The sequence below is a fragment of the Rhea pennata genome, chromosome 2 (assembly GCF_028389875.1).
Source record: "Rhea pennata isolate bPtePen1 chromosome 2, bPtePen1.pri, whole genome shotgun sequence".
Taxonomy (NCBI): domain Eukaryota; kingdom Metazoa; phylum Chordata; class Aves; order Rheiformes; family Rheidae; genus Rhea; species Rhea pennata.
In genome coordinates, this window is record NC_084664.1 from 93,530,141 (window position 1) to 93,602,229 (window position 72,089).

The 72,089-nt window shown below is 40.0% G+C and overlaps 2 protein-coding genes and 1 long non-coding RNA gene across 3 annotated transcripts; 1 reads left to right on the forward strand and 2 right to left on the reverse strand.

Annotated features, from left to right (window-relative positions):
* Positions 1 to 736: 736 nt before the first annotated feature.
* RNF182 (ring finger protein 182) lies at positions 737 to 8,694 on the reverse strand. Its single transcript, XM_062568042.1, has 2 exons — positions 8,428 to 8,694; positions 737 to 4,179 (listed from the first exon to the last, which is right to left on the reverse strand). The coding sequence occupies exon 2, from the start codon at positions 3,936 to 3,938 to the stop codon at positions 3,201 to 3,203; it is 738 nt and encodes a 245-aa protein (XP_062424026.1). The 5' UTR covers positions 3,939 to 4,179; positions 8,428 to 8,694; the 3' UTR covers positions 737 to 3,200.
* A 3,929-nt stretch (positions 8,695 to 12,623) lies between these two features.
* Positions 12,624 to 30,548, reverse strand: LOC134136265 (uncharacterized). Its single transcript, XR_009957471.1, has 3 exons — positions 30,470 to 30,548; positions 24,833 to 24,973; positions 12,624 to 12,705 (listed from the first exon to the last, which is right to left on the reverse strand). It is a non-coding gene; the product is annotated as an uncharacterized LOC134136265 (long non-coding RNA).
* Positions 30,549 to 57,300: 26,752 nt separating this feature from the next.
* Positions 57,301 to 71,844, forward strand: CD83 (CD83 molecule). The gene is made up of 5 exons (XM_062568044.1): positions 57,301 to 57,421; positions 57,536 to 57,666; positions 67,400 to 67,616; positions 67,725 to 67,831; positions 69,855 to 71,844. Exons 1-5 carry the CDS (start codon positions 57,379 to 57,381, stop codon positions 70,011 to 70,013), a joined length of 657 nt encoding a protein of 218 aa, XP_062424028.1. The 5' UTR covers positions 57,301 to 57,378; the 3' UTR covers positions 70,014 to 71,844.
* The last annotated feature ends 245 nt before the right edge of the window (positions 71,845 to 72,089 follow it).

Here is a 72,089-nt window from a genome sequence, read left to right on the forward strand (position 1 = left end):
ACTGTATCATTCAGCCTCAGCCCTCAGGTGATACTGGAAATTAGCAGCCAGTCTACAGTCCATATCCACATTGTAGGCAGGAATTAAAAAAAAAATCTTATTTAGGCTAAAATAATTATGTGGTAATGAATCAATAACATTTTGCACTTTGTTGAGTCGTATGTCTGGGTGAAGCAGGAATAAAATACTACTCAGAGGGGATTCTCTTCATGAAAGTGGTATTTTTACAACCTTATCAGACAAGACTTTCAAAGGAGAGAAAAAAGTCACAAAGGGAAAGAAACACTGGTAGGGAGGTATGTATTATTTCATTCTAGTCCCATTTACACTGACTTCATACCAATGACTTTGACAGAATTATTTCACTGCAAATGAGACAAGAATCATGTGAGGGAAGGGAAGGGAAGGGAAGGGAAGGGAAGGGAAGGGAAGGGAAGGGTAGTATCTGAAGTTCTTCTAGCTTCAGTCACAGAGCAAGTATCTTCTCCTGTCTTCACAAAATAATTGAGATTTAGACCTGCTGGCAATTCTCAATGGCATACCATAAATCATACAGGAATTTTACAAGATCCCTCTCAGCTGTTATAATGTGGCTGAGCAGCAGAATAGCTATTCAATGAATACATTTTTGCACACTCACATTTGTTTCTGGATTAGTATTCTGGCACAGTCTAAAATAACAATGTAAGTTTAACTGAGTGGCAGTCCTAGAAACAGTGAAGTGTAATAACCAGTGCCAACTGGTACCACTGTAATTCTTCTGAGATTAGGCTCCATTTTAAAATGGAGTACAAAATTATCTGGTACTGGAGCTGACATAATCATAATTAACCTGAAGGAAAAAAAACCCAGTAAAATACACCCAGGAAAAGACAACAGGTAGCACTGCAGACATGTACAGAGGTAATATATATATGTCACAGAGTTTCAGAACCTACTTCCTCTTTCAGCCAGCCCTTTATTAGAGATAATATATTCAGACATATTGAACAAACCCTAAAATATATAAATCCCTTAACACTACAAATACATATTTTCCCAGAGTTATGAAGTATTATAAAACCAGATAGTTTTCTATTTCTTTCTTTTTTGACATGATTGTGTTTGGATGCTTAAAATTTATGAGTTCATACATCAGTCACAGCTTGCAGTGTACCAGGACTAGAGATGACAACTCTTCTAACTACATGTACTTTACCACAAGCATTAAAAACAATTACTTAGGAATAGCCATTTCTAGGAATTTTGAAAATATTTTAGTTCTAATATTAGCAAGTGATTACAGAAAAGAATAAAAGATTTCCTTTATCTATTCAGTACATAGCTCTGTAACTTCATACACTTGAAAACTATAATCTTACTAGATGTTTTCTTCTTGCATATGTGCATCTACATATATATATATATATATATGCATATGTGCACTATTATAAACAAGTGTCAAGAAAAGCAGCAGCTTTAGGTTTCCACATTTTTTCCTGTGTTTACAATAGCAATGAAAACTGTTGATACTACTCGTATTGTCTACCAAAATTAGACCAGCTTGACTTTAAGTCCTCTGGATAGACACAACAGCCACTTATGCTTTTCATTTCCCATTGGTATTTTTCATTTTTACCAGAGTCAGTTTGCTCTGAGAATATTGCTAGGCCATACATTCAGTCTTCACACAACAAGTCCCCTCTCCCTCTGACACTATGCTGAGAATACTAAATCTTGTGCCTGATCCAAAAGCCTTGTTTGCACTGATCAACTGCTCCTTTTCATTTTTTATTCTGTTGTGCACAGGGAAATGAATTTTTAATTATGGCACTGACTAGAGCTAGTTGCACATACACATTAAATATTTCTTTTTATTGTTGTGTTCCTTCCACTAGTTTAAGAAATAGCCTAAACATCCAAAGAAACCTTACAGGGCCTCATTGTGCCTGCAGAATGGCAAACCATGCCATGCATCCTCTGGACGCAACCAGTCAAGTTACATGAGTTGCTGCATCTAGAGCGCCATAACCTCACTCTGGTGAGGGAAGGAGTTCTGGGTATTCAGCACTTCGAAGCATTATGCATTAAACAGAATTCTTCTCAAAAGTCATGGTACCTCCTTATAGTGCGCATTCTGTGAACTCAGAGAGCAAAAAAAACCCCAAAAAACAAAAAACAAACAAGCAAACAAAAAACAGTTAATGATTTCAGAATTTTTCTGAAATTTGTATTAGTCATCGAAGGTCCATTTCCTAGTGATGGGGAATAAAGATCTATCTTGATCGCTGAAGTCACTTAAGGGAAATTCTCCACTGTAGCTACCCGAGAGTAGGCATGCACAAGATCAGTCAGGCAATTTGTTAGGAGGGCTTATGGCGTGGGGGCAGATGTGCTCAGAGGGAGGGTACACATAAAGGAAGATAGCTGGGGAAGTTTGGAGAGCTCTGACCCTGCGAGGGGAAGCCCGAGGTGATGCACACTTAAAAAAAGTGCATCTAGAGTAAATGTACAGCTAGGTCCCTAAAAGTACTTACTATTAGGAGTAACTCAGAGGGAGCTGCAACCATAGGGGGAAATAATGGAGGCCTCTGTTTAGGGAAAGTGTTTTGGAGGATGTGTCTAGCATGGGGAAAAAAAAAATAGATTCCCCATGCCCAGGATGCAGGAAATCCATAACCATTGGTCTCCCACAAATATTCCTGGTGCAACAAGAATTGGGAAAAGCAATGGTAACTTGTTCTTCTTACATTATTAATTAAGAAAGTGATTTCATTCACTAGCAGAAATAACAGGTATTTCAAAGCATGAGATGCTTTTGATGAAGAGATGCTGTACTTTGACCTAGAGGGTGACTGTTGTACTAATTTCTTCCAGGACTGATCCTGCAGTCTTGACTCATGTGAGCAAGCCAATGGAAGGCAAATGGCTTCAAATAAGGGCTGCACAGCAGGCACCAATTTTGGCAATTTTGATTTACCCCTCTCTACAGTCTGGCCTATTAAAATCAGCGCATAAATTTTATTTCCATTGTTTAGCTTAAAGAAAAAAGAGCTGACAATAAATAACAAATCTAACAGAAATAAAAAGACTGTAAAACTAGGACTACTGTTTCCATCTAGTGACATGGACAATAATGAGAATAAATAAGAATACAAACAAAGGCTAAATCAACTATGCTACATACATGGCAATACCTCTTATTTCACTGTTATTTGTTATCAAGAAGACATGCAGTCTAGAAATTCATGACAAACACACTGGCAAAAGCCGTAAACCATAAGAATAACAAGGCTCGAAGGAACAAGGCTTACAAAGACAACCCCCAGGGTGACTTTCTTAGACACCAGTAAATAAATCCCTAAAGGCAAGGAACTAAAGTACAGCAACCCTAGCAACCAAACTAGCACCCGAATTGAAGTCTGGAAGAGCAAAGATGTGCAGTTCCACACTGTCCAGTTGTGGGATACAGTCGCAACAGAGTCAAAACTCGTAGGCCTGTAAAATTCCACCACAGGGGTTGAGTTCAGGGTCTGGGGACTTTCTCTTTGTACTTCCATGATTGTTATAACCAGGCAATTGGAAGAGGTGTGAGAAGGACTAACCAGGGACGCCAACCTTTTGGGCGTCAGCAGCAGTTCTGTTGGGTTGTCTGGCAGGCACTTCTTCCCCTTTCCCCCACAAGCTAAATTCAGAAGGATGTTATTGTCATCAGGAAGACTACTAACCTCATCATCTGGCAGGCAGGTTTCGAACCTGCAAAACGGGCATACTATGACTCCTTGGGGAGAGTCTCCAAAGTCTATGATCTTGCAAAGACATTTGGCACATACTCTGTGACAGCACTCCAGCACTTTTGGTTTTCTCTGTCTCAAGTTATAGCGGTTGTAACAGATCTTGCACTCAAGCTCATCTGAGCTCTGCGACTCCACAGACTCCTCTGGTAGTTGACTGTTCATTTCTTCTGATGGTTTTCAGACTTCTGGCAAGAGAAGTCAATGGACAATTACGTCACCCGGGCTTATTTTAAATTTTTTCCCTAGTAATCATTTCACCCATCTCAATCAGGAAAAGAGGAAATGAAGTTGTCAAAAAGCATCAGTAGCAGACGTCCATTTTCAGCTTCTGCTAGGGAAGCTGTACTGCAGATCCTTTACACCAAGCCAGGCATCTATGTAAAAAAAAGACAATCTGGAATTTCTGCGGAAGAAAAAAAAAAAAAAAAGTTGTGTTGCAGGAAAAACAAAGCTTTTTTACAAGCTTAGCTTTCCTTGCCAAGAATACTTCTATGGTGTTCTCCTCTAAGGCTATTCACCTCTAGGTTTTTCTGTGGCACATGAGGTACATGTGGTAGTCATGTTGATAAAATTTTGCCTCACACGGCACACATTTGGTTTAGACTTATGAGTAGATTTGACTCCCTCAGCCCATGACATTCTCAGCAGAAGATGCAATCTAATCACTGATCAATGACTTTTTTTTTTTTTTTTTTTTTTTTAGGAGATGAGAACTAACCAATTGCACTTTTTGTCTTTCTCAGTAACCTTTGAACCAACCAACTTTCAAAGAAGTTGGCAGAGGAACAGCAGTACTGAAGAGAGTTAAGGTTCTAAAAAAAGTAGTGAAAACTGGCAGGTGAGTAGAGGAGAGAGATAGGGAGTTACAGCCACCACCATTTCTACTGACGGGCAGTGGTCAGCTGGGCGGTCAGCGCACACACAGCCAGGCCACTAGCACCAGCTCTGAACCAGCCCTGATGTAGGAGGAAGCTGGTGGTATCCGAGGGTGGGGGGGAATATGGATACGGGCAGATATGGAAGAGGGTTAAGAGTTATCACAGAGAGGTATGTGGGGACATATGCCATAAATTTGGAAAAACATCAGGCCTCATTAATTTTACTGCTTCTGGCCCAACTTATTTTTCCCCGTCTCCTCTCTTAGGTGCTGAATACAGAGCTAATGGCATCCAATAAAGAGAAAGCGGGTTCTTCAGCATGCAACAAATGCCCCCTTTAACGTGCAGATGCCGGGCGAGGGCCAATGTGCCTCCCAAAGGTACTTTCCTCGGGTACTGGCTTTCAAGCATTTTACGGTTGTGACAGCTATTTCACACCTCAGTTAAGGAGAGGACTGTGGCATGCTCGCACTGCTGCTCTCCTGCTCCGTGCAGTGCTTTTGCCCTCAGACCCAGCAGCCTCCCTTAAACAGATGTGTTGCCCTATTACATAACTGCATTTCCGTGAGTTCAGGAAACATCCATGCATTAAACACAAAACGTTTAACCATGACTATGTACTCGGGCAAGCAATGATTACTTCTCCAAACTTCTCCTAAATTCAAGGTGCTCGCCACTGTGAATGATGTGGGTCAGCACCTGGGTCCAGCTGCCTCAGCCGGCTGTCTCTGCCTGCAACAAATGTAGGCAGATGAAATATGAAAAAGTAACTATAGTTCAATAAACTGTTGTTTCTTGATTATTAATTTTAGTATTTAGAATGTTTCAATTTTAGTATGTTTGATTCCTTTCTGTATAATTTTTGTCTTCCTTTGGAAACTTTTATTCACTCCTAGCATTCATGTATTCGTCCCTTTTTTGAGAATGAGATAGGAAAGCCTCTCTTTTTAGTGATGTGCTGCTTCTGTCAAGAAATTTTACCTGCCATCCATCAGGTACTGCATTGGCTCTTTCATGGGCCTCTTGTTCCTCCTGTTTTTGAAAATATTTTCTATTATCTGTCTTACTTCCTGCACTATATAGGTTCCATTAGTGACTTTATTTTTAAAAATCACTTCTAGGATTTTAAAACAAAGATATAACACTTTGAACAATGTAGCAATAATAGAAGATGATAACAGAGTAAAGAAAATAACAAACAGGGCTTCCTCTCCATTCTACTTTCTTAATGTTTCTTTTTACCTTTCCCAACTTATATCTTTAGTGCTTCAAGTTTCCATCTCTGCCTTACCATTATTTTCATTGTTTGTATTGTGACTATACTTGCGGTGTGTTCCATTATGTCAAGTAACATAAGCACAAAAAGATTGATCCACGATCCTGAGAATGTACAAGCTAAACATTTTATAAGATACAAAAGTTAGATCTTTTATAGCTTTTATAATCTAGCCTTTATCCTTGGTCACACTTTGTGCTTCCTTATTCATTTCTAGAACTCTTTTTATTTCATTCCAAATATTACCTTCTAGATGACTTTTAGGCATATACAAATGTCAGAAGATGCTAACTTACCAAAGGATGGGGAAGCCACAAAATGGACCTAGGAAAGTGAAATGCCAACCTACAGAAGGGCAAAGCACCACTGAAAAAATGAGAAGCAAAAGGAAAAGCGCTACTGAAAAAGTAAAAGCAAAGACAACAAATGAAGCTATGCCTTTGAACCTTTAAATCCTGAGTATCATTAATTTTCCAAACCCGAGGTGAACTAGATAACGAACATGCAAATGCTTCACAGTTAAGGCTGGCAAGCATTGTCCTATGGAGCACTGTCCACACTTCTCATGGAAAATTGTGACCTTTCTCTGAAATCCCCCAAACTGAAAATCTTTGTTTAACTTTTTAATAAGTAGTTCCAAGTTTTCACAAAAAGTAGACCACTTCCCAAACAGTTTCATTTACACTTTTAACACTTCTGCCAGAATGCACTTTTGGGGAAAGACAGGAGGAAAACTGACACTATTTTTCCTGATTCTATTCCCTTTAGGTGGATAAACTTTGCATTACTAGTAGGAAGTCACAGCTCCTGCAGTCTTGTGTAGTAAATTGGGATCATTACTTTAATTTCCACAAAGAAACAACCCTGTTATTCTGGTTTCTGTCACAAACTATTATACAAATTATTTTCAAACTTATTTTACTACATGTACAAGAAAGAGCTACTTTCATCATGCTTCTCTTTTCACATAGTCTCTTCAAAATGTATCTATCAGTATTAAACATCACTGATTGTATGCCATCTTCTTTGGCTAAGTCAGATGTTGAGTTTCTCCTTATGTGTTGTAGTATAATTAATGCTTACTATGCTGCATTTATACATTGTTTCCTTTGAAAATTAAAATGTAACCATTAATTCTTATTAATGCTATTCCCATTTTATACTTCCTTTATCTTCTCAGCTCTGTTTCATTTTTAGATACTTCTATCTTTTTGCTTTACTCATTTCTTAAGGAATTTTCTACCTTTTTTACTTCTTGATATCCATTTTCTCTCTCAGGCATGGAGCTGAAAACTAACACCTTTTTCAGCTTTAATTTATTCTGCCCTTCTGTATACATCACACGAAGTTCTCCGGTCACAGACCTACTAAAAATACAGGAAAAAACAAGGATTTCTAATGAAACCCACAACTTTGATGCTACTGAAAACTTGACTCGATACAGCCCTCGGCAAACTGCTCTAAGCTGGATTTGGGCCTCACTTTGAGCAAGGGGATAGAATCTCCAGAGATCCCTTCCAATCCTAATTATTCCACCATTCTACCTTTCTGTATTCTTAGCTCACTTCATGCGATCCGTCTGAGAGGCTTTGTCTCCTATTGAATGAGGAATCAGGTTGGCTGTTACTTACGTAGCGAAACATCTTTCCATGATAATTATTCTTTCATTTAATATACAAGTACATTTCAGAAGAAAGCCCAGCCACTTTCTGCTATTGTCTTCCACAGAATGTATTTGCCATGATCAGCATGATCCGACTGCAGAATTTTTAATTCCTGTGACTATTACGTAGTGCACAGCGGCTTTCAGAACAAAATACAAACAAACTAGACAAGTTCAATGATAACGGTATCCATCACAGTTTATCCAGGAACATGCACATCTGCTGTTGTCTGACAACCACTTGTCTTTTATAAATAAGAGTTCTGTGCAAGCAAGGACTGCAGCAGCGAACCCACCATTCCTGTTCACTTAGCATTCCTAATGCTACTTGAGTTTGGACTTCCTCTCTTCCCCTTCCCCGTGCTGTCCTGCACCTTACTGTCTCTCTGCCAGACTCAGGCCCTTTTGATAGAAAGGGAGTAAAGCTGACGATGGAGAAGTAACTGGCCAGATGACACAAAAAGACAGCACAGTCTCCAGCTGACTGCTGCAGGGCAGTCGCGGAAGTGGGACTTATGCAGATTCAACAGCTTAGGGAGTATCTTCGCTCGAAGAGCAAGAGGAGGCCATTCACAAAATCAGATGGAAAAAAACAAGCTTGCTACCAACCACGGCTGGCTTGCAGACCACAGACTGTGGACTTTCACCCCAGACACAGAATGAAACGTGAACGGCTTGTGGCACGTTACCGCCACTCTTTACTCTCATCTATCAGCTACTGCATACACAAATTGTGCATATGAGAAGCTAGAAACTGCTAGTGGCAGATGAAACTTTCCAATAGAGAATAGGTGGAGAAAATGAACAGAGATAAATAAATACAGAAAAACTTACTTGCCAAGAAAAAGAACCTCTTGCAAAGGTTCACTCACAGGGAAGACAGGAAATACCAATTCTCCACACAGGCAAAAACTGATGGAAAGGAAGGAACAAAATTAGTAGAGCAAATATACCAGCTGGGAGACCCTTCAGTCTGTTTTCTCAGAAAGAGGGGAAGTTGCCCAATTTCTCTGGTTTGGATGGAAATACCCATATGTTACAATTTCTGTTTAGAGAAATATATTGGGGAAATCCCATTTACTAAAGTTATTTCTGTAAAATAATCCAGAGTTATCTTTACAGATCTGTTGTTAATTTTAAAGCTCTTTCAATATTATCTGCTAAATATACCTAAACATTCTGAGGTGCTATCTCTTCCAGCAACCACATATTTACAAGTGTTAGAAATTCACACAGAAAAACCCAGCACAGCAGTTAAGGAGATAAACCACGCTTTGAAAAAACGGGTTTTAAAGACGTATCAAAATACTTCCCTTCAGAAAGCTCAGAGAAGCTCTTTAATCACTTCTAGTTCTCCAAACAAACTGTAGTCTCTTCTCCAGCATAGACCAGAAAACAAACAGCCTCCTGCGGACCACTGCATTCAAACAGCTTTGCTGCATTCTGACTCAGCAGGAAATGACCATCTCACTAGATTTTTCCAGCTTGTGCTAAGCACAATGTAAGGAAAAAAAAAAAAAAAAAAAAAGAAAGAAAGAAAGAAAGAAAGAAAGAACCCAAACAGCTTTACTAATCTGACATTTGTATAGACTACATTCAAAGTGCCGGCAGCTATCATATGTTCAACTTGTTCCGCGCCACATTTTTGCTACCATTGGATGGCTTTTAACAACGGGCATTTCCCTGTCAATTCTAATCAACGCGTGACTTTGCACAAGAGTTACAGAATGTGGCACACTGATCCGTGCTTGGTTTATGGTCAGCCGTATAAGCTGCTCTGAAAAACGCCTCAATGCATTCTTTTCATGCAAACATAGTGTTTAGTGGGACAGGCAATGAGGGTACTTCTCAAAGAAATCCCAGGAAATGCTATGCACAGGATAGAAAATCAACAACATATGCACCAAATATTTATGTATTGTAGACTATTTCACAAGTAACTAATATCAAGTACACTGATTTTTATCAGAAGTTATTATTTTAATATTTAGCAGTCTTGACTGATCTCTCCCAATCTTCTACAATAATATAAAAACAAAATAAACAAAATGCAGAAAATTGTAGTTTTTTACATTCAAAGCAGAATACATGGGCCTCTGATCATTCAGTATGAGAACTCATATAATAGTACTGTGCAGTTTTAAATATTTTTTAAAAATCAATAGTTGTTGCTTTTTTATCTCTAGTAAATAAGTGGAGAAGACTTTTTCCATATATTTGTCTAACACGGTTGACTTCATTCAGTATTGTCACACTGGCTGTAAGGGTACTTTCTACATCTTCTACAAGTGCATATTCAATATTACCAGACTCAAATTTCTCTTAACAATATTATTTCAATACTTTTTTGTTGTCCCAATAGCACACGTTATGTGTCAGCTAGTAGTGGAAAATGGTATGAATATTGGTGAAAGCCTTATTGAAACCACACTATCCTGAATGACTTTCTTTCTAGCTAGAGGCTACTACAGTACTGATATGAATCTTAAAACTGACTATGATGTAGAAAAAGTGCTTCATCAGTTAGGCTTGTAGACACAAGCAAAATCTCTTTCAATATTTCCGGAGAAGGATTTTTTTCTCATATATAATTCATGAGCAATTGATACAGCAATACACTGACTGACTGACTACTTAATGTGACATAGAGTTGTGGGTTGTTTTGTGGTTGTATTAAGAATAAAACTAACAAAGGACAAAGGAGCTGATCTCTTAACAGCTGTCTTGATTTAAGCAGACTATTAATTACACTAAATCACTAAGTAAAAAGAGATGGTTGAAATTAAATTTCTTACCATTTAAATACAAATTTTGGAAACACACTATTTAAACATAATTAGTTCCTTTTAAAATAATTTTTATTTGATTCACAACTTGCTTGCTTGGGCTTTTTTAGTATTTTCTCCCATGCTACTTCCTTTCAGCCAATGGCTTTTCCTTTATGACTCTGAAATCAAGAAAAATGATCAACTCCAATACGAATATATTTCACAATAGAAATCATGGCCTTAATATCATTACTTCAGAGAAAAGTTAAACATTCTCTTCGTTGGTAGTAGGGATTTTTTTTTTTTTTGGTGGCTTCCTCAATTAAGATGGAGTTCTGTTTCTCTTTTGTAGATTTTGTGTCCTTTAGATGCTCTTCTGAGAATAATTGAACAGACTGTAGGACATTGATTCTAGAATATGACTTGAAAAGATATATAATGATAAATAAATAAAAAGCTTCCCACTATTTCTTATTATAAGCATAAATGTTTAACTATATGACCTACAGATATGACTACCATTTATCTTTAAACTTGGCATTATTAACAGCCAGTAAGATTTTATATTAGGTTTCAGAATGTCTGAAGATAACACTGTGGAAATTCGCCTCCTTGCTTTGCTTGCTACAGTGTGTTGGAATATAAGAAATTAAAATGAATCCAAAAAATACAAGCACGTGACTTAGAAAAAAGAACTGTTGCACTGAAAGTGACATATACAAAATGAGAGATCAACAAAATATGGCAGAATTATTTTTCTTAGGATACATTTTCTGGTTTATATAATTTGAGAGTGGTCAGGTGAGACAAAGTTACAGAAAATTAACCTTGGTTACATCATCTGGTGAGAAATACCTCTTCACATAGCGGGGGACTATCTTATGCATTACAATAAGTTCCAATTAACCTTCAGAATATGATTTAAACAGAGAGCAAGTGTGGCATTAGCTTTGAACTAATGGAGCTGAAACTAATCCAAGCACGGAATAGAAAGGAAACTGTACTTTCTTTTTCTGTCGCGCTTGAGCGCAACCTGTCGAACACTTAAGTCTGTTTCACTTGGTTCATTCTGTTTCAGGCTTTTCTGAGAATATGACTATATACAAATATTTTCCTGAGTTGTCTAAATAGGTTAGTACAAACACAAAATAAAAAGAGTGGAGGATTACACAGGGCAGTACTGATACTGAAGTTTACATATAGTTTGCTTATAGTTGGTAGTAGGGTTTTCTCTTTAATTGCTGCTCAGTGTGGTGCACTGTGGCTAATTGTCGGGTTATCCTGTGCTGAAAGCAAAATAGTAAGAAATAACTGCAGTTGCTTCAGTCACAGAACATTTGCAAACCACATGTGACAAAATAATCCAACATCAATACAGATTTCAATTTATAAAACAACTTTTCCAGGCCTGGTCTTCTACAAGCACACCCTTTTGAAAAGCTGCCAGGCAAAAGCTAATGTGGCTGATAGGCCCAAATAGTTTCAGCGGAGAAGGGAGGGGACTTCAGGAAACAATACAGTTATCTGGATTTACTAAAAAGTGAGAAGAACATTTTTTATTCACTAAAAATACATATTTTAAAATATCTGTTGCTAGGATAAAAAAAATATTTTTGCAATATAAAAAATATTTGGTACCTGAAATAAAGGCCTATACTCACATCTCCCTTGACCTTATTATAAGTAACTAGAATCACATAAGGTAACAAAGGAAAATGTCACTATCAATATGTTTAAAAGACAGTGAATACATTAAAAAAAATGATGCCTTGAAAATACAACATTAGTAGATCTTGTGGATGTGTGGTGAAGCTAAGTGGTGTGCCTTCAGTTGCATCTTGGGATTGGAATAATCCCAACAGGTTAGTGTCAATTAGGAGACGTTAGTTTGACAATAACTTGTGTAGCCCTTTGACCAAATATTTGCACTTAACAGCAAAAGGTCCACTTGGCCTGATTTATACACAGGGAAACTAATACTAGAAACCTAGGAAATTTGTTTTTAACTAAACGTTTTTTCAGGCACCTGCTGGTATTATCCTGCATTAAACAATTGTATTATCAATTGATTTTCAGAAGTATTTTTCATTGGTAATTAAAGTTCCCTAAAATAATGAAAAGGAAAAAGTCTTGTAATGAAATCAGATTTTTTATAAAAGCATAATAAACCATGACCTTTATAGCATAGGTGAATATAGAAGAAAATATATTTTAATAATTACTTACATATTTTTATCTGAGCGTTTCTGCTGAAAATGAGATTTTAAGAAGCATCACAGCAACTCCGTTTCATCCAGCAGGGCCTCACAGTTGCATGGTAATTGATTGCAAACAAACTACAAAACTACAAAGAAAAGTTACTGCAGGCACACAGATAATTCTAGACAAAGGTATGTGAGATAAATTTGCAGATACTTAAAAAAAGGATGAAATGGATTGAATTAATTTGTGTTAAGCAATATGCACAGCTGCACTCTGCCAAAAAATGTAAGAAAATTTATTGCTATTATTTTATGCCACCAAGGAATACAGAATCCTCTTAAACAGCAGCAGCTTAAAGTGTTAGTCTGGAGATACCTTCCTAACTGCTGGAAATGACTCCAGGATTGTCAGAGATTCACGAAGTGCTACACCACTAGTCTCAGAATTGCTGGTATATTCTGCTCATGAGATTTGCTTAACTCAGATGAAGCTTTATAAGAGACTTAAACTTCAAGAAGATTATTACGAATTGCTCTGGTTTTAACACATTGTTTAGCTGTGAAATGTGGTCTTTTTTTACTCACTGTGAACCCCTACCGAAAGAGGTTCAGAGCTACTTGATATAAGATTTCCAGAGAGGAACAGAATCCTCATGGTTTGAATCTGTATATACAGTAATAATATAGAGACTACAGTCTGTAAGGAACTAGTTTGGCATAACATCTCAAGAATTAGCTCTGAAGAGCTAAGCTTTTACCAGACCTCAGACTTTCAGTCAAATTGTAAGTCCATTTCCTCAATGGACAAAGAAAAATCTGCTTTATGATATATAAACTCATCCCATCCTAGATCTTAAAGTACAAAGGAATCTACTGAGAATAAGATGAAGCACGATACACTCTGGGTATTTCTGAAGGCATAATGGTCACTAGTGGTTGCCTTGAGACTAGTGCTACCTCTTTTGAGAGGTATCCTTTTTCCTGCCCTGCAGACTGAATAAGGGCTGAAGAAATAAGCAGGGAATTCAGCACACCTGAGGATATATCCATAGCACATGTAACATATCAAAACTCAGCTAAAAATACGGTGCATCTCCCTCATAGGTGTCTGGAAAGTGTGTTTCATCAAAAGTTGCCTGCTTGGGCAAGAGGACAACCTTGACTCTCCGAATTTTTCATCATCTGAAAAAGTTACACCAATGAAGTCTCATAAACTCAACAGCAAGTATGAAAGTGTCTTTGTTTTGAGCAGAGCTACAGTATTTTGACATCATTTGTAACTATAACAGTTGAATTGCTCAGCTAATTCAAAATGTTTGAAGTGTTTATGTTTGAGCATATTTAAAAAATAAAATCGAGTAAGGGAAAGCATTGCTTCTGAAATTTCAAAAATATTCTGACATATTCAGAAACACAGCCTGCCCATTAAACTAACTAGAAAGGAAACAGACAGAATATAAAAGGGAATTCTAAAGGTTTAAAAAGCAATACAGTCTTTTGAGGGTCCTTACACTTGCCTGTTTACCTGAGTTAATGTAAATTAATAACTGAGAACAGATACTGGTATTTTCTTAACTGGTTATAATGAACTGGGATTTTAGTTTAAATGCTTTGTTACATATTGCACAAGGCTAGAAAAATTATATATTAGAACACCAGCAAATTCTGAATTTCACTTAAAGTAGTACAAATCCCAAAAGCAATGTAGCAGCTTTCACTGAGTGTTCCAAAAGATATCGTTTTTTCTGGTTCAGTATCAAAAATGAGAAGCTTGTCTGAGCCTTATGGAACAAAGCAGGAAATCAAAAACATTTCTTGCTTTCTCCTAATTAAGAAACTTTGATAGAACTGAAACATAACCAAGGGCATTTTAAAAAGTCTGATATTTTACATGACAAATGTTCTTTTAAATAATTTTCAAAACGAATCTCTTCCACTCTCATTTTACTTAGGAATGGGAAGCTTCTGAATGCTCCACATGCCTCTTTTTCCAAGAAGGGATATGAAAAAGATGAGTTAGTAAGCGACCTTATTTAATAGACATTACAGGATGCCATATTTCACAAAGGCTCATTTCCAATGGGCTGAACGCATGCAATTTGCAAAGAAGGGACAATTTAGAAGAAAGAATAGAGAAATGTAAGCTCTATTTAAAAGCTGAGAAGCATTGTTTTTTATTTATACGATTACTTTTCCATGAAAAGCTCCATATTTGAAGCATCAATACGGCATCCTGCTGTTTGTTAGCCTACCAGACCATAGTTTATAAGGTTACAAAAACTGCATTGGTAATCAGCGTAGAAGGCAGCATAGCATCTGCTGTGAATCTATGACTTCCTCAAATCTCTGCAAACACAGGCCGTATTTGCAGCAAGTTAAAATATACTGTTTTCCTTGGGCTTGGCTTCTTGACAGAAGGAGCTCTCAGTGAAATTGCATAAAATTAGCTCTAGCACCTTCTGCAGACTCAAATGATTACAATATTCCCTGAGGACTTCAGAGCTCAGATTTTTCTGTTGTCTTTCTGGAGGGCACCCTCAGACATGCACCCTGAGCAAGTGCACCCTGGAGGACACTTCCTATTAGTTGTGGTGGATGTATTTTGCAATAGAAGGTATGTCTACACTTTAAACTGCACTGCAATTTAGAGATAACTAAGCAGGTCAGGTACAGGAAGCAGTCTATCTGTGACTACACATAGTTTTGCATGAGCTAATTTAACTTGGTTCTCAGGAGATTCAGACAAACTTACCTACAGTATCCTACAGTATACATCATCCTGTGCTTGCCAATATATCCTGCCTAACTGTAACCAGTCACTACAGTATTAAGCTGTAGAACACTGCATTTTGAAATGTGGTAGGAGATATCCTAGAAGACAGTAAAAGTCTTACCTTTCATTCTCCAAGTTTCCAAACTCGGACATGTCTCAATTTGAACTAGGTAATTCAGAGCATCAGTAACCACAGAAAATGGAGACTTTCATCTCCACTTACTTACTTTATGCAAATATTGCTATTGACATCACATCTGGTTGTATTCCTCTATATGGATGCCTTTTCAAGTTTTGTCAAGCCAATTAACATGTTGGGTGTCTGAAGTAACACGGCTTGTAGTAAAACTACAGCTTTGAGAAACTTTAACTTTCATAATTATCATGATTTCCTGACAGTCTTCTACAGAGTTCTATTTTTGAAGGGCCTTTACTGCTATCTGCATTGATCATAAGACAAAGGTGAACTGAGGGAGAAGCAGGTGCACAGCTAGTGAAGTTTATGTTATGCGGATTCACCAGACCAAGTGACCACTGCAAAAAAAGCAACCATGCATCACACAGCAATGATCACAGCTTTGTATACAGGATCAAGACACACATGACCAAACACAGACCCCTTTATAAGAATGCCTTTACAGGAACAATTCTTTTATTTGACAAGGTTATCTTTAAAAGAATTATCCACTGGAAGAGTGGAACCCCGATGAAAATTTCCAGATCACAGATTAGTTGAAAATGCTAAATTTTGTCTTTAAATGCACAAAAACCTTCTAGATACACACCTAACACTGATCTCTGAGGACAAAGCTGCTTTCTTGGATCACATACACTACATATATTCCAATACATGAGAGCTATTTGCACTGGATAGAATGAGAGAGTATCTGGGAAAGGACTGTCAGAATACGCCTATCCCTAAGTGAAATTCTTTTGGCCCACTGATTCAGAGTGAATTTTCTGATTTATTTCATCCAGTCCAAGTGGAATTTTTTCCTTATTAATTAAGCATTCCTTCTCTACAGCAAAAAGTAAGAGACTATCATGCCAGCTATGTCCAGCTTTCAGTGATCCCACTCAACTGCATATACAGCTCTGTACAGCGTTTTAAATGATGCAATATATGGCATAGTACAGCAATAAAAGTATTCTTATGACTTTGTGTAAAAGGCCAGAGTGGTTAAAAGTCTTTTGATTAGCAAAATGGCAATAGGACATATTGCTAGTTCATTAGAAACAGATACTGTAAACTAGGTACTCTTGCGTAAATCAAGAGTAATTCAACTGAAAGAAGTGCAGTGCTAGCGAATATAATAGGAACAAATCATATTAGCTTTTGTCTTGCTTTTGGTTTCATAGGATAAAAATCTTCTTGGTGTTCCTATAACTTGTTAGTGCCTCATGTATTCAATTCCTAAATATCCCTGCTCAGATAAAAAGCAGATTGGATTGATTGGGGGACCGTGACACAAAAATCCGTTAATTTCTGCTTGGCTTTCATCTGTAGTATGCACTGATGCTCTGTTACTCAAAAAAAAGTTAATTGTCAAGTTGTTATATCTTGTAAAGAATTGTGCTTTGTAGTGTCTAAATCCAGCTGGGGAACAGTATCAGTAAAGTACTGTGATGGCATCTAGTAATTCATAAACACTGTGGGTTACTGTTTCCTACCCAAAAAGATAAACTTGTTTTAATACACTGGTATGTGCAGAAAGAGGCAGACAAGACTCAGTGACAATGTTTATGAATGTACACATTGTGGCAGCCTCACTGGCAGGCTACCAAGTCTGAAGGACATACTGATCCAGTGTCATGTGAATGAAGTATTTTATACACTCACACTGACGGTATCATTTCCAAAAGAGACATTAAAATCTCAGATGTGTTTCATATTCTGTGAACGTATCAGGTAGAACCACTGGTTTACTACAACACTGGTTTTGAAAAGAGCTTCATATCCCATGCACTATCAAAAGCAAACAGTAACCATTTAACTTGGTTTAATTTAGCTATTCAGATAATTAAACTCAGTACCATGTATTAGAATTATCTTTAAAGACTATCAGACATCTTGCAATGGCATCTTAATATCAACATCATTAAGCACTAGATCTAAATGGAACAAAAAGGACCTTCAAGGTAACTGCTCTTCATCTCTTAAAAGCACTATCTAGTAAATCTTATCCTTCCTTATACTTGTGCAAAGCCACTAAACTCAATCCCATTGAGTTATTGCTGATGCACGAGTGTAACTGAATACAGATTATAGCTTAACAAGATTTCTATTTCTGATTCCTGGGATCCTTACAAAAGAGAGTTTTGAATAAATGCAAAAGGAGGGCAGGAGTATGATGGATCTCAGTAATGGACAGCATGGAAGAAAACAGGTAAATGCGAGTGAGGAAAATTTAGAAAAAATGGCATAATTACAGCAAGTGGAGAATGAACACAGCAGAAAGCACAGACAGTGAAAGAGGGCCTTAAACATGATAAAAACAAGCCTGAGTTGAAACACTAGACGAATTTGTGAGGAGTTTCAAAGATGCAGAATTTTATGGTTTAGGAAGATGGCTACGGAAGATATGAGACGTTCAGATACAGCTTCTGAAGGGAAGCAATGCAAGTGTCAAGTCAGCAAGCGAAGAATAGGTTACAGGCTATATCTTACAAGTTACAGGAATCAAAGTACAAAAATATTAAGGTGTAATGGGCAGAGATGGGTCTGTGAGAAAAATTGTATGTGTTCTACAAGAAGGATGACAGAAAAACACAGGACTAATCTGGGCCTAATAAGAAATGGGGAAACAACATTTGGTTTCTGTTGCCCATCGTGCTAATGAGAATGAATGTGATAAATAGTAATGGAGAATGGTAAAGCAGGGGAAGACCTAGGAACAAAACTTAAAATTCATTTTTAACATTGGAGACACCAGTAAACTGGCCAGAGTAAAATGTCAGAGAAAAGCAGCCACAGCAAAAATTCAGGAGGAAGTTGTTTGTACTTTGTTGAATATTCAAATTCTCTCACAGTTAAGTTCAATCACACATGATAGTAGCTATAAAAATCCAGGAAAGACTGGGGGTAAGAAGCAGTGAAGAAAAGCATTCACAACATTTACTCACTTAGTTGTTAAACCACCAAGATGATAATGGCTTGGTTCCTTTAACAGAAAATTCTATTAAGGATAAGGGCTTGTCTAGGTGTGATGACACAACTCGTAAGTAGATCAAGTAAAACAAAGCAAACAAGCAAACCAACAAGAGCAACTCCTCAATAGCAGTAAAACTGATGGGCATGCATGTTTTTGAATAACATGCCTTGATTCTATGTATGACTTTACAGTAGAGATGAAAGAGAGAGACTATTTGCAGATCGAGCCTCATACAGTCAATTCAGCACAGTGAAGAAAGAAAGTGACAAGATGGGGTCCATGAATTGGGAAATTCATTCCCAGTACTTATTTTTTTAAAGTAGATACGTAATCCTCATTGTTTGCAATACAATGGTAGTGTTGCTTTAATGACTGAGGAGATGTTTCAGTCTCAGCACTCTGGAGCTCAGTTTACAGCCTCTGATCAAAAAGACCTACTAAACAGATTTTTTTCCCTATGTTTTCAAGGGTAGGATTATTTAGCAGATTTAAAAAAAATCCCTTTGGAGAGTATTAAACCGTAATTTTTATGATCTGAAAATGCTGCCTTTTTTTTTTCTTATAGCTGGGTGACTCAAATCCATCTTAAAAAGAAAAAAACCAAAATCTTTAAGTCTCACCGGTGAGGACATGCGTAGTCAGAAGAGATGAAGATTTAAGGTTAGAAAGGACCATTAAAGGCTAAAAAGGGCTATCAAAATATACTAATCTTACCTCCTGCTTAAGAGAGACCACAGAACATATTCCTGCAGTTAAGTCCTAAAATCACAGAACAATTGAGATGCAAGGAACCTCTGGCCGTCATCGCCGTCATCTGGTCCAAACCCTACTTCCTGCAAAGTCTAGAAAACAGTATTGCAACACTGTCTTTCAACAGTGTAGCCATGCTGTATGGAAGCCCTTACAGAAGCGGAGTGTGCTGATCTCCCTCACTCACTCCAACCCACATACTCATAAGCACCAAGGTGCGGGTAACCAGGCAGTCTGGAGAGCACTCAGGCACGGAGATACATTCCTTGCAGTGACATGGAGGACAAAGGATGCTAGCTATCCAGTCCTCATCCTGGCTCCTTTTTGCTGGTAGGCAAACATGTGCTGCTGGATGTGCCTTTTTGTTGTCTTTGGCCAACAGTGAACAGTCTCTTCACCCTGTCCCACCTCTGCGAGTCACCAGGATTTACCCACTGTCCTTTGTCTCTCCTGATGCAGGTATCCTGAGAAGCTGCACTAGATGTGCACTGTGATCTTGATGACCTGCTAATCTGGGTGTGATCAAGTCATTCTAGTAGCCCTTTGCCTGCTCTTCCTTCTGGCACTTCCTCGCCCACATAATCCCATTCACACCAATCAATACTTCTATTACAAGTCTTCACAAAAACCAGGAGAGCTCTGAAGCTGCACTTCATTCAGGTTGCTCAGCACCTTGAATACCTCCAAAGATGGAGGGTCCACAATCCCTTGGGCACTTGTTTAATGCCTGGCTCACAGCGAAGAATTCAAATCTTCCATGCCTCTTTCAGTGATTTAGAGGAGGATACAAGGCAGCCTTTCATACCACTGAGATTGCTAACACCCACACAAAGCAAACACACAATGATGAGGTAGGTCTTAACAGTAGCAAAAAGGGGCAGTAAATTGAACAGAGTATATGAGAAGTTTAACAGGCATTTATGGCTACCTCCTGTTGCCAGTATGGATCATTTTGTGCTGCTCTGGAGAAACAAAACTGTCTTAATAAACCCTCAGCTTCCCCAGTTTCTAACTAAGGGCATACTTTCTTGAAAGAGCTGGCTACTCCTAATAGATTTGTTGAATTCCTGAGTTCCAGTTTCATCCCCTACATATATGGAGACCCAACTGGGTCATATCTTGGGGTCTAGTTATACCAAAGGATGGCGAATCTCCTCTCTACTTCAAACATGAGGTTGGCCATTAAGTTTAAGCAAGGCACTTCATGGAATCTTTGTACACAGGCTTTTATTTCATTATAGATTCTTGGGTTTGGACAAAAACACTAAAAGAAACATACAAACAAGACTGACCTTTGATGACATTTATTTGAATCATGCATGAACTGCATCATCAAATAAAGATAAATTTAGTTTTATCTCTTCTACAGAAACAGTCACATTTTTCAATAATTTTCTTTGTAATGTATTACTTCTCTGACTGATGATTCTGATTTTCAAAAGCAGATCAAACACACAGTGTGTTTTCCAGGAAGGTTTACTGAGGAGGGAAGTTGTTGCCTCGCATACCATACTTCCATTCTTCTGAATGTGTTACTATGTATTAGGGAAAATACAATGATACATGATACTTCAAGGTAAGAGCTGAAATGAGCATTACTGTATCCTCATAATGAAAATCACATCAAGTAAGGTACTGCTGCTAATGACAGTTGTTCGACCAAAATAAAACACTTCATGCATTCCTGAAAGTGTAGAAGAAAAGTAGCATGATATACTTCTTCATCTATTACATTGATAAATTAACATTTTGGTCAACAAGTAGCATATGCATACAATAATACTGAGTAGAGAATTTTATCTGAGATTTCAAGAAAAATAGTAAGACATAGTTGTACTCTACAATCAATCCCCTAAAGGGATATTCACAGAGGGAGAAAGAGGAGCACACACATGCAAACACAGACATCTCCCTTCTAAACCCACTTCACTCAGAGGACACATCTCTTTTTAAATGCTGATTCAAGACGGAAGAAAGAACTAACAGAATTATCCAAGAGTTGCTTAAATAAAACAGCAGCTCAGGATAACCAACTTAAAACTGGAACACAACACCATCACCACAACGCCTTGTATTAATTATTATGTTTGCTCCATCCAGCTTGTCACAATGATGAACAATAATGATCACTTGAGGTGAGATATTCACAGTTTAGCTAATTCACTCAGTCTAGGCAGGCGATCAAATACGCCTCTATACTCCTCTGTTCCTTAACAATGGTCCTTTTAGGTTCAAAATGTAAATAAGAGAAACTTTAAAACTGGTCTGAAGTATGTGATTCTGCCTACCATATCCCAGTGCCCAACAGCCAGCTGCAGAAATGCAATGTTCACAGCTTTTTCCCCAAAATAATCTTTCAAGAGCACCTGGCACCCAGGAGAGGGAAGGCAGAGCAGTGCTATAGTGCTTGAGCCCCCCTTCTTCTCAGACCTCCAGCAGTCCAAAGACTGTGTTTGGTGTGTTAGTGGAAGTTTTTTGTTTATGTGAAAGAAAGATTGGTGTGCAAAAAAAAAAGTTCTTTATGGACATCTGGAGCTGCACAGAGGAAGTGAGCTTCGTCAATGACATTGTTGGAACCAAAGGGTTTAACTGAACAGAAGCCCAATCTTTGCACATTTCCTATCAGCACAATTCCCTGTGGCTTCCCCATCATAGCACTGCCCATTAGTAAATGTGTGATGCTTGCTGTTTGCTGCATAGCACACCAAATTTCTTTTTGCAGATGGGTGAATAACCATTCATATCTCTGACTAGACTCTTTATACTGCTGGAAATACGCAACAGGAGTTGTGTAGGGCAGCTGCTCAATATTTGTGTGCCAGTCTGAGTGGCCTAGTATGTCACTGTGGATGAATGATGTCATTTCTGGAGCAGGCTTCACAGGAACTGCGCCTCTGCCTAGTGCTATGAATGCTGATGAAACTGCTTTCCTAAGATTTTTTTTCTCTCAGAACAATATCATCTTGCAATATATGGATTCACTTTGTTTTCTTCCACAAGTCTTCCAGGCTTTGCCTATTATATGAGAGCTCCACACTCATTTTTCTATGCTTCAGAGCATCTGTTTACAGTATATGGTCTAAAATACTCTTTCAGTGTGTTCTCTAGAAAATGTGACCTAAACATTACAGTGTGCACTGGTAGTACAAAGCTAGGTATTTTAAAAGGCATACTACCAGGACAGAAATTCATTCTTATCCACATTCAAGTCCAGAAAACACTCTCCTCACTCACATTTTTTTTCTCAAGACCCATTTCTCCCATCTTTTCTATGTTTAAAAACAAACAAACAAACAAAAATCCCAGTAAACCATTCTAAACCATTTCAATTGAAAAGTGATGCCAAACAGTATTAATGTCCTTCTCTGTTCAAATAGTATTAATGTAAATTCTCGGGAATTTTCTTAAGTATCCTCCCTAGTGTACTTCTGCCTTTTTAGACCCTAAATTCTGTACAGTAGAGGCTATATTTTGTGTCTTGCCTGTCATCAAATATATTGCTGATATTTTAACAATAAATAGCAACAAATCAAATCTATCAGCTATGCACATTACTGTGAGACATACACTCCAAATTAAATATGATTTTAATTTTATGGGTATACAACCTCAATGCAAACATTGATGGAAGCCAAAAAAAAAAGAAAAAGAAAAAAAGAAAATCTCCGAATATACTGACAAATACAACTGTTCAAACATTATCAGAAGAACCCCAAATCAGAAATACTGGAGTAATGTTAGCCTTAGTCCTCAATATGGACAGTCATATGCTGAACACTGCATCTTTTCTATTTTGCAGGAGCTAATATTTCTCATAGCATTAGTTCATGTTTCGTTTCATTCTTTATCACTGTTCTGGTTAAAACTGCTAGTGTGTGAGCAGCAAAACAAAACATCTAGAGTAACTCTTTGAAACACCTTTTTAAAAAAAAACTGTATTCTAATAAAGTTAGCTTTCCTGCATTCACACATAGGAGATCATAAATGAAAAAACGTGTGACAAAAATAAGTACAAAGAACAAAAAAGATACAATACATTGGTATTGAAAGAGTTGCAGAGCAAAGCAGTAAAAAGGAGGAGGTGGCAAATATGCAGCAAGGCAGAATTACTGTTTGGTAAAATTTCCTATTTTATGGCCAGCGGTAAATACTACTCTTTTGGACACCTGCATAGAATTATGTCCTCAGCTGCTCATTACTGATCATATTGTGTGAAATTATTTCTCTTCCTTGAGCAATAGGCAAACAAAAAATCACAGGGATGAACTGCTTGTACAACAATTTACAGCACGGCACATATGTGATATCCACATATGTGTCTGTGATGTCAACCTACACTCTTGACCTATCTTGCAAATAGAAACACACACATATGTTTGTACGTTAGTGCAATTTAAGATACCATAGCTTTCTGGAGAGGGTAGATGTATAAATATATATGTGCGTGCATATGGACTATAACTACAGAAAAGCTATGCTACTCTCAAGAGACCTACAGAATTTCAAAATATATATCCTATGTAGTCTATATATATGACAACACGGTGATTCAAACATCATCGTATTAATAGTATTCATAGTGAAAACAGATTATAAGACCTGCAAAATTATTTTTATAGATGATTTTACTCTACTAGAACAGAAACAGAAAGAGTGAGGAGACTTAATTTTTAACATGCAATGAAGTTCAGAAGGCTGTTCATTCATACCCACACTGAATAACAAAACTGCACTAATACCCACACATTCATTCTTATTCATACCTATATCTGAATAACAAAACTGCACTAAAAGAGAGTATCATAAAGTTTTTCTACATGTTATTGCGCCATGCTTCTATCCTCCCTGTCCCAAAGTTGAAGAGAATTTGTATTATAAAAGATTACATCAATAAGTGTTACTGAAGCCTTATATTTACACTGATGAGCACATTGAAAATTATCCTCAGTTCCTAAAATATACACTTTAGCCTGAAGCAAATGCTTTGACTGTGTTACATTATGCTCATATAAAGACACTTTATAATGCAAGTGTTGCCAGATCCATAACCACAGCATACCACTGTTGGGCAAGTGATCTTGGGAGTTACACCAGTAGAAGGAAGATACATACCACCACACTCAATTTTTCTCCATTCCAGAGCTTATAAAATGCTTTCACCATCCTGACAGATGGCACAGGTAGGCAAAGGACTCATATAAGAGAATTTCACTTATTCAGACATCAGACAGATGTCATGAGATTGTCTGGAAACTAACTTGCCTGGGAATTTTATGGGATCCAAGGAAATGCAGTATTATTGCTTCTTTTTTTTTGTATCACCAGCATGTCATTAATTTTCAGCTCTGCCTCACTCTTGTAAATGCTGTTTGTCTATTCCCCATCCAGGAAAGCATCCTTTTTCAGATCCTTACTTGAGCACATTTACAGGTACATACGTGCCTAAGTTCCACTGACATTAGATATATGTAAGTATGATCCCATTGGCTGAAACAGATACTTTTGTAGAATAAGATACAATTTTAAAAAATATAATCTGTAAAACAAGAGATGTGATTCTTGAGAAAGCATTTTGGTGAGCTTCCACGGACTTACCTGCCAACTCCCAACTCCTGGCGAGCTCAGGCTCATAGCTCCGAGCGCTATATATTCCTCCATCCATCACCAAAGCATCTGAATGACTGATAATAAAAACAGATGATTCATTGTTGGTATGTCCTCTGTTCTCTTTCCGTCCTATGGGAGACAGTAGTTTATGATTAAGATGTTAATGTTTTAGGCTAAGAGAAAGTTAAGGTATTAAGAAGGGCAGTTTTTCATCCTACTAGATAGATATTTGCTCCTGAGTTTTAAAGAATAGAGATGGCGAGAAAGGAAATTCCTCATCTTTAACTGATATTTAAATGAATGGACACTCATCACCTATTGTCTCAAATATTACATATTGCCAACAGAAGACAACATAGGCCATACAGTCAGGGGACACTGTCTCTTTTGGTCCTTTTAGATATATCTGACCAGTAAGATCATACTTCACTTCCATTTATTTAACAAGTGTTATTCATGGTGTTGACAGTTAACAGCATAATCATCGAGAACTTTTATCTCAGAATCCTATAGTAAGGATGAGACAACTTCAGGTCTATGATGGAGGAGAATAGACAGAATATGTTAGAATATTAAAAAAATACAGAGAGGGCCTCCATCTAACAATAGCTTTGCTGAGGTGAGACAAACAAAATGAGAAAGTAACAAAAGAAATGATAATTTCTTCTTAATTTTAAAGTGTTTTCTTTTTAGTTGCATAGTTACTGTACAGGATTGCTACAGAGAAAAGTATCATTGTTCACGTAAGTGGGGTACCTAACTGCACAGTGTGAATAAAGCATGTAGATTAAAAACTGACTGACATTTCTCAACAAACGTCTGCTAGAGGAAACCATCAAATAGGGATGTTTCAAATGGGGGCCTGAGGACAAAGGTTAGTAGATGTTAACACTGGTGATCTTGAAGGAAATATAAAGTAGCTGCTGACAAATTTTATGGTTTGCACCAGATTTAGCAGAGCAGTAAATTATGAGGACAGGATTATTTGGCAAACCTGGCTCACTGAAACAAAATGCACCTGAATATAGCCAGGTGCAAAGTCTGGAAGCATCAAACCAAACCTTCAGAATGAAGGCTGGAATCTATTGGGAAAAAAATAACCTGAAAAGGAACAGAAGTCACAGAGGACAAGTCACTGAATATTAAATCCTAGCAATAGGGATTTAAAAACATGGGAATGCCAAGGAAAGAGAAACAGGCATTTTTTACCTCAATATACACTACTATTCTTGCTTCAGTGAGAGTGATACTAAGATATTTCACACAATTCTGATGCTCACATTCTTAAAGGGATGTTGAATGATTGGAGATAAACAGCAAAACCTGCTAGTTTACCAAACCGAGAATGGGAGGCAACTTAATGACAGAAATAAAGCATCAAGTACAAAAGGGCTCTTTGATTTACTGGACACAGACATAAAAAGAAGTAATGTCAGGAGGCTGGAGCTAGACACTTTTAATATATTTTTTATATTTTTAATACAGATGTGACCTTTGGAATAACCATAACCAATGTTTTCTTCTTTTTTTGTGTGTGTGTGTGTTTTCAAATTTGGGGTAGATGGCTTTAGCAAAACACAAAATACCAGTGGTACCGGTTATGGGGAACTTGAGTAAAATGGCTGCAATATACAGAAGACAAAGCCAACTATTTGAGAGTTACAAAACATCAGCTTTCTATTGTATTTATGTACTATAATACAGTTTTGGTTATACAACCACACAGGAATTTCTTTCACAGGAAGCTTTGCTGAGCATGCAGGGTATCTGGCCTGACCCTTTAGGAGTTACCTTGCGGGTACTGACAAGAATTCTTGGGCTCACAGGGAGTCTGCAGAAGCCATTTGTTTCCTAATGCATAATGGCACATCTGAAGTATCTGTATGGTAGCATTCTGTGGTGGAAGCAAACCCACTCAGTCATTAGGTTGACATTGGCCTTTCATCTGTTAAGTAATTCCTACAAGTAACTCTCAAAGCTCGAAAAGGCTTGCCAGAGTGTCTTCTAACCTGGAAAATACTTAGCTTATCCAACTAGAAGTTTGTAAACAACTTTAGCAGGAATCTGGGGTAGTGCTTGAATCATACTTTGTACAGATGATGTGTTGTATAATGTTCATGTACTATAAGGGCTTTTATCTTCCTGTATCTTTTTCAGTTCACTGAATTGCATTTGTATGCTTGTTAATGTGACAGCCAGATGAAAGTCCATAAAAGAAGAACAATGCTCTGTTTGGTACGAGGTTTAAATGATGTGCAATGAGTGGGCTGTGGGGGGCTACAAATTAAACAAGAATAAAACAAAATGTTCACTAAATGACCGCCAAATGTCCTGCACACTCAACGAAGCTTCCTGTGGAAGAAAATGATACGTGATTGTATGACTAAAACTGTACTATAGTTCTGTAACCTTTTACGTAAAACTATTCCACAGTAAAAACTTCAAGGTCAGACACTTTTTCAAGTAGATTCAGATCAGGTCAATGCTCATGAGTCACCAAGGGTGGAATATTTCATTTCAGTTCATAGGAGCACATCTCCTGCATGAGATTTACAGAGTGGCTATCCATCCATCATCTGAAATGGGAGGCCTCTTTCTTTTCCATGAACTGCCTGCCATGGTGAGTTCCCCCCATCAGAACATGACCTTCCCCGAAACTACCGCGGAAAGGTTTGCATTCCCTGACAACTGCCTTTGCCACAGATGTTCCTTGAAGCCTTACAAAAAGTAGCCTAAAAGAAATAGATTGAAAACATAAGCCTTTCAACTATGGGCCAGGCACCAAAAGGAAATGGAGCACACATTTTAATACCTATGGGTTTTCCTGGCCAGGGCTCCTCCAGCCTGTCCTAATTCCAGTCCCATCTCTTCCCAATTCCTCATATCTGCCCCAACTAGCTTGCTCCCACCATGCTCCCTGACTCCAGGTTTAACTCTCCATCACAGACTGTGCGCATGTTAAACCTTGCCTTGTTCCTGACTTCAGTCCCATGCATCTTCCAGCTTTTTTTTTTCAGGTTCCCCTAAATTATTATTCTCAAACCTAGATTATCACACCCTTGCTCTCTACCAGGCCACCACCTTCTCCATTATCGCTTAGATAACTTCTAATTGAAGCAGCAAAACTGAGAGATGGGGCAAGACAGTTTCCCCCGACTCCAGCTCCTGAACACAGCAGCACCAGTAGCAGTGACCATTACTGATTACCTCCAAAACTCAATATATACCTACGAAACATTTGTGAGCCAAGGTTTTCAGAGAATCATAACTTTGTTTCACTTTGGCTAAATTCCCTGGAAACAGCAAGAGATATCATGGAAACCCTTAATGAATTTCAAGTCGCTGCTCAACACTTCAGAGATTTTGGAGCATCTCAGGTCCTCATGCTACATGGACTAAATTTAATTGCTGCTATATAATTTAAATTTTTACTAAAGTTTGCACAGAGCTTGTCTGGAGAGTTATGCATTTAGAATTTTACTACAGGTACTAATCCTGGAATAATTAATTTGAGTTAAACCTTCACATGAATATCCACTCATTTCAGAATAATTTAGATGTAAGCCCTACCAGACATGAAAATTTGGATTAGTCTGTCTATAGTGAAAAACACAAACCAAGAAAAGGATAGCTATGCTAATTCTGGTGTTTGCTGTGTCTAACTGCTGTATTGCATCAGATCTGCAGGAAAACCAAGCTGAGTAAAATGACAGAGGGCTGAGGTTTAAAAAATTAAGTGTTTTAGTGGTGTAAAAGCTTCACATCTTAGATGGTTAAGAGATGGATACACTTCTTCATGTGTTTTTTGTAAATTAATCTGAAACCTAAGATGTAGTTTTCAAGAGGCCTGAGTTCTTTGCAGCTTACTATAGTATTCTTATACTTGCATATTTTTATCTTTTATACAGGGAAGTCATAATTATCATATCTTCCACTACTCTAAGGTACACATGTCTGCCCACAGTATATTACTGTCAGAACATTAGTTTATACTGGTTAGGAAGCATTTCAGCAAATAACATGGGCAAAGGCCACAGGAGAATTTCCTGAGCTTTGCTCTTAAGGTTCCCTAATACTCCTTAGCAACCTTGCTGGAAGCAACCTCTAGACAGTAGGTGGTAAGTGTCTCTTTATACCTGAAATAACTGCTGGTTACGGCATCCTAGCTTCGGAAAAGCATTTATCTTAGAGTCCTCAAATCTAGGATAAAACACGTATTAAACTGGGACTGGAGAAGCTGGTAAGCATTGACCCCTGAGGTGGCCCTATAGCACTGTACAGAGTGCAGTATAAAAGCTTTACAGAACTCTCATGACAATTTGAGAACAAGATTTTTATGAACCTAGCTTGGACTGAAGGGCCCCCAAAAGTTGTGAAATGACACTGTCTGGACAACTATGATCTAGATGCTAGAACTGCCTAAGCCATCAGAAGCTCTTTAATGTGTCAGACTATATTATGGGTCATATTTTCTATAGTGCATTATCCTGTTTCTTTCCTGCTACTGCCTCAACTTTCATTTCATTTCACTTCATTTTTTCCTCTCTGATAAACCTCATCAAATAGAGTTTGCAATTGTTCCACACAGAACAATTTCAGTATTGGAATGTGACATATCAGCAGGGCCATAAGCATTTTGCTTATCCCTTTGGCTTTTAAGACAGGATCATATTGAGTTCTGATGTTTTGCTCATACTCTGCCATGCAGACCAAGGGAACAGAAGTCCCCAGGTCTTTATTATACACAGTTGACCTTTTATTTCCTACTAGGTGCATTCAATTTCAGATAGCCCAGAATATGATCTTGAAATGCTATTTTCCATCATGCTATACTAACCTGAGGTCTCCATTTTTATACATTTAATAAACTCAAGAGTTTGTTCTTCAGTGTTGCATAAAAACAGAAGTCATTCAAGTTATGACTTAAATTTTAACAGAACAACTGTTGTGACACTTCACAAAGAAGCATAAGACAAACACTTTTAAATGCTGGGCAAACCATTGCAATCAACATAACCAAGAAATTCCACTCTAAATTTGGGGTTTTTTTTTGCTTCTAACTGATTAGATCTGAATTCTCAAAATAAATTTTAAATGAGAAATATCATAGCAATAGATAAAGTTTAAGTGTTTAACCCTGATTAACCTTAATTTAAAACTTAATTCCAGTTATACGTTTCTTGCCAATAGAAGCCTGTCTCAAGTTTATATGCTAGCTGTGTTCACAACTGCTGAAGAGAGCTGTTTCTTCTCTCTCTTAAAGAAATGTTTTCATCTCTTCCATTGAGATGACTTTGGTAGATGCACCTTTCATTTGACAGCCACAATTTTTATTCTTTATTATTTTTACAAATAAACTTCATCCAGCCAATATTAGACTCTGGGTTCTTGTACCTGATATTACCTTACATATAGTGTTTTAAGTCTTGAATAATGTGATGACATTTTGATTATGTGCTACTTAAAATATCAATTTTGTCTACCCACTCAATAACTGTGATAGCCACACTCTCCTTATCTCACATGTTATTTCCCATTTATTCCTGTTCACATCTAGGAAGATTCATGTTTAGAGCATCCCACTGGCTGCATGCATGCCATGGTGCAATTTTACCTTGGACTTACAGTTAGGTTATTTCCTAAATCATTCAGCAAGGAACAATAACAGCCATTCCTTAGGACCTGATCATGCAAGGTCAGCCGGTCTGTTATCATCAGGAAGTTGCTCTGAATTTTCAACTTCTGCTGAAATAAATGTGCTTGAGATGTTATTTATGCAACCACTGCCAACATTGTTCAGGCGACTGTCCTGCTAACAACCTTCCTCTTGACCCTCTGACATTAGTATGTCAAGAGCTGAAGCCAGATAGCTCTTGACTACCCTTGCTTGCACAAGATAAGCACGCCTGTGATATTCATCTCTGCCACTTAACTCTATTTTCTAGTGAGACTGAATCTGAAAGCAACAAACTCATTTCACATAAAACCTTGTGGCACTCGTATGCCTAAAAATAAGCAGCAATTTCTTGATTTGTTACTTTTCAGTTCCAAACCTTTTGTATTCTTGGTTTTTATAAGAAATACATTTCAAGACTGTCATTCTATTCGGTATTGCTTTGTCAGACTGAACAAATTCAACTTTGTAAACAAAGGAACCCCCGGGGGAAAGCATACTTTTTATTCCAATAAGCAGGAATGACACTTCAGACGCACAAACGCTGTCCTCAGTGCAGATAAGCTGAGCCCACCGGTTGCAAGACCTTGTCACCAAAAGGGAAGGAAGCCCCGATGTATGCTTCCCCCCTCAACGTAAGCTTATCTTGCAAACCGCTGCCAGGATAGTTAAGCTGACCTGTCAGGCTGGCAGGGAAGAAGCGACCCCCGAGACACGCAGTGCTCACGGCAGAGCTGCGCGGTTGAACCCGCACCATCCTTACGCCACCTGCGCCTCTGAGACTCAAAAAGTCACAAGACGGGCTACTTCTCGCCCTGCCATTTGCCCTCGGCTTCAGGCGTACCTGCTTCCCCCCCCCCGCCTCCAGCTGCCAACGGAAAACGGGCAGAGGCGAGGGGCGGGTGGGGGGAGGGAGAGAGGAAAAAAAACCCAAACCCAAATCCCACAACTTTTCCCTTTTAGCAGAAATGCCTTCATGCCTCCCCACCCCCCGGCTCCCAACGGCAGTTCCGTGTGTGCCAGTGCCCGCCAGTGCGGCCCGCCACCCCCCCGCTCCCCTCAGGCGCCCCGGGCCGCGCCTCGGGCCGCCCCGCCCCGCCCGGCCCCGCCCCGCCGCCGCCGCCGCCTCGCCCCGCGGGAGGCTGCCCGCAGCCGCGCGCCGGCCGCTGCGCGCGCCCCCCGCCCCGCTCCCGCGGAGCCCCCTCGGCGGAGAGGAGCGCGGCGTCCCCCGCGCCGGTACCTGCGGGCGGCGTCGCGGGCGGCGTCGCTCCGGCAGACGGTGCCCTGTTCCTCCCGCAGCGGCCGGGAGCCGGGCGCCGGCTTTGTTACTACTCGGAGGAGCCGCGGAGCAGCGCCGTCGCTATAGAAACTGGCTGCGGCTTGGAGCGGCACCGGCGAGTGGCGGGAGGGAGCGGGGAGGGGAGGCGGGAGGCGGGAGCCGGGCGGCGGCGTCGGGTGAGGAGGGAGCCGTTCATTCAGGAATATCCTGGCCTCTTCCTGCTGCTCCTGCCGCTGCAGCCAGCCCCTGGCACGGCACGGCACGGCACGGCACGGCACGGCACCGCCCCCCCGCGCCGCCCTCTCCTCAGGGAGACCGCTTCCCCCCCGCCCCCAACGGGCGTCCGCCCCTCACCCGCCGCGGCGCGGGGGTGCCCGGCGGCGCGAAATGGCGGGGGGTTGACCTGGGCTCCCCGCGGGGGTGGGGTGGGAGGGCGCGCCCATTGGGTGGGGAGCCTCTCCGCAAAATAAATAAATAAAATTACCGAACTTTCCTAGCAACAGTGCTTAATTCATAAAAGTGGTTTAACGCCATGAGGAGCTGCGTTTGTGTAATAAACTGCTTTTCTGCCCTGTGTTTTTCCAGTGAGCTGCTGTGCACAGATAGACACAAGTCCATTGCTCAGTGTGGAAGATTCACTGTTGTAACCACTCTTACTAGCTTATTATCTTTGAAACAGGGACCAAGGTCAGGACGGTGGTTTTTTAGGTTCCTTTCTATGAGTGAGGCTTGATGCGGTAGCCCCTGAGGGCCGATTGAGAGCTGGACCAGTTGCCCTAGGTGCTGCACGGGCAGCACACAGGAAGGGAAGTGAGAGTGGTAGAAAGGAAGAGCAGAGTTGGGATGAGAATGAATCGGGATAAAGTGGATAATGTTCATCCGTATGGCCGATGAGCCTGAGCCTGAAAGGCAGAAGCCTGGCCGCTCCTCCAGTTGCTCCCTCTGGTTGGAGTCTCACCTCTTCCTCGTGGCCAAGTGGACAGGAGGTATCACGGACAGGCGGTATCACTGCGTCCTAATGCTTACGAGCTTCAGGGTCTCAGCTGTGTTGTTCTGAGCCTGGGGGATGGCGTGCTCTCGTATGGGGAGCGTACTGTGTGTCGTGGATGGCCATCGTCACATCCTTGCCTTCTCCCTGCTCCACGTAGCTGAGGAAAGCTGAGGCAGTTCCTCTTCGTCTCTTCATCCTCCTTTCCTCCTCATCCACTGAAGGGTCAGTGGTACCAGTTTATTGAATTTATTCTCATCTGACTTCTCTCCCTGAAACATTCTTCTTGTCTCGCACTCTCTCTCAAGAACATAAAAAGTGATAAAACATCCTCCAAAGTTCAAGATGGATCTCTCCTTTTCTCTTTGCCTAGCTGATATTGATTAAACTGGTCTTCCAAATTTGTCAAATAGAAGAAATGCAACATGCAAGATACATCTCAGAGGCTGCATTATCAATCTTAGCTACTGCCACTGCTAAGCTACTGGTGATGACTATTAAGTATCAGCATTGCAAGTCACTGTAAGTGGACAAATCTGTGCCAAGAACTGCTCTTGGCAAAAAAAAATACTCTTTAGGAAGAGTTTGCCAAAGACAAGAAAGACCCCGCCACAGGACCTCTTCACAAAACAACATGGCTTACAGTGGAACTGCTGGCAGCTTATAACACAATCAAATGACGACGATAGCATAAATGAGGGACAAGGAAAGCTGGATGTTGAAGATGGGGGCGACCACATATTTATCTGTTTAATGTGCATGCTAAATACTTCTCTAGAGTTAAAAAAAAAAAAATCCAGTCGGAGCACAGCGGAGCTGAATGGCATTTTTTTATTTTACCTCAGCAAATTCACTTGATCTGAGGTGTAAGGAGTGGAATTAGAGAAATGAACAATATGCCACATGCTAACTCTTACACTGTGAGAAAAATTCTGCCTATTGTTTTCCTGTATATAAAAGAATGTTTTCATCCTTTTGCTGTGAAGTAACAATATTCATAATAAATAGTTTCTTAAAAAGACCTGAAAGCTGAAGTGCAATTTATGTGCTAAAGCCTTTGGAAAAGTAAGGATGCTGTTTAATTTAATATATGTTTAGAAAAGAAAGAGAATTTAGTACCAGAAATATTGCTAGAATAAATGGTCATTTTTTAACAGCAAGAAATACAATGCCATTGGTACAAAGCCTATTCATTTTTCTTACAGAAGAATTCCATAGCACTTTCTCCCAAATGGAAGCCCAGAAGGGCTAGAAAAATGATAGGAAAGACTTGTTTACTGTCTGATCTTCACTGACACAAAGCACTTGAGTACTGATAGTACTTCTTATGTTCTTGGGGCTTTTAATCCTCAATGCAGTTTATACACACACACACCTCTAGGCTAGAGGTAAAAAGTAACATTTTCAGAAGGTGCAGTTGAGATAATTGGGTGATTTCTTAAAAAGACTCAAAAGTAGTAAGGACCAGCACTTGTGTGTGTCTTGTTGCTAGTATTGAACATGTAACTGCTTCTAGATTATTTCTTATATCAAAGTTAGGATGATGTTTTACTAAAAGAGAAGATCCATTTCTGTTTATGCATGTCACCTGTATTTTTGGGACAGATCCTTAGCCAGTTCACCATTCTAGTTCTTGTAAAGTGTTTCACTGTTCTTTAAAACTGTACTTGAAATGTATTCAATTTTAACTGGCTTAATGTCACTCGGATTCTAATCTTTGTTGCAAGGTAAGTCACTAACTGAAAACATGCCAAGTTGATACTGAGGCCATTTACAGTCACTGTATTTGGAATGAAACTTAATAAATAACAAATTCCTGCATTTTAGTAACAAGCCAGCTTAAATCAGCGTTGCATTTTGTAACATCTTAACACCAAGTTATCCTGCATTTTTGTTTTGACATTTTGTCCCTATTTCTCCCAATCTGGGCTAAGGACAATACTTTTAACATCAACAACTGCAGTGGTTTGAACACTGAAAAATGACAGCGTTTTTCCAGGGAACATACTTCCTTGGGGGAGGAAGAGAGAAAAAGAACATTAAAAAAAAAGCGTGCCGATATGACCGTTGCCAACTTCTGACTCAGCCGTGACATGTGCGTCTTTCTCAGCACGGAGGACTTTTCCCAGTAACTCACTGTTCCGATGGAGTTCATCGTGGAACAGTGAACAAGTGGTAACATTCACGTGGAGCAGAAGAACAGCTTTGATGGTCTTGCCTCTTTTTTTGCCGTTTGTCCTCACTCCAAACACCATTCATCCCATCAAACGCTTATTCCATTGGACAATTTGTTCCTTGTAAGCAGAGCAAAGTGTCCTTAGCACAGCACTACAGCATTAAAAAGAAAACGCTTCAATTGAAGGAATTACATGCATTCTCAGGATACTGTATTAAAAAAAGAGGAGGGAGGAAGATGTGGTAAAATTGGAATAATAGTACCTTGTAATAATGTTAATTATTAGTATTAGAATTATGATAGGGCCTAGAGACTCCACTAGCACTAGGCACTGTATTCTCACAGAACAAAAATGCAGATAATTTCTGCCCCAAAGAGTTTACATTAGAATTAAGTGTTTTTCCTGAGGACCTGGAATATCATTTGTTACACATTTGTGTAGTGGCTAACACAATGGGGCCCAATTTAATTGTGGCCTTTTAGTGAGCTGTAATATGAATTTCAAATGATCTAGTAATTGTAATAGTATTTCTGTCAGGAGACAGAGCAAAAACATCTTCCTGCGTCTACAAGCTATCAGTCATTTTGGAAATTATAGACTTCAGTACCTGGGAAATGAGTTGAAATGATAATTGAAGGAAGTTGTAAAACATGAATATGCTAAGAAAGAGGATGAACTTACCAGGTTCTGACTTTGAAAAACAAAAAAATACGATTTATGTATGCTAACATCCATTTGTGTTTCCTCAGACATATTCTCCTTTTCTTCCTGCCTGGGCAGAGGGAAAAAAAAAAAAAAAAAAAAAAAGAGAGAGAGATTTTAAGCATTTGCTTGAGATTTCTAGACGGCCCGCAGAGATGAAGCAACAGCAGTACAAAAGGGACCGGGGTGCCAAATGGACACAAATACTGCAAAGCTCTACCAGCTGCTGCTCTCGAGAGCTGTTTTTTACAGGTGCTTCTGGCTGAGTAGTGCCACCACAACAGCAGCCATGGCTGAAAGAGGTTATAAGGAGCGAGGGGTACAAAAAGGTTGCTGAGGGCAGGGAAGGAGGGTTTGAGAGGGAGCGCTGTGGCTCATCCGACCTGCAGTATCTGGATACTTGACCTTCGTGTTTCTGTTAGCATTTTTGACCATATTAGTGGAATACTGGCATAAAGAAAATCATGTGGAAATAAATGTATTCAGACTTTCAGCCGGCTCTTTAACAAAATAACTATCAGAGGCTTATATAGGCACCTATCTGAACTTGTGGTGGGAGAAAAAGTACCACTGAGCACCCAAAAATGACAGAGAGCAAACATTAGTCATATATGGCTGATTTTGAATGTGGGTAGTAGGCTTATGTGTGCACTTCACAGTGGAGTGCCATGCTGAGATACCTAAGCTACTCTAACCAAGGCAGAAAAGTTGCCTGCTGAGAAACGGGCAATATATCATTTGAAGCACAGTGCTATACCAGTACAGCCAGGCTGGACTGTGTTTGCACTCACTATGCTGGGCAGCATAGATATATGCTAGGTGTATTTACTTACAGGTCTCCTGCAACAACATGGCATCTCTAGGAAATGCAAGTTAAAGGGTACATTAAAAACATTAACGATCTGGAAAGGGGTAAAATGAGGTGGCAACCTACAGAAGATACACCATTACCTAGTCTAGCTCACTATAAAAGAGCCTCAGAGATACGGAAGATAGGCCTAACCTAAGTAGCTGAATGAACATCACAGTGGCCAAAGGGATCAATGGAAGGAAAACATAAATCTGGATGGAATATTTTGTGTTATTCACAGAACCTATTGGGATCTTAATTGAGTGCAACTTCTTGGAAAAAAGGATCCTGGCACCACTGTGCAAAGCTCAATGGACAGCAGTGTTTAGAAAGGGAACAAAATGCTAGTGGGAAAGAAAAATCATACTGGAAATACTATAATTCCTTCAGATCAGTTATCTGCTACATCTTGAACACTTTGTTCAGTTCTGGGAATTCCACTGAAAAATAGATATAGCAGACACAGAAAGCATCTAGAGACAGGCAATGAAAATGATTAGAGGATTAGAAATAAAATTTTCTATATGGAGAGATTGAAAAGATTAGACCTGTTTAGAGATGGCATGAGTAAGAGAAGATATGATAGAGCTTTATAAAAAATAATAAATGGTGAAAATAAGATAAATCCTGCATTTCTAGTCACTTTTTTTTTCATAATTTAAGAATAAGTATTCATCTAGTGGAATTAAAATGATACAAATTTAAAACTGATGAAAGGAAATATTAGCTATTAAAGTGAAAGTATTCACTGTTACATGAGATAGGATTTAAAGAAAGGATTAAATTGTATAAAACATTTGTAAAGGGGTAGAAATATGTTCATAGTTCAATGCGTAAGCTAGCTATTAAGGCAGAGGTAGAAGGAGGAACAAGGAAAGGAGAAACTCTTCTTTGTGCTAATTATTGAATTTTTTGCAACTTCTGAAGCATCCATTGCTGGTCATATGAAGGAGGGGAGGTATGACTGTAGATTATATTGGTTCTCATTGGATATGCAAATTCACTTTCTCATCCAGCAGTGATGAACTCTTGCCCTCCCCAACACACACACCCCTATTTGTGCCACCTGTGAATATCCTCTTCGATTGCATAGCACTGAATAGCTCCTCTTTCCATAGACCACTAAGGACTTGGGAGGCTGCAAACCCTTAAACCCATTTGCAGATCTGGCCTAAAGGCCTTCAGGAACCTAAAGTCACATGCAGGTGACAGTATGGTCCTGTATATGCAGAGCCTGTGCTCTAATCTGCCCAGCACCAGATGAATCCAGCCTGAAAACCTCTTAAATACGGTACTGTGCTTGGAGCTAGTAAATCTGCAACGCATAGAGTTTAAAATCTCAGCTGAGAGTAGAGGTAGACCGAATATTTGACTGTCAGTGTTTCTTCAAATAGATGTACACTTACTAGCTGCAAACAAGTAGAACTTAAGTGCTTTGGAGACAGAATGGTTTTATTATTTTAATATGTTATGATTCCCCAGTCCATGAGTCACTTCTGAAAATTTCACCTCAAACCCTGCAGTCATTAGTCATACAGAAACATCACTAGAGATATTAGCAGATTTTTTGCCATAATAAATTAGATTTACCCATTTCACTTATACATTTTTCATATAATGAGAATTCAGTACAGCAACACAGCAACTGTGCCTAGCAAAAAAAGCAGGAACTTAATTCTTACCTTTGGAAAGATGATAATGTGGCAAGATCACAAATAACCCAAGATTACAGACAGCTGAAAACTACTTATGCCTCACACAGCCATTACTTTTATATGACCTTGAATCATACTTAAATTTAGTGGTTGATTAATGATGCCAGTACTGCAGAGCACCACACCTATCACTTTCTGACTTGCTTACAGGCTGCCTCATCTGGACCAGTCCTCAGACTGAGCCTATCTGTTCAGTACACAAGTATCACCATTTCATCCATGCTATTTGTGCATGAAACCAGCCTCAGCATGTTAAAATAGATTGACTAACCTGTACTACCTTTTAGCAGATTCAAAATGTGCCTATCTTTTCTTAACTCACATAAAAAAGCAATTACTCTCTCACAGCTGGAATCTGTACAGTAATTCAGCACCAGCAATGGCTGTTTTCCTTACATTTCTCATCCACAACATCAAAGATGATGGCACAGCTAAAGCAACTGCAGAAAGGTGTAACAATTCAGCAGTCATTTGCCATTAACCCTACCTGTGTAATGTTTTCTTCTGATTTTTTTAACCAAGATAAATTTCCATTAAAATGTGCATGAATCACAGAAAGAAACCCCCCCCCAAAAAGGAATAAAAGTAAGGAAAAAAAATACAAAAAATACTTGTCTAATGGCAGCTCAACTTTTCCCTAGGATGTGATTCTATATCTATCAGTGACATGAAATTAGTAGAATTCATATTATCTGCTAATGTGTTAATTTTCTTTAGGAATACTAGTTCCCAAAGGAAGTATGTATGCTCTGTGGTACAAAGGAAGCTGCTAGGGTAAAGTTAACTATATTATTAAAGAGTATCAAAAAGCACTAATGTTTATAGCCTGCCTAATCACAGTCTGTTTTTTTCATATTTTTTTTAAAAAAAACAAAACTAAAAAGACCATACACTGCATTTTTTCAGGTTTTTTAAAAAATCCCTCCCCCAAAAAACCCAAAGACACTTTAGTTTTTCTTGTCAACTTCCTCTTAATTCTAGATTTATATTTTTCTTGTTCATTTGTTAACTATAAATCAAGCAGTTAATGATGCATATAATAAGAAAGCCACTGCAAGAAGAATGATGTTGAATAAATGTCCCTGCATCACTAAGATCTGTAAGCCCCAATAGTAATTTCAGTAGCTGAATCAATGACTTGTTATTAGTTAATAATTACTGTTCAAAGATCAGTTTTACAATATAATACATTTAACTCATATTAAATGTTGCTGGACTTCTGGGAAAAAAAAACACGTAATCTTAAATATTCTTGTGGTAAAAGTCAATTGGAAAGCCCAAATGAAAAGTGCTTTTGAAGGAAAGCAGCAAATCCCCAATTTGAAGTGTAGGACAGGGGAAGAGTTTCAGAAAGCTAGGCTTCAGTTAGGCAAACAGAATACAATTTTGAATTATTATTTTTCTGTGGAAGAAGTAACCTGATGTAGTCTAGATTCAGTTTGGAGTCTTCCTTTATTACACTTTTTATCTTTTCAAGATTTACCTGATAAGCACAAAATACATTTTTTGGGGGATAATCAATAGAAGACTTCACTAAGTTTGTTTTGAGGTCATATAGTAGGTAGTATAGGTCTACCTTAAGACTATAGATAGGCTTTGCTTTTCAACTCATCTGTAATGATAAGGGTTGTGCTTAGAATTGTAAATCAACCTGCAGATTTGTATGGGCTCTTTTACTTCCCCTTTCTTTCTTTCCTCTCATTTCTTTTAAAATATTTTTATTACATCACAAGCATAAAAAGGTGAAGATATATTACTGAGAGTGGACTTCCTATAAGATCATACATGCTGAACACAGAAGTTGCATTATACGACAGGATTTCCAAAATCTGCTGGCTGTACCACTTGTGATATACAAGCTATACTATGGTAATACACAAAAAAAACCAGTCAAACTTGGTGCTATCTTTTCTCTGGAGGAAATACACAATATCTTTTTAGAAGTGAATAATGTGCAAATGGCCAAATACCTCCTTCTGGGGCCTATGTTATTGCTACTGAGGGCAATTCTATTGGTGGTATTTTATCAAATAAAATTTGGGTGACCCTGGTAGAAGAGCAAGACCTCTTGATAATGTGATAACTACTTTGCTAAACAAAACTTATTTTGGAAAATATACAGCTTTGAGTATAAACAGGGCATGGAGTGACTCAAAAACATGGAATCTACATTTATGGGACACAGACTTTTGGTTTGGTGTCGAATGTTGTATTGTTTCACTAGTTGATTATCTGGAACTGCTAGTAGTACTATAGAAAATGACATTGCATATCATGCCAAAACAGTGACAAACTATCTCTTTCAATGTAAATATGACTAGCTTCATCTAGAAAATAAGTAGTTTTAATCTGTACCAAGTAATACCTGACTCTGAGAAAAACAATATAAAATTGTACAAATAACACAAAATATTCTGAAAACTCTATAATGATGCCTAATCTTAAAATGTAACTCAGCCCATGACATCACCTTATGATTTTCATGTTTGAGAGGCTGGATGAACAGAGAAGATTCTTTTATACAATTTCATGGCACTTCTAAGCCTAGGTTCTATGCAGTAATTTTTTTATTACTCAACCAGTTCTGAAGTATCTGGGAACATTTCAGTTATCAGTGGGAAAAAACCCATTGATGTGGATGAAAACTAGGGTAAAGGTTGGTGACACAGACCCTATAGAGTTTTACAATGAGGACTTAAAGAATACATGACTTAGCAGCTGCCAGTCCCTACAACTTTAATTTGGACTGCCTGTTGTCACATTGATTTCACCCATGTCAATACGGGATGAGACTATGGTGAGTTGCTAGCACATGTCCTACCGAGCTGTATCTGAAAGCCTGCTGGGCTCTCAGCAAGCGACAAGTTTCCCCACACTTACAGTAAGCACAGTTGCCATTTTCAACCCTGTTGATCAAAGAACAAGCTGATGGCAGAAAACCACATTTTAGTCTCTATACATTATTTATTTCAGCTTTGCTTTGCAACTCAACTGTATTCAAAATAATGCTAACACCCTGAAAAAGAAGGAAAATAAGAGAAGAGATAGGGGAAGACACAAAAATTAGAAGGGGACACACAAAACTTCTGGCCTGGAGGAAATGTGGATTTTTAGTACAGAGTCCCACAGAGCAGCACAGATCTGGCATGAGGGAGAAAAGGAAAACCACGGGTTAAGCAAAGGGGGAAAAGGCCAATGGAACGGTTGTATGAGAGGAGGGAAAAGGGGGACTGAACAGAGCTGGATGGCAGACTGGTGGGAGAAGCCCTGAGGGGTGGACAAATGGTGCAGAGACTATGGGTGCAGGCTAAGCTTTCAGCAGAAAAAAATGAGGAATGGGGCATGAAAAGACCAGCTCTAAGGAATGTGAGACTAGCATACTCTGGCATGAGAGAATGGGACGCTTGCCATAGGTAGCAGAAAGAAAACTGGGAGCATGCAAGGCACATGAGGCAAATGAGGGTTGCAAGCATCTGAGAGCAGAGGCGACGCACAGGATATCTGTGGCAGATGAGTGGATGTGAGAAGCCTTTTCTACCTCAGATGCCACAAGGCAAATGAAGATAACAACAGCGGTTGTAACGACAGTGTCACTTTTTGAATTTGGGGACTATTGCATATTGATGTGGGTGGTGTGATAGCTATACCTGATGATACTTCATCAAAAGCCTCCTCAAACTGTGTGGGAGATAAGCTGAGAAGAATCTCAGGGCCTGATCAAAATGAGTCTTCAGTGCTGTTTCACTCAATCCTCCAGCATTTAAGTCTTACTGAGGTGGTGTCTCTCCCCTACCTTATTCTTACCTTATGCTATAAGGTAACATCCCTATCTTGCTCAGGTATCCCTGAGTAAGGATCCTATGATCTTGATACAAAGTGGGGGCACTTCAGAATACAACTGAAAACACCCAACATGGTTAACATTTTTTTTTACAAAAATATGTTTTTTATCACAATAAACTTGAAAAACAATGTGTTATATGTATTTTCACAGTATGACATAGACATGATCAGTTTTTCCAGTTGTGTTCCCATGATGTTTGCCATCAAGACCCAGCTTTTTGAAAAAAATATAGTAAAACTAATGCCTAATCAAAAGGAAGAAAAACTAACAAAAATAGCATTAAACAAAGTAACTTGACACTTAAAGGGTTAATGAATGCTATTTCTAATTTTTAAAGTACTCTCATCTCTGATATGGTTTATGTATTACTGGCCATTGCTCAAATACGAAAAATCGCTGAATGCAAGTTTTAGTATTATTAACATGATATCTGCACAAATAGCAAAAATAGCAATTTTAGAAACACCAAATAGAAATAGAAACACCATTATTATTCTCTGTTATAAAAAACACAGTATTTGCCTGTTTATAGTTCTAAAATACTACTTCTGGTAAGAATTTGTGCAAATGATGGAATTTCTGAAGACAATCAAGTGATCAGATGGATGTAACCAAGTGAGCCTCCTTTTAAATGAAGATTTTTAAACAGAGTAGGAGTAAGTCCTCATTTATTTGTATATATTTAGGTAAAACATCACTCTACCAAGTTTGTAGAAAGTTTTAAGATGTTGAGATAGAATACTGACATCCTGGAAACCTGATTCAGTGTCGTTTTAAGGAAAATTCCACACTTCGGTAAAACAGGAAGAAATTGCTTTCAGGTGATACATTTTTACATTTTAAAGAGTAGTCCTTTTCTTTTAAAGCAGCTTAGAGGTTTGAAGTACTGGAAATAGTCCCAGAGGAGATTAATCGACAGTATGCAGTGAAAGGGTCAATTATACAAAATAGCTGACGCAATCACATGGTTCCACAGCTTTATCACTTGGACAGAGTAGTAAAGAAGTTTGTCTTACCCTGTAGATGCCATGAGGCACTTTGTCCTTACTGGAAACATGTTGTCATCACACTTGAAAGATTTTCTGTAGTGATTATTAATATATAGTATAATTACAATGACAATTCTTTGTTGCAATGGATAATCAAAACGAATATTTTTTCCTCTGCTTTCTTCCTATGCTTAAGAACACATCCATAAGGAATTTATTTTAAGAGTCAGTAGAGCTAACAGTAAAAGTGACTTACACTGCAGTTCATCATACTTAAAATAATTTTTATACCTTACAAGTATTTACTTATCTGCTGCTAAACCCAGCAAGCCGGATACCTACTGGAAAGGGAATGAAACAGGGCCTTACAAATATCTTTGCAGATAATATGGTGTATTGCACGGAAGATGTGGCCTCCATTTCTATAGGTATGTGTGTGGCTGGTTTTTGGCAAGGTAATGAAGTGGCATTTCAAGAGCATTGCTGGTGAATGCTACAGGGCTGCAATTATACATACCCATCTGTGCACTTTTATAGGCATCATTACTGATCAGGTTGATTCACACACTTGCTGAGATTGCCCATCCAGGCAGAATAACCAGAAGAGAATAGTTTGCTAATTTTCCTCTACACACCTGCAGTATTATGCGTACAAAATGAAACATACAGCATCTTATTCAAAATACATGCTGAAAACCAGGTCCTCCATTACAATGAAATCTGAGAGAATCTGGAAATGTTTATAATGTGCAGCTGGTACAATCAGCTGGAAAATTTTCTAGAAGCGTAACTGAAAATGTTACCATATTCTGCTTCTATACAAGCAGCATTAAATAGGCTTTGCCTGACTAGCCTCTGGTAAGGCTACGCAGCGTGTTGTTGCCACCTAGAGTCAGCTCATCAAAGCAGAAATCCTGCCTGGCTTTCCCTTTTCCTCCACTTACGGAAAAAGGCATCCTTTCTCTGTCATACCAAACACACCCCTTGCTGTCACTTAGGGCCAGTCTTTTTGCTAGAAAAGGCAAAGGCCGTTTCTACAAGTTATCCTTGGAGAAGGGATGCAGCCTGTAGCCTTGTTTCTGTGAGGGCTTGCAGAAGGACCGAGCGCCCGTTAGTGGTTGGCCCTGCTTCGGTGGTGGAAGCACAACCCTGGCCTCTTCCGCTAAACCAGCTAACTCAGGAGCAGCAAATTACATGATTTAGGTGTTGCTGCTTTTGGGTCACACAGAGATTTTGATGCACAGCCTACAGGGCTAGGGAGGATGGCCACTGCTGTGTCAGCTCACGTGAAAATGAAAATGGACACAAGATATAATTCGCAGGAAGACAAAATAGCTCCTGCAAGTTCAGCCACGTCATTGCGTAGGTGCAATATAGGTGTATAACCATCTCTACACTGGGCAGTAAAGCATTTGCTTACTTCTGAAATACAGTTGGTATATCCACTTCTATTTTTTTTCTTATTTTATACTCAGAGTAACTGAAAAACAGTAGCTAAGCAGAATTTAGACTAAGACCCTGACATTGTTCTCACTGTTCTCTCTCACATTAGTTTTTAATAAAAATTTAGAAATGAATTACATTGAGCAAATAATATCTTGGGGAATTCTATAGCACCCACAACTGGTAAAATCTTCAGAAAAGGAAGGAGGGAAGGAAGGAGGGAAGGATGGCCTCTAATACCCATTCTGAAGAGCAGCCATTCCTACAGCTGAGAATAAAGGAGATTAGAGATACTTAGGTCTTTTCCCTAGCTGCTTTGTCCCTCTCTCCTGTCCCTATCAGATTAGGAGTCCCTAACATGAGCTTTAGTAATATATAACTGCTCAACCAGACATTTCACAAAGATAAATGATTTGATTCAAAACTTGAGAAAGGTAAAATAAATGGCTAGACAGGTAAACAGGGTGAAGTGGTTGCTGAGAAAGTTAGGAATTCATCCCAGGAGAAATTCAGATCTTACAAATGCATGGGAAAAATATTTTAAATACATATTTGGAAACTGTAAATGGAAAGGACAAAATCAAGAGCTTGTGAAAAATACCAATTTCATTCGTTTCTTCAGGCTGAATATACTTTTCAGAATGGATTTAGAATTCTTCTAAAATAGATTTCCCTCTAGGATCATTTGTTTTTGACATTTATCATTCAAAGCCATCAAGAATATTTTATAATATAAACATTCTGCTTTGACTGTCAGTAAGAAATTTATCAGTCTTCATGACATATGTAGCCATGTGCTGAAATAACTGTGGTATTTTTAAATGCATATAGTTCTGCTTTTTGCTGAGGGAAGTTGCTGTTCTGGGTGGCCACTTTAGATAGATGGGAGACAAATGCTGGAAAACCTGGTCAGGCTCTCCCTTGACTGTTTTTTGCTCTCTTCATTAAAGAAAATGACTCAAATTGAACAGCTAACAGTTCTCCATCTATGGATAAATAGCACTAACAAGGTCTTCCTGAAAAAGGTATTAGTTTCTTCATCCCTCAGAAAATAGCACAGTCCCTTTCTGAAGATGAGGAAACTAGATTTTTAGCTTGAGATGCAGTTTACAGAATAATCTCTAAGTAAAGATATTCTCCTACAAATGACACATCTGCCCTTTGTTTGGGTGGCTTTTATATTTTAAACACTCGGGCCATATTAAGTTCTCTTCTGCATTTTTTGGGATACATATACTGAGCTCTCATACCTGGGGAGATTCAGAGGGTGAGGAGGGAATGTGATGAGCTTTTCAGTAATTCCTGTTAGCCATACCTGGTGACAGCTCACAGCCTTTACTTGACCACCACATTCTTACTATTCTGTATAGGGCGAGCATGGAGAGTTTTGAGGAGATGATTTTCCGCTGACATAGCTGGCACAGCTCTCGCTGGGGTAAGCAAGCCTCCTTCTGAAGAAGTCAAGTGCTTGTCCTGGGCACATGCACCATCTTTGTAAAGCCAATGGCAATGAGCTTAGTTAAAGGAAATGCTTCCCAAAGAGAGCACAGTGGCTCAAAGATACGGCAAAGTTGAACTGCAGAGTTGAATTGGAAAGAAGCTGAAGTCATGCAAAAAATACAATTTTCAGAAGGGCAGAACTGTAAATATGACTGGTACTGGAAACCATTCAAATTGTAATGCTGTAGCAAAAGCTACTAGATCAATTTATTGGAAGACTCTGGAATTTTCCAAATTAAATAATACTGTAGGTAGAAATCCAGATGTCAGCTCCTGCATACCACTAAAGCAAAATTTTTCAAAACATGCATTTCGGTAGTTTATAAAAGTTTAAATAAAAATAAATAAAAATAATTTTCTTTGCAATCTACTTCTTTCTTTGCAATAAAGCCTTCATTACCAAAATTGAAAACTCATGGAGCAATTCATAGCTGGCTGCCTTGCTGAGAAAGATTGACCTTTGGCTCAGGTGTGCTCTCAAGAGTAAGTCTAATCTGCCTCACAAGAAACGTGCAAGCAGCATCTGTTCTTTTTCAAATATATATGAACAAGTAAACGCAAAGCTCAAATCAATGTCCAATGTAGATCTCATTATATTTTAAGTAGTGCTAAGGAGAAATTACTCATAGATGTTTATATGCAAAGCCTGAACATCTCTGCACCCGCATAAAGCAAGAAGGCATTATAGCTAATAAGAAGCCCAGCATCAGTAAAAGCAACAACAGAGACCTCAGGTCCTTCCAGTCTGAAGGTATGAGAAGGAGAAGACTGACATGGAAAGTGAACAGAGTGAATGGGGGTTTAATTTAAAAAAGGTGGGGGGAAGAAGATGATAGCTGTAGATTTGAAAGATTTGGAATCAGATATGCAAAGCAAAACTTTTAGTCTCTGAAAAATATTTATGCAAGCCCTCCTGCCAAGTCCTGATCATTCAATTATTCCTTCCAGAAAAGACCATTAAGGCGTGAAGTCTAAGCAATGGCCACTTATTCCTGAGCTCCTTTAGCTCTCAAGCTGTTAGGGAGGCAACCTTGTGCAGAAATGAAACATAATACTGAAACTGATAGCTGTCTACTGGATGTTAACACATTTTAAAATCTGTGTTGCTATAAACTTGAGTACTTTCTTAATACAATAATGCTTTGTGTCCATCTCTGTCAATATCTATGTCAACATCAGCTATTAATTGATTAATAAATAGATATAAAGATATAAATGGATTAATATCCTTTGGGTAATTTCAGCTAAGACTGATGGAGTGAGAGTGGTTTCAAAAATACTAAATTCCTACCAGTTTTGTGGAAATAAGTGGCTAAGCAAAGGAAAAATAATGCATTAATGCTCCCCATGGAAGGAAAATGGTAGAAACTCACCCTTTATTAAATAGCTGATTATCTACCTGAGCATGAGCCATTAGTTCTGATTCTCAAGGGACTATCTGCTATTTATTAGCTGCTCCACTTAGCACCTGCTGGGATAGCTGTAGCCAGACCTACAAATCACCAGAAGCAATGCAAAGTTGGCATCAACAAGTGCAAAGCAAGCATCTTTTTGGCTCTTTAGTGGTAATTTATTCTGTGGTTATCAGAGCACACGATCAAGATAACAATAATGATTTTTTTTTTCAGTGCATTCACCTTTGTTTTGCAACTCTCCTGTTTGCTGGAGTAGATTTTTCTCTGTAATTCCTCAATATGAGCAGACGATCAGAAGTGTCATCTTGGTCAATGTCACTACCAGTGCCCTGAGTGCATCATCAGGCCTCGGTGGCCCTGACCAGCCTCCCATGGGGCCTTTCCCCATCCCTGGTCAGGACCCTGATTCAGCTCAGCCTAGATCCAGTCCTGATCCCAAACCACAGGAAACCTCCCAGCCCAGCCTTTGCCCGTCCCTGCAGTGATGGCCGGGGCTGGGGCTTTCCCAGCTGCTCCTGGCTGCCCTGTTCCCTCACAGGGCTTTGGGTTGGACCCTGGCTGTAGCCCTGGTCCCTGTAGTGCTCTGACAGTCATACTATAAAAGTATCAGTGCTCTTCTCTGAACTATGCTGCGTGATTTCCTTGTATTTGCGCTGCTCGGTCTGTCACTTAGTTTCCTAGAAGAAAGAACAGAACCCACACAACAGATTTATGGTGTTTTTGTATCTCTTCTTCATTTACTGGCAAACTCATCATGACAAAAGAGCTCAAGAAAATTAGAGAAAAGGAGGTCTAAAGACAAGCAAATTGGCTAAAATCACATCCAGGCTCTGCATCTTGTTGCTTGTCAGGTTACGCTATGATAGCTAAGGAAGTTACTGACCCCCGCTGGACACCTGTTCAACTAAATCTGATAGCGACCATGAAGGAGAGCCCTTGGCCACCACAGTCCACATCCTAGTGAACTGAATTAGCCAAAGACAAATTCAGTTTATGTCAACATCCTAGACTGGTGACTGTGGTGTGGGCATACTGCTGTTTCTGATCATTCAATGATGGGGCAAAACCTGTGGCAATAGGTGGGCAACTTGGCTTGGTAGCATCCTAAATCACATCAGTATGAACCCCCAGAGATCAAGAGTCAGGGGCCCCCGGACATAACTTATTACTTCTGCATATTTGTCACTCCTTCCTCTTCTAAAAGGCCACAAGGTTGTCTCTGCCAAATCTGTAGTCTAGTTCCATTACACTTAGATTAAATATATTTGTCACAGCTCTAGCAAAAACTTTCAAATTTTCATTTCTCCTTTTTTCATTGCTTATCCTCCCACTACACGTCACCTGTTTCCTTAACCTCCCACTCAAGAAAACAGTGCTTCCCCTTTCCAGGTCTTATATGCATCAGCATAGTTACTAAAGGTTTTGCTGATGACAGCTCATGTGCAGAGGCTTGGACTGGAGGAATGAGGGAGGCTGTGGGAGCTGACCTCTGGAAGAGCCTGGTATCTTACTGTTTTGAACAAAGTGCTTCCCAGGGACTTATTGGGAACTCAGACGAGGATGCTCCCTTGCTAGTTTTCCTGGTCACCCCACTTCAGGTGGGCTGGGCCCCATACTAGGATACCTCTCATAAAGTTGCTGCTTCAGCGGCGACTACAAATCGGGTATTTTACCACCCTTGTAGTGTCTTATTGGTCTCTATTTTGTTGTTGCATCCTTGATCTTGTTTTCTGCAAATGTGCAGTTCTCAGGTCTCAGGTTGTAGGTCTTTGCTTTATGGATAAAGGAGCCTAAGGATCAATTGTCAATAAAAGGAATGTAGACATAAGACCAAACATATTTAAGTCCTAGTACTGCTCTTAGTATAAAGTCTCTTCTTTACCAAAATCTCCAATATTAACTCCTGTTGGTTGTCTCTGTTCAAGGCAGAAGAAATGAAATGCTCATAAAATGTCCTTGTAGTTACAGATAGCTATATCCTTCATCATCACTCACAGTGTATTTCTTGTTCTCTGTTGCCCCTCTCTACGTGCAAGTAACAAGGAGTAAGAGAGAAAACAAAGAACGGAGCGGTCATGACAGGCCCAAACAGGTAGAGCTGGGGATTGCCCAGAGCTGGGTGTGCTTTGTTAAAGGGGGAGTTTGGTTGTGATTCGGAGAACTCTGTCCCCTGCTCCAGTCACAAGTTGCTGCAGGACAAGCCATACAGGTGGCTCCAAACTAAGGAGGAGACAGGTGAACTAAAGCAACACTTGGCTATTTAAATAAAGTTGAGGTATAGTAAGTGGACAAGGGGTCTTGGTTTGCTTCAGTGAGCACTATAAATCAGTACTTACTCAGTGCACAGGCAACATGCATGCATATTCAGTGCAATTAGCCCAGCACCCTAGTCCTTGAGGCCATGATGGTTGAACTGAAAGATCTTAGGGTAAAAGACAGAGGCACTGACAATCCCTTTGGGCTCATACCTGAGCTGTCCCACCTCCGAGCTCATAGACCCCATGCTGCTGATGTGGAGGAAAGCTTCGTGGCAGTAAGTCTTACCCTGGTGAAGGCAGAAATGATCTCACAGCTTGAGGCCATATATGCTTTTGCATTGTGATTACTCTTCAGATCCCAGTTTTCAGGAAGATAAAGGGTGAGGCAGTGGTAGTGGGACACTGATACATGTATCATCATGCATACAACCATGTGGTTTTGTGATACTGGGTAGGGCTGCATGCTGATCAGACTCCTGGATGCAATACCTGCTGTGTGGTTGGCACAGGATATTTGGGTAGGCTCTTGGGGAAGGATTGAGGGAGCCCTTGGGTACAGTGGATGGGGTAATGCCATCAGGAAGGCAGCAGAAAGCTTCTGGAGGCAAAATGCATGCAGTCAGGTAGTAAGCTAGAGGCAAGGAGCTCTGTGGCAGCTTCAGCTCGAAGGCCTCTGGCATGATGAGCAGGACTGAACTGGGAGAAATAGACACAAATTCACAGTGAGTGGGTAAGAAATGATGTGAAGGCAAAAGATTTGGACTTGGTAGAATATGGGAAAACTCAGTGCTTATGCAGGTTGGATTCAGATTAAACTAAAATGAATTCAGATTGATGGCACTTAAAACGATAATAGGAGCTATTTTAAACAGAAGGAAGGGGGAAGCTGGCAAGTGCTAAAGCACACATGATTCAGGATGGCACACACTTAAAGGAAGAAAGTCAGGAAAACTGTATCCACCAGTGCAGAACAAGGCACAATTTGGTGAAATTTATCAAGAAAAAAATGAAGAATAGTCAAAACAAACAGAATTGCATGTAACTAGAGTGGAGGGGAAAAAACAAAACAACATGTAAGTGCTTCTTTATGAATGCTAGAAGTCTAATAAACAAGATGGGTAAGCAAGAACACCTGACTTCAAACAGGGACAATCTCATAATACTTGCATCAGAAACTTGGTAGGAAGAAGGCAATTTATCAGACATTGTAATGCCAGGATACAAAATACAAAGAAAAGACAGAAGGGACAACACCAGTAGAGAAGTGATAACATATATTAGAGAAAGCTTAGTGTCAAATCCAAATAACCAGCTAGCTGTGCACACAGGCAATGCAGAATCTATACAGAATGACATTCCAGGCCAAAATAAGAAACGTAATGTATTAGGATTAGACTAAATATCTGTATCTATTACATGCAGAGGGAGATCAGAGGAGCTGCAAGGGCAAGAAATATAACAGTAGCAGAAGAGGTCAGCTCCCCATGAGCATATTGGGCAAATGTCACATTAGAGGCTGGTGCTGAGAAAAAAGATGAGTGTTGCTTCAAGGAAGCTCCCACAAAAGAAGACACTGTTACCTTTGCCCTGAGCACCAGGCAGGACTTCCTTCAAAAGCTACTGCTCAAGAGATACTTTGTAATAGTGACCACACTTTGATCCAACATTGTCACCTAAGGAACAAAAGCCAGGAAAAATCAGCCACAATGGGACTACATAGGAACAAGGAAGCTTGTTAAAAAAGGGATGCCTGAAAGCTAAAATGTTTGCATGATGACTATTTAAATATAACATGTCGGAGCACATTTGCTCTAAAATGTTTTGTATGGACAAAGACTTTGGAAAGACCAAAAGAAAAGCTGACATGGCTAACAGCAGGATAAAGGAATTTATTAGAAGCAGAAGACTTCCTTCAGAAAATAGAAGTTGTGTCCAAGCACGGAAAATAGAAAGAATCACAAACTCTGACAAGTTAAATGAAAACCACAACAAGGTCAGCCATAAAGAATCCCAGTAATGATTTCCAAAGACACAAAGATCCAACAAGAAAGGCTCTGAAAGAAATTAAAGCACCATGGGATAAGAGGAAAAGTCTTCTTATGACAACCTATTAAAAGAACAGGAATAAATAGGCAGTGCTCCCATTTGGGGGAGGTCTCCAGTTATGTTCTACAGGGGTTTGTTCTTGGGCACCTGCTGTTGAATCTGTTTATAAATGAGCTGGAAAAGGCACTATAGGGTGAGAAGACAATCTGGTGAAGGCACAAACTTATTACACATAGTAGGGGGGGAAATGCCTTAAATTTCCTCAGTCTGGGCAAATATTCTGGTGAAATGTCAGTATGTGCTTGCACTGATCTTGCATTCTTTGAAAGACATGGAGAAAGCCAAATGATCACGGGGGACAAAAAATGAAAGAAGGAAGCGGGAGGGTGAAACTTAAAGGACCACAAATGTGCAGATAGGGAACCAGCAGGGGATGCAACCCCCAACAGCCTCTGAAGGCATCCAAATGCTCAGTGGTGCTGTGCTGGAAGGTCTGGCAGGAGAAGGGAATGGAAATAGGCCTTGTAGTCATCAGGATCCCTCCTCGTCCCCGGCAAGCTTCCTCTTTCTGCTGCTGTGGATGGTGGGGAGAAGCTGATAAGGAAGGCCTATGACTCAGTGGGACCTTGGATGGGAAAGGTATAAACAAAAATCACTGGAAGAGATTCTGAAGGAGCCAGAAGAGCAGCTGCAGCCTGATGCAGCTAATCTGGTGAGTGGTCAGTCCTCAGTTTCTGCATAAGGGCAAGGGGACCCTGTGCACACTGCTGTTAGCACTCCCTAGCTCCTGTTCAGGAGGATCTCTGACCTATGTCGCTGGTAAATCATGGGATCAGCTGGGAGTACAGAGTAGACTACAGGGGGATATTCACCCTCTTCCAACTGTAAGAAGTCCCATTAGCATACATGTCCAAGGAACATATGGGCAAGGGAAAGGAGAAATGGGAGGATCAGCGCAAAAAGTATTTTCACTGCATGATTTGCAGGCTGACCAATTGGATGTTAGACTGCTACTTAAACAGTGCATGGCAGGGAGAAGTAAGGAGATACAAAGTCTAAGAAGGATCTCCACAGGGCTGGAGATGTGGGGATACTACCCTTGCACAAGACTCACTAAAGACAGCAAGTGATAATCTGCTCCTTACCTACTGGAGCAGGCAGCACAGACCACTCATTGTGAAAGGTGAGAAGAGTAGGGTCCACTCAAAATCTGCAAAACATGGTCCCAGCTGTCCTCGTGATGCCAGCCCCATCTGGCTCACTGGATATAAAAGAAGAACCAGGGACTTGTTAGAAATGATATTCCAACCCACATTTCCAGCAGATGCTGCAGTGCGAATGCAGCATCTTGGCCTGCTTGGCCACCCTTTTATCTCCCTGGCTGCTGCTGGGGACAGGATGGTGGGCTAAATGGATCTTTAGAACAGCCTTTCTTCAGTTCTTAGAGCCGTATGTGTAGACATGGGATACATTCTTGCTCCTATTTGCTTAAAGGCAATTTCTAAACTCTCGGAACAACATTTTCTGAAGAGACTTCTTATTTTGGATACTTCAATTTTGGGGCACATTTCAACTTCTACACAAATATACTTAACCACAGCTTTGACAAACAGGGCTGGTACATCTCAAACTGCATATCCTAATGTCCAGACATTTCAGATGAGTGTCCATTTGCATACAATTAATTTGGTGTTGTTTATTAAATTGGCCGCAGAAGAGAGTCCATAGGGCAAAGCTCTGAGCTGCATAGCAAGTCACATTTGCAGCATTAGTTTCTCAGTATTCCTGGATTGCCACTGGCTTAACAGCAGAAGCAGACGCTGAACCAACATCTGCCATGAGAAGGTAAGGAAGGGAACTTTGTCCTTAAACTTTTGCTGACTCTAGTTAATGAATAATCTACATATACCTCTCAGTTGCAATCTGGAAACCATCAGTTGCTTTTAATTGTTGATGTGGCGAGCATCAAGGTCCTAGTATGAAAGGAAAGGAAATGTAGTGACTGCAGCTCTGCTGGGCCCCTCAAAATATATGACTATGTATTTGTTGCTGTGGGATCTTCTGTGACTGTTCGCTCAACTGACATTGCCTATGATCTTACATTACACATAATACATTATTTAAGAAACAGTTGTCTACTGAAACATAAAACAAAAGCCTCCCTGCTTTTACCAGTTGAATCAATACAGACAGCTTTTATTGCTGCACAGGAGGTTAATAAAGTAAATAAATAAATAGATAAGTAAAAAGCTCTTCTGTGGTCCTGAAATAACAGGCATAAAGCATGTGGATGAACCCAGTCCAAACAGAAACCTGAACACAGTGGAACAATGTATCTTTGACTATCATTTCCTAACACAGAAAAATCTGTGGTCTGAGCTCTGTGGTCTGAAGAACTAGTAACTTTTTCTTTTCTTTTTTTTTTTTTTTAATTAGGAAATATCCAAGATATTCATCTCTTAGAAAGAATATTCTATGCTTTCTGATGAATGCCAGAGCTCAAGGACAAACATGAAATAAGAAGGAATCTGAGATGTCTTTGGCAACTACACATTGGAATAAAAAATAAGTGATCTGTTACTTGAATATCTAAGGGTGCCAGTACTGACCTGCTTCGATGGAAAAGGACATGATTCCATGAGCAGAACTCTCAAGACTCTATCAATACTGGAAAAATATACAGCCTTGACTTTTTAACCTTCTCCCACATCCTTGTGCTTCTAACCTCATTTTCCACAGAGAATGACATTTCCCTGATCATGCCATCTGTCCATCAGCCAGCATTGACCGAACCTGCTTTCTTACAATTTGGCAGAGGGGTAAGGGCTCAGAGAGAGTTAAGTGCCTACAAGATTTGCAAAAATCAGCAGCTGGATTGAAGACAGAGACCCAGATGAGTGGCCTTGCTAGGAGAAAGGTAGGCAGAACTTGGGCGCTCTGTACACTGCTTGCTAGCATCAGTCATCACATGTGCGGCTCTGCCTCCCTGCAGCACATGGCGTCTCTTGCTCAGCGAGATAAAGGGCTTATGGCTGGTGTAGCAGCACAAGGAGAGCAAGAGGGAATAGACTGCATCTGCCCCAGGTCCACAGAACAGCACGTTTAACAATAAACTCCCAGTTACTCATGCAGCTCCTGCAGTTTCTAAAGAGCCCTGCAAAGATGCAGATCCATTTTGCACACCAAAGCCGGACAAGCAGTCACAGCCTCCTCCTCACTCCCCCTCCTAACCCAGTCCTGCTGACCTGCGTCTGGTTTCACTCAAGAGAAGTGGAAGGAAACTCAGAGCAGCTTCCAGGACTCTGGAGATAAGAAACAGGCTTGCTCTTTGAAACTGTAAAAAAAAGTACCAAGAGTTAGGATGGAAAGTACAGCCAGTTCGAAGTTTCCCTAGAGAAAAATCCCAACCAGGGAAAGTTCAGAGGCAGAATAATTTCTCCTCCCCCAGCAAAGGGAGTTTCAGTTTCCATTTTTCATATCTGGCGTTCTTGCTTCACATATTTTGCTGTGGAAGAGCAGCTGAGCTTGCAAATACTTCTTGAGGAAAAGGGCTGTTTTGCTTGAAGCTATGCCTGTCCTAGAGGGAAAAACCATGTGTTAATTCCTGTGTTTAAACTAAGTGAGGAGGAATGTTTTTTAATATCGTCTTGGCAAATGTGTACCATCTTGTATGGTGTGTACATTCCCCAGATCAAGTTGAAGTCTGCCCCTTCATGCACACCTATTTTTCCACTTTTCTGTGGGCAACTTTATGACATGAGACTTGAGTGGGCTTCAGCCCCCTCTAGCCTATACGTGGCCAGCTCATCTGGGGAAAGATCACTGTGGGTTGGCCCACAGTTGGGGTAGCAGCTTACTGGGCGTTTGTCACTGTATGTTTCCTTCCAAGCCAAGGGGGGGTGCAGGAGGTTTTTGCTGCTTGATCATTTATGAAGGGTAAATTTGTAGCTCTGAAGGACTTGTAAGATACGTGGGTGAAAGCTGATTGCTGTTCTCAGGGGTTGGCTTGGTGTGTGACTGACTCAGGGGGACAAGAGCACTACCATTTTAGTGAAGAACAGATGTGAAATATATTAACTGGAGCCCTCTTCTCTCCAAGATTTCCTTCAGCAAAATGCGTTCACGTCTGTCTTCTCTGCTAGGACTCTATTATCATCAAACACAGGAGAAAGCAGCAAGAGTTCAGATTTTCTCTCCCTATAGACAGATCCCCTGCAATTTACTTTTTACTGGTACCTCTCTTCTAGGTAATGGATTGAGGCATTTGAAACAGGAAACAGGAAAACATGTGCAGAAAAATAAAGTTCAGAGCCTGTTATATTTACTACATCTGTCAATGGAAATAGAAGCAATAAGCTTTAAAAATAGGTAGGCTATTTCAGCAGTGAGGCTCCTGGTGAAACTGCTGTCTGACTTCCCTCACAGCACAGACTGGGGTTTCTGAAGGCATTACCCACCCACTAAGCTTACTGGGCTGAGATGGACTTCTATGTGCTGAGGATCTGTCAAACTAACTTCTCCTCTCAAAGCCTTTTAAAGGTGATTTGGCTTTAGAGTGCCCAGCCTGACGTGTCTTCAAGGAAACTGGTTTTTAGAAGGGCTGACCCTTATGCTTTCTATCCATCAAAACTCAAAAATCTCCTAAAAGACTTCTGAGCATCTTGATTTCCTTTAGGCTCTCTTTGAGTCTAAAGACAACAGCCGAAACTGTTTTCCAAAAATAGCATGTCAGCAACTTTGAGTTTCATGATTTGTAAATGCTTATGTGTTCAACCTCAGACTTCCTCAAAAATTCTCCAGGGGGAAACAGTTCTTACAGATCACAAGGAGAGGAGGGTTTTTTTTGTTGCTGTTTTTTTTTTTCAGACATCTAGAGGGGATGTCCAAATGGTTCCTCTGCTGGGAGCCACCTTGATTTGTTTGCACGGGGAAATTTTCTGGCGTATAGTTTAGTATAGTTATGTCACTCTAGCTGCCCTTGCTTGTTTCAAATGACAAAATGCACTGAGAATAGATGCTTCTTCTAGATCAAGAGTGCCTATATGGGGAGTTACACGTGCAGCACTAAGTATAGTTCAGACTGTGCAGCCATGCTGTAAATTCCTGCTTAGCCCTTAGAGCTAAGTTGCAGTGCCCTCCTGATGTTACCACCTGAAGGTTTAAATGTGGTTTCAGAAATGCCACTGAATATGGCCAAGCTTTTTCTTCACAGACACTCTGTGAAACAGCAGGAAAAAAGCTGAGAGGAATTTCAAGAAGCTGACAAACCCTTTCCCCTGCCATTTTGTCAGATGAGAGAGACTATTTGAGCACCTGTATTGATGCCCTTCATGCTGGCCCACAGTGCCCCAAGATCAACCGTACTTCTGTTCAGATCAACATAGACGGGGGGGGAGGGGGGAGGGTAAGGCAAGGGGATACAACCAGTGCAGACACTTGGAAAATGGGAAACATTTAATGGGAGGAGCACTGGCTTGTACACGTAGGGATTTTCCCTGTGACGTGATGAACTTCAGAATAAGTCGGCTGGGGGATTCCCCAGTCTGCCTCCAGAAATACCACGGTAGAAGCAGTAGCTCTTTCACTCTGCTCTCACAGCCCTTCCTGTGAAGAGGCACGCTGCTGTTGCTCTGCGATTTAAGGAAGCAGAAGACATGTCTTCGAGATCCTCCGCTCGGCTCTTCCTCCTGTGCAACGGTGAGTGGGGAGCCTTGCATTTTTCATTTTGGTCTTTCACTTCTTTTGTGGGAAAGTCAGGAAGGAATGCCTCAGCAATCTCTTTTAAAGCCAACGTGTACCTGTGCTTTGCAGCCTGGTGCTTGATCCATGGGGCTTCTGTGGCTGTTCCAGATGTTGCCGTAAGATGTGCTGAAGAAGCGCTGCTGCCCTGTAAAGTTCATCAGGACTCCACAGTCACCTACCAGACAGTGTCTTGGTATAAAGTAAGACAAAGTTAAAGTTACTTGAGCAAGCTGCTTTGCTTTCCCACCTGATGCTGGCTTGTCTTTTACTAAATGTGTTATTTTATGAAGAGGCATCCTCCCATCAGTGCGGTGGAGATAAGGCAGCATAGAAGTGTTTGGGCTGATCAGGGAGTGTAGGCACTTTCCATGTCATTGTAGACAGACTGTCTGAGCATGATTCTTGTATTGCTCTTGGCCTGCTTTTCTATTTAACTACTGTTAGCCTCCAGAGATCAAAATTCAGAAGGTGTCATGTGTACAGCCTGCCAAACACCACTCCAAGATTTCCAGCCTTTCCAGGATTCTCCTTTAGAACAAAAGCTGATATTTAAACCTTGCAACATTAGTGATATTGCTCCTTGGTTGGTCTCCCCCCACAAATAGGTGCAGATTTTTTCTTTGAAATAGAAGAACTAAACAAATACTTTCTACTATTTAAAATACTTGCTATTCTTTAAAAAGGTGTTGGCTAGTGGGGTTGAGCATAAAAGCAGGACATGCAGAATGTAGATGGGGAGCTAGAAAATTCTGAGTTACCTCATGTTGGCTGCCCTGAATCAGAATTCCCATCTCTAAGGCAGGACAATTCTCCTTACCACCTACTTGCAGGACAGCTACAAAGATCAATCCACTAATGAACAGAAAATACTATTCAGCCCTTTAAAGCTGGAATTGCTCACAGAAACAGAAGCAGACTGTCAACTGTCAATACTAAGTCAACTTTCTACAACAGCAGAAAAATCAATCTAGGAATAAAAATGCTGTGGGTTACAGAGATGAATCACTTCCATGTAATGGGAGCCTGCCCATGCAGAGGCAAAAAGGGGGAGCAGTGAAGGGAGGAGAGAGACCTCTTTTTGGTGGTGGACACAAACTGTTAATTTGTCTCCGCCCGAAGGTGAAACTGCAGCCTTGGTTTCCTCAGCAGTTCAGTCAGATGTAGTTTAATTTTTTTTCCCTCCGGGAAACCAACAAGCAACACTATTACACAGGGGTACTGCGGCCGACACGTGTGGCTACGTTTCAGCGCCGCTACGACAATGAGCAGCTGTCTGCAACCTGAAGGTGCCTGGGTGACGCCTGCAACCTGAAGGCATCCAGCTCAGCCAGAGCTGTTTTGAACATGTGGCAAGCAGCCTCTGTGTAGCTGCGGCATCTGTAGTCTCCTCCTTTTTTCTGAGAAGCCGGGCTGAGTGCTTGTGAGACACCACTGAGAGGGGGCATTTGCTTGAATACTGGTATTGAAGCAGGGGTTGGTGTCAACCTATTCTGTTTTGCCTTCTGCTTTCCCACGCTACTGGCCCAGGCCCCAGTCGCCACCACGTTAGGAAAGCACAGCATTAAAGCTAGTAAGTTGGACTCTCAGCAGGAAAAAATAATTTGAGCTCTGTGTTCCACACTGAAGAAACTTCTGCTTGTGGCGCAAGCTAAACAGGAGGCCACGGGGAGACCTCTTTGCTGCTCGCTGCCATGCAATGTAGCCATGCCTCTGACCAGGGCCCGGGGTACCAATATGCCTACTGAATCCAGCTGCTCTGGACACCTCTGTGCTCTCCCTGCCTTTGCCTGTGTGCTGCTGTCCCCATTCAAAATGCTTCAGATGGAGGGTAAGGCAACGGCAGAGTGTGACCAGGCAACCCAGCACAGAATTAATCTGTTATTTAAAAAACAGCTACTGAAAGATTAATCAATAAACACCACACATACCCCCAAAGGGCTAATTAAAAAGTAATTCCAACAAATGGTATGAAATTTCAGATTGTAAAGTTCAAGCAGCTGTTAGGCTAAATCTTTGTGTAAGGTCACTTTGAACAGTGCAGTAAATGCAAGCAATTAACCTCTGCTTCTGCTGCTTTAAAAAATTATGGTGACAATGTTACAGCGCTGTGTTTGGAAGAGGGCAAATACTCAGCAAACAAACTCCTTTTCTCCACTGGCACCACTGCATATTCTGAGCAATTAAGGGTCATTTTTACACTTTTCGTGTGTGTGTGTGATCTACTTAAAAAAAGATGCTATTTAAAAATACCTGCCTTTTCAGTTCTGTGTGGAGAAATAATTGTTTAACTGAGTGCTCTAGTGTCAAAATCCAATGGAATGTAATAAGGCAGTATTGCATTCAGCAATACTTCTTAGTGCTAAGGTCTTATACTATAAATAGGCATGCATGTGTTTAACTTCTCACAGGAGTAGTATCCTTGGAGCCAACAGGATTATTCATATGTATAAAGTCAAGAGTCTAAGTAATTCTCTGCAGGATCAGGACCAAAATCAGTCAGCTCAGACTGAAATATTTCTAAGCAAAAATCATTCTAATAGGTATGCCTAGCAAGCACATCCTTTTTCATCCTGGTCCAGGTCTTATTCCATAATGGTAGTACCTTTTAAGGGTGATCCATTTTTTGATCCATTGGGATCCCTTCTTGGCAACCCTACATGCCACAGAGCTATGAGCAATGTGGAATTTTGCTAATTGAGAACTGAAAAGTAGGTCACTTTTGCACAAGCACCCAGGCATACGCAATTGCATATAGAAATACTGACTCCAATCCCCATGTCCCATAAAACAAGAATCTGGGTAATCTAACTTTATCTATCTATCTATCTTCCTCATAGTGCTATGGAGAACTGAACAGTTTCTGTTTGCATAATTCATTGAAAATAAGAACAGCTTCGTAAAAGCTGATCATTATTACTTTATATGTGGTTTACAAATAAAGTTTAAGCACACACAAATGAAGTCACAGTGGCTATTTAGCTATTTTGTTCGACTGTTAGTCAGAAAAATAGTAATCTAAACCAAATTTAAAGGAAGAGGAGGGAAGGTCATACTTCAGTGGAGAAAAGTGCAACTTTATTGCACTTCCGTGAAAAACATAAAACTTGTGGCAGAAATAGAGGGAGAAGTCATATTACAAAATAAGAATAAACCTTGTAGACTTACAGATTTTAGACCTTATAGATTTAGTATTAATCATATCATCCTTGAAAGGAAAGTCCACTGACTAAATATTCATAATTATTATCTATTAGCATAAGAAAGTAGTTCCTGGTTTACTTCAGTCTAACTTCTAATGTACCTAAAGAAATGCAGTAAAATGCTACTCAGACATGTGTTCAACTACAAGTAGTCTCAGCACATTCATGATTTGGAAAGGAAGGGAGCAGTGGAAATGATTCATGATCAAAACAATTCTTTTGCCTGACATGAGCTAGCACAATGTGCCTTCAGCTGTAGGAAAGGAGGGAAGGAAGGGAAAAAGGTTGTGTGATTGAATCAGAGGGTTTTTCCATCTGGGCCTGCAATATTGCAATATGTAACATGCAATTTCTTTACTGTTATTCTGTGTTTGGGTAGTATTTTGTTGTTTTTTTTTTTTCTTTGTAAAGCACAGTGTTCACTCACATGTGCCCACAATTTATGTCTGTTCAAAGTTAACATTGGTATGTCTACATGACACTATATAGGAAACATACGGACGCGCCTTCAGCACTACTCAAATGTGAAAGTGCTTTTGTTCTGCAAAATATGCCTGTTGGGTGATTTCAACTCAGTTGTGATTCATTATAGGTTAGCTATCAGGTATTGCCAGAATTCTAGATATTTTGTTTTGGAAAATAAGTCCCTTGTGGTTGTATATATTTTTCAGATCAATGATCTCTTTAGCAGCCAGAAATTTCAACTTGGCCTTTGTTTCTGGTAAATTTTTGAACAAAATCATTTTTTACAATTATCCTACCCAAAGGAAAAAAGAAAGTTAATGTTACTATGTTTCACTTTTACATTGACAGCAACCTTGGACCTGAACCATTTTGCTTAAAATAAAAAGAATTGCTTTTATGGCAAAAGCGGATTATATTGGCAATGTGATCTACCTTGGGGCTGAAGGACCACCTTAGTCTGAGAAAAATTCTATGAGAAGAATTTATTGAGATATTTAATGAGAGCAGAGAACATGAATTAACTTAATAACTGCTTGATCTCATGTGTGCATGATAAAATTAAGTTTTAATTGATTAGCTGGGCTTAAGTACTACAGCACAGGTGAACATCCTTTATGTGGTGGCAGGACAACTTCACCTTGGTTTTAGTTCTCTGAAAAAGAAAGGTTTGCTGAAGGGCATTTATATTTTGGAGGCATATTTATTCTACCTATTTCTCAGAGTTGGTTCAATCAGAGAACAGAAGAGTATCAATTTTCAGTTGAGCCTATCGTATTTTAATATCCACAGTATTGTCACCACTACTCTTATCAATAAGCTCTCAGCCAAGATAAACTCACAGGAATCAGTCAATTGACTGGTGAATACAGGTGAGAGAACTGCACCCTCTGTAGACCGAGTGTTTCCACGCTTTTGCTCAGATGGGCTCGTGTCAGTCTTTGGCATTTTTTATGAGCCGCCTGGTCATTCAGCTTTTAACTGAACACACTGAGCAAATTATGTATTTCTTACCACTATTTTCTACTGTCTTGTGGATCAGTATAATGCTGCAGATCACATTGGAGGAAATATTGGTACAAAGAAAGAAAGAGGAAAGAAGGAAAGGGTTACATTTATCCAGTAAACTATTCACTATAAATGACTTGGCCAGCCACATTACCTATAGATTACTGTGAGTTTGTACTATGGACCAGAGTACAATCTATATTATGATTTGTTCTCTAAAAAAAGAGAGAATTAAATGCCTCTGATTTTACTGCTGGCTGAACTGCAATAAATTGCAGTTAAGCTCATCAGAAACTGGGGGATTACTTTGAATCTGCCATGGTAAGTAATTAGAAATTTCCCCCTCATTGCTGCATTTCTGCACCTACATTTTCTTACTGATATCTCTGAAGCACCAAGACTTGTAACAGCCCTTAGTCCAAGTATGATGGGCTTAACCTGTGATATAGGTCATAAAAATTATGTCAAGGAGCTTAAACAAAGACTAGTGGAGGCAGAGCCTATGGCCAGGCTTTATGGCCAACAGGTTTTATGGCCAACCTTTCTGAAGCTCTTAACTTGGAGATGGATTGATTCAAGCATTTCTATAACCAAGTCTCTTAAATTTCTAGTGGTTCATTGAATGATTTGTACTTGTAAAAATTAAGAGACAGAGAGGGAGGGAGGGAGAGAGACAGAGGGAAGGAGAAACAGGATGTTTTCTGGAAAGAAAGTTTCTTTGGCCCAGCCCTGACACTGAGTCACCCTTACAGTAGCAGAACCACAGCACAGCTGAGGTTGGAAGGGACCTCTGAGGATCTAGTCCAACCTCCTGCTCACAGCAGGTTGCTCAGGGCTGTGTCCTGTCAGGTTCTGAACATCTCCAAGGATGGAGGCTCCACAGCCTTCCTGGGAAACCTGCTCCAGTGTTTGACCACTCTCACAGTGAAAAAATATCTTTCTTATGTTTAAACCACATTTTTCGCATCTGAGTTTATGCCCATTACCTCTTGTCCTTTCACTGGGCACCACTGAGAAGAGTCTGGCCCCATCTTCCTCACCCATCAGGAAGGCCCCAGCACTCCCAGCGTGTCTCACCAGGGCTGAGCAGAGCGGAAGGATCACCTCCCTCCACCTGCTGGCAGCGCTCTGCCTTAATGCAGCCCCAGAGGTTTCTTTCTGCAAGGGCGCGTTGCTGCCTCCTGGCCAACTTGCTGTCCACCAGGACCCCCAGGGCCTTCTCTGCCAAGCTGCTCTCCAGCTGGTCGGCCTCAGCCTGTCCTGGTGCAGGAGGCTGTTCCTCCCCGGGGCAGGGCTTGGACCTTCCCCGTGTGCTGGACTTCCTGAGGTTGCTCTCTGCCCCAGGTTGCTCTCTGCCCCTTTCTCCAGCCTGTCGGGGTCCCTGTGAGTGGCAGCACAGCCCTCTGGTGTGTCAGCCACTCCTGCCAGTTTTGCATCATCTGCCAACTTGCTGCGGATTCTGCCCCATCGCCCAGGTCATTAATGAAGGTGTTAGACAGCATTGGCCTCATTATCCACCCCTGAGGACAGCATTGCCCCTCACTGCCATGAAGGTGATGGAAAACAACAGATCTAGCCTTCAGGCTGATTTCTGAAAAAGCCTGTCAAGAACACTGCCACTGGCCAATGTATGTGCGACAATAAAAATAAACTCATATTTCATTTGTTGTTTAATTTCTGAATAGATAGTTTTATGCAGGCAGGCAGAATGCTGCTGCCTGCTTGCAGCTCCCTGTTTCCCAACAAAAACCTTGCTTCAGTAATCCCTAGCGGCCACCATGATAATGAGTCCTTTTTTATGCAAATAGATTCAACAGCATATATTTCCATTGGTCTCCGCATGATTCACGATTTTTCTGCTGAATTTTAGTAGAGTCATTAACAGAAAATACGGGAGCAGGAAAAGACCAGCTCCCTTTCCTCAGTCCTGGCGGTTAGCAGGAGGAGGCAGTGTGCAGCGGCTCCAGCCGATGCTAACACACAAGGAAAATAAAACACAAACAAATCGAGGCAGAAAACATTTTGTCGCTGATTAAAGGAGAGGATGGTCCCTACACAAGTGGATTGCTGCCACCGACAGCGCTCCAAATCGATACCCTCTAAGCTGGTGTGGAATTAATTAGGTAAAACCCCTAGCATTTACCTTGTGCTGCACTATCACCTAGAGGAGACTTGGCATGAATTAGCACTGGATTATCATAGGAACTTGAGCTGCGAAATGATCCGTCTAGTGAGAGCCTGCCAAGTAATTCACAGGAGGTGGCAAACAAAGTGCCATTTTGGTAATTTTAATTAGGTTTGGGGGAAAAAGAAGTTAGCTTGAATAGCGTATTTAAGAGGCAGAATGATGACCCGACTGAACATTTCATGGACTTCCTTTTAAACGACTGGGAGATGGGGATACACTGTGCAAATTGTTTTCTTGCTACTTCCATAATTTAGAAAGGGAAGGTTTGATGGTTTATGCTAAGATAGTAAGAGATAAGATTTCACTGGAAGAAGGTCTGGTTCAGAGCGTCAGGAGAAGGGAAAAGGTTGCTGTGACCTCTGAGCAAGGATGGTTGTAGAGGCTGGAAAAATGCCACCAGATGTCTCTGCAGCCTAAAAAATGAAAAGACGCTGCTGGGCGCATAAGCAACACAGAGGACTGCCTTTGCTCCTCATAAAAGAGATTTAATGGAAATCAGAGGCATGTAAACCCACAATCAAAGCCATGAACTGTTCCTCCTCCTCCTCCGGTGCAAAGGTTTACGACCCCAACGCAGACCACTACTGATTTCTCCCTAGGTGAAGGAGCCAGGTTAGGCCACAAACTTAACTTTTTCTTCTGTTTGGGGGAAACACGTGTGGTTCACACAGCCTAATGGACAACACTATGGCCTACACAAAGGGTGAGCCCTTCTGACCCCCTCGCCTCCAGCGGTGCTCTCACAGTACTTGGCCGGCCTGTAATTATACTTAAAATGAGCACCTCAAAAAAACACTGGAGGCAATAAGCTATCCTGTCTCTCAGCATCCTCTTAAAATAGGGGAGCTAAACCATTAAGCAAAAAAAGGCTAGGCGTAGGTTACATGGACCTAACTTATTTCTCCCTTATACTGAGAGCAGAGCTTGCAATTGCATAAGCAAAAATCAAAGTGTTTTTTGGATTCCCAGGTCTCTGTCACAAGATAATAACATGGTCTACCAGTACCCAAGAAAGCAATTATTTGTTCTTCCAGTGGAATTTTTAAAAGCCTAATTTTCCTGGGGTAGATCGGGTCCATTATCTACATTTTAGGGCAAAGTGGAGAGCCGCTAGGCTGGTTCTCTTTCTTGCCCCGTGGGCAGTTTTGTGAGGAAGAGGGTGGCAAAGAAAGGGAGAGTTTCAAAAATTAGATCTGATGGAGGTCAACTCAATTCACTTAACTGCTGTTGACCCATCTGTAACCAGATCTGAACCTAGCTTATATATTAGAATTTCTCTGACTACCTCTCTGATAACAAACAGGACCTTAAAATGTCTGATCTCTGTAGTAAAGTGAAGTCCCTACAGCCTGAAAACCACTATAGATATTGCTCATCTTTGCATTGAGTGTGATAGGAAAGAGAAGCTGGGGTGAAGGGGAATTAAGAGAAAGTAGGTACTTTCTTCCCTGTTGCTGGGTAAAGTGTGGAAAGCCCCAAGGAACTACTGCTCCATGTTTCGGCCGATGCACTAAAAAAAAGGCTTTCAGAGAAAGGATCTTTACAATGATGAAAATCTTGTGCCTCAGTCCAGTTCCCTCATTCCTGAAAGGTTCCCCAGCTTGCAGCTTATTTTACACTACTTTGGGACTGTGAAAGTAACAAAGTGTGAAGGAGCATCAGGCCTGTATTTCTTTCTGGATTCCTAAGCACGCTTTCCTCATGCAAACACGTGAAAGGGAAACCAGATCCTCTTAGTCTTAATGTGAGAGAATTATATCAATTTTAATAGTTTACAGTGTAACTGTTATACCCTGATGGACTAGCTATACCGATACAAAATAAGCACCAACATGAAACCCAAAAATGTGTCTATTTAAAAGAAAAAAAAAAAAAATAAAAGCCCTGGCTTGCATTAGTTATAGGTTTGGCTGAAAACCTGAGCCTTGGACTGTATGAGCCAGCTCTGGCTCTACCGGTCCGCAGAAAGACTGAATTCATTACTCAGGAAACCTTCACAGAGGGCATGCTGCCTTCAATCACAGGGAGCGACACCGATGAATACGAATGGACGGGGGCTAATTTAAACCCTTCTACCATCTTTCAGATCAAGTTAGTGATACGGCTCTTCTTTGTGATTCCTAGCCAATTGTCATTTGCAGCGCATCCTACTGCCCCACAGCACAAACCGTTCTGGGAACACACTCCATTCCTCCAGCAGCCGCTCAGCAACGCCAAGGAATGTAGCTGTTCTGGTTACAATTAAGAAATTCAACGTACAAATGCTCCCAAAGTGCACCAAAACCTGCTTGTGACCTTCATGCAACTGAATCTGAAGAAATCAGAGCAATTTCTGTTCTTCTTTTGTTCCAATAAAGAGTCGAAGGGAGGCAGAAAAATACCCGTTCCTCAAGAGATGTGCTGTGGTTTCAGGGGCCAATTTCACAGTGAAGTGCAAATTCCTGGGCCGTGTTCCTGCAAGGACCTCTGGGCTACGAGGTCACTGGAAGGACATCTACCTTTGAGGCCAGAACCGATGCGCTTTGGTGTGTGCGTGCAGGAGCGGGCAGGTTTGATCCCTCCCATGGCATCACAGAAATCCTGCGGGCAGGGCACGCCAGGGCCATGGGGGAACCTCATCGCTCACTGCCGCCCTCGCTGGGGAGGGCTGGTCCCCTGGAGCTGCCACTGAGTGGGGAGAGAGGCTGGCTCTTCTCCCTCAGCTCCCGCCCTGGGTACCGTCTATGTCCATTTGAACTCTCTGGGGGCCTCCATTTAGAGGCTTTGAGAGCAAGTTCCTACCACTTCATATTGTATTTTTACCAGATACCATATTGTATCCTATGTCCAGATGAGGTAGATTAAGAGGCCTAGAATAGTAATTCTGTGCATACGTGCATGTACTATTAAATATAACATGTATTTAAACAAAAAAAGCAAATATATTCTGATTGCAGGCATGAAAGCATTAGAAGCTTTTAAACTCTTTTTTTCTCCCACTCCTCTTTCCGGTCTCGATCTGGGTTTAAAACTCTTTCCCCTAAAACTCAGGAGGACATCCTTGCTCAAGACAAGAAATACATTTGTGTTTTCCAGATGGCTGGACATGGGGAAGGAAAAGCATGGAAAGCCCTGGATGTGGACTCTTATTATCCACAAGAACTTGGCGGATCCCTAGAGCTCTCTAATGACACCCTCTTTGCACTGAGGATCAAAAACGCTACCAGCTACAACAGTGGGACATACAAGTGCACTTTGCAGGAGCAAAGCGGAGAACGCAATCTAAGTGGCACAGTCACATTGAAAGTATCAGGTAGAGTAGAGACTCTCAGCTCTTCCATGCTCTGCACTGGATTAAATTAAAATTAAAATATTTTATAAACACCTGAACACCAGTGTAACACCTTTCTCTGTGTTTTAGGTTGCCCTGGAGTACTAGAAGGTGAAAAAATTAAAAATTACAAAGCAGAGCTTTTCATGCTGACTTGCCTTGGGATTTTTTACTTACTGCTCATCTTTTTTACTTGTGTAAGTAATTCCCTTTCTCATAAACAAACAAACCAACAACAAAAACCCCTAATTTTCCCTGCTAGCACCAGCTTAACAAAACCAGTCAGAAGTTGGCTTTCATACTTAATTTATGATTAAACCCTTTAAATTCCCACACAGTATTTTTCAAAGGCAGAAGGAAACTCAGGTGCACAATGAATGCAGGATGGAGCCCCAAAGAGATAAAACATTTCATTATACCCGCTGTAACTGAGAACAGACAGTTATTTTCTTGCTCCTCGCTGCTCATTTCTGCTTCCATTTACTCCAAGTGCAAATTCAGTTTGAGAGCATAGCAATAGCTCTTCAGGTTTGGTTCCCGGGCAGAATTTGTCCATAATAGAGGCGCTGGCTTCTGGGATCCCTGCCTCATTTATGACATTGCTTTGTGTGACAGTACAATGGACAAATTCAAGTACACCTGTTTTTTGCATCTCTTTACTTACTTGTAAAATGGTGACAACTTCAGATGGGCTTTTTTTTTTTTTTTTTTTTTTTTTTCCTCCTTTTGTGACATTTGGTGTTGTTAAAGAAATATGTTAAGATTCTTTAGAATTAATTAGCTGCAAGAATTAATCTGCAGTTGAAAAGTAACACTATAAGCAAAGGCAAGAAAAGAGTTTGGCAAGGCCTGTTACCCATTTCTTTGAGTTAGCTTTGCAAGTACAGTGAACAGAAAAAAAAAAGGCACAAAAACATTACAGGAATGCAATATCAATACCAGTCCCTTCTTACAGGATGTTTAGCTATATAGTCAATCCTGATAGTGTTGGGAAAGATGGAGAAAGGAGGTATCTGAGAAGCTTTGGTGGCAGAAGGGGAACTGTGCTTTGTACATGGTATCAGTGAAGCTACCCAGGCATGCAGGAAAATCCGGAGGCCTGTAGATCATGCCTTCAAGGTAACACGTGCCTCAGATTTCAATACAGTGCAATACCAGCTGTATTTCTAAACAACTGTTTTTCTCCTTCCTCCTTGTTCCTTTGGGATTGCTGTGAGACAGAGTTACAGGTAGGCTTTATTAAAAACAAAACCAAAACAACCTCAAAGTCGTGGGTGGTCATTTTTCTCTTTTGCTGCCTACATTATATTGGATTTATTGTTTTGATCAGCAGAACATGAATCATAACTGTTGATTGGAGATTATCTAATTAGCTGCAGCTAAATGTAGCTTTTCATTTATCTTCAGGGAGCAATTAAATTTATGCCTGTCTCTTTTTTAGACTGACAATCCTGCCAGTAATTTGTGCTGTTCAGACTAAAGTTTGACAAGATAAATCTTGTAGGAATTTGTCAGGATGAAAGTATAAAAGCAAGGATATCAGTCAAAGAAAGACAGATACCCTGTTCTGCTCAGTGTCCTGAAAGAATTCCAGATCTCAAAAGAAACCTTTCCTTCTCATACATATAAAAGAGGTCCAGTTTTAGCTGTGCAGTTAAAAAAAGCTAAATCATATTCTATAGATAACCATTTTAATGGAATTATACGTACCTTACTCTTGGATATGAGCTTAGCTTTCAGCAAAATTTAATATTGCCCTGATCTCACAAAGGAACTTTTTTTATTTAACATGTCTGTTAAGTTCTTACAAGTCTCCTTGTCCTCTCTGTGCCTAATCCCCACTGAACTCAACAGCGACATTAAGTGTAAGACTAGTGGCAGGACTAGGGCTTTACTTTGACAACCTGATGACAATATTTCAGACACTGGCCTATATTGAAGGCAGGTGGAAGCAGACTTGCAAATGCTGATGCGGGGCCTGTTTATATGAAAACTTAAATATACGTTTCCTTTTATGACTATTTTTTATCCTGTGAAGCTCCTGCAATTGAGCAAGAAACTGCAGCCTTTCTATTCATTTTTCGCTGGGAGCACCCAGTAAAGGAAATGGTGTTATAATATACTATATTTAGCAAAGAGAAAATCAAAACTCTATAACTTTTAAAAATTGCCTTTCAAAACATCTCTCAATTTTAATCCTTCTTTTCTGTTTTCTTCCAGACGTGTCTAAGAAAAGATAGTATGTCTCCCCATTATCATAAAAACAGAAAAGATGCGAAACACATGCTCACCCTCATCAGTGCACACGAAATGACAACTTTCCAGGATTTAAACAGTGACAGCACGTACAAAAATCAGCTTACTTCGAGTTCTGTCTAAGTTGATCGTGTTGACGGCATTGTGGGCTCATCAGTAAACATGACACGAGACGGATAGCTGAGTGGTACGGAGAGGAAATAAATGCTAATATATTGCCTCTTCAAGAGAGCCTGATAGTGTGGGCAATCTGTCAGTGATCTGCTTGCGCTGGACAAGTCTTCAGAAAAGCATTGGTATGCACTACAGTGACTCTCTGGTGTTTGATGGCTAATGAAGACCATGGCAGCTATATAACTGCATTACAGTGCTATTATGAAGTTGGAATCAACTTCATTCCAGTCCTCTTGCTCCGAACAAGACTGACTACTCCTGTGATATGAAGACCAGGTTATAGGGAGGCCATGGCAGCATAAAGCCAGGAGATTATGCTCTTCGCTGAACTAATAGCTTTCATCTTTCCAAAAAAGGGGGAAAAAAAACATAAAAGAAAATACCCCCCCCAACAGTCGCTACAGTATTTTTAGAAAGCTAAGTGTGCAGGGTTCTCCCTGCTCTGCCCTCTGTGCTCTTGTTCAGAATTGAATGCCTTTACTGCAAATGAGATGCAACTCTCAACACAACATTAGCTTATCTTGAAGAGGTAACTGCACATGGTAGTCCTGTATAAATCAAATTAACATTTTTAAATGTTCTCAGAGTGACAGACAGGCTGAAGTGTAAAAAGGGAGAAAATATTCTGGAAATCTTTCTGAACTGAATGGAACTTTTCATCTCTTCAGGGGATGTAGCAATGGATTTCCACAATGGATCCATCAGTTATTTCCAAAGGCACCTCTAGGTAGGTCAATCCATAGGATTGTTAACCTTTAAATTAAAAAGAAAAAGATTGAGGCAACATATGATATTAAGGACATGCAAAGATGATTTTTTGTGCGCGTTTTATAAAATACAGAACACAGTATGCAATGTCTATGTAAGTGGAGTTACACTAGTGATGACCAAGGTCATGGCTTGGAAGATATCAGCCATCTGTAGCTCCAGGATATATCGAGACAGCCATCAGATATAGCAACAGAAGATGGGGCAAACACACATCTGCTTCTGGTGTTGACAATGCACAGTATATGTGAAATGAGGACATGAGAAAAAGCTAAACTCAAGCATACAGTACAAGGGAGAGAAGATTTGTCCTCTTGCATCAGAGAGAGCAAGAATCTGGAGTCTAGAAGTCAAGACACTTCCCTTGCCAGGTTGCTGGTGCAGAAGTTGAAGCAAGAAGAGCCTAGAGTGATTGTGGATGTTTGTGCTGAGGATGGAGCAGCAGCATGAGAGTGCACAGTCACCTAAGAACACAACCAAGGACTTTTACAAAAAAAATTAAAAAAAAAAAAAAGAGTGAAATGAAATCCTTCAAAAGCTAAACTGAGGCATGAGATTTTCAATGCCTCAGAAATCTGAAATTCTTGGCTGTGTGAAGGAGGCTTTGTCTATAATCCTTTGACTGGAACGGGAACAGAATGTGTTGGTCAACAGTGTCCCTGCGACTGAGTGGATTTCTACACTGCTAGACTTCCATGGGGCTCCTGTCCAGAAGAACAGTTACAGGGGATATACAATTTATTCAAAGCATGGTAAATTAATGCCACATATGCTTTTTTTTTTTTTTTTTTTTTTTGTGATCAGTTTCTTTCAAGTATACTTGAAATAGAAATTCAGAGGTAACCTACCACTAATTTTTCCTGTGTACCACACATGGCAAAATAAATTCAGAAATACTCTGCATTAGTTGTGGTTTAATATAACTACATTAAATGATGTGGAAGCCTGATCAAGTCTTCTATGTGGAAGAGAGCATGTACATGTGCATAATTAAGGAATGGATAATTTTATGCATTTCTAAAGAACTAAGGTCATTTTAATTTTTTTCCTCAAAATTTTATTTTAAGCTCAAAGTACAATTTAAGGCACCTGTCCCACACCGACAGGCAAGTCAAGGAAAACACGAACATGTCTCAGTCTACCTGTGCTCACTTATAAACCTGGTGCATCATCATGGGTGCATCGCATGTTCAGCTGGCAATAACATGAACTAAATGTGCAGCTATAGTAGCTATATAACTGACCGGAGTACTTTGA

Coding starts and splice junctions, on each gene's coding strand:
- RNF182 (XM_062568042.1), bottom strand. CDS start 3,938: ATGAACAGTCAACTACCAGAGGAGTCTGTGGAGTCGCAGAGCTCAGAT.
- CD83 (XM_062568044.1), top strand. CDS start 57,379: ATGTCTTCGAGATCCTCCGCTCGGCTCTTCCTCCTGTGCAACG. Junction 57,422..57,535: donor GCTCTTCCTCCTGTGCAACG/GTGAGTGGGGAG, acceptor TGTGCTTTGCAG/CCTGGTGCTTGATCCATGGG. Junction 57,667..67,399: donor AGACAGTGTCTTGGTATAAA/GTAAGACAAAGT, acceptor TGTGTTTTCCAG/ATGGCTGGACATGGGGAAGG.